Genomic DNA, 60,948 nt, shown 5'->3' on the forward strand with positions numbered 1-60,948 from the left:
AATAATCTCATTGGGGGGTGAGGTGTAGACCCGTAAGGTTTCCTCATCTCCTCTGTGAAAAGCTGAGCCTACTCTTCCCACACCACTTTCTTTGCAAGAAATGTTTCCATGGTCTTTCATGGCCATTTCACCCTGCGTCACAATTTTTTCCCCACAGTTTTCCATTTGAGTTCTCTTGCATCATTTCCACATCATTTCCACTCCTCCTTTCCAGTCAGGCATGCCTAGTATCTTTGGGTAAAGTGCTCCCAACACTACAAAAAAACTGCTTGTCCTAGTACCTCCCATCCCTCTCCTCAAATGATTCAACCGAAACCAATTAGCTGATGCTTTCACCCAGTTCTGACATTAAATCTACTGCTGCTGGTGTGTGTGTGTGTGTGTGTGTGTGTGTGTGTGTGTGTGTGTGTGTGTGTGTGTGTGTGTGTGTGTGTGTGTAAGTATTTACCAGTTCTGCATCTGTGAAACTGTTTTCCACAATCCATTGCACATGATTCAGATCATTGATCTCTATAATCCTTAAAAAAAAAATCAGCTGAAGCTGACCTACACTGAAGTTAAATGTATTTTATTGTTTCACAAAATAGATCAAGCAAGGTAAATGATAGCTAATATAGTTGTAGTATTGTTCCTGTTATCCTGTATTATTGTCATTCACTAGTGACAGAGAGAAAAGGGAATGATTTTAAAATGAATTCTGTTGGCAAATTCATCTGTTTGAAAAGTTATCTTAACGTGTCAGTGAATTTCTCAGTGGCATCACCTTTAGCATCCTTTGCTTCCATGTCTTGGGCTAAACTTATTTTTGAGGTTTTTTTTAGGTTTTCATGGCTAAATGCTCCCTGAAAGTGCATTCTCTGTGATGATCGTGTTGAGCTTGTCCATGCACTGTGTATCCTCCGTACAGCTGGCAGGCTGCCTGGCCATGTCAGAAATGGCACAGCATATCCGGATGGCTCTCCCGTCTAGGTTTTCATGCATCCAGCCTGAACAATGAAAGGAAACGGAAGATCAAGGTCCATGTCAAGTTTATTTATATAGCACAACATAAGATGTCACAAAGCAGCTTTACAAATGTATGGGTCCATATCCCTAATGAGATCCCTAACCGAGGGCAATGGAGGCAAGGAAAAGATCCACAGATGAGGATTAGAAAGAACCCTTGGGGGATCAAGACTAAAGAGCTAATCCATCCTTCATAGGCATATCCCCAGGCACATAATCTGGTGGTTACTCGGACTAAAAATATCATAATAAATTATGGACTGGTACTAGCTGGACAACTCAGAGTTCTGGCCCTTTTAGTTAGCCTCTGGCCTCTGGCTAACTAAAGGCTTGAATAAAAAAAGTAAGTTCTTAAACCTAGATTTAAAAATTGGGAGTGTGTCCAAGTCTCGGATTGAAGCTTTAAGGTTGATCCCTGACTGAAGGGCTTTATAGGAGAAGGCTCTAGCCTCGGCTGTAGTCTTACTAATTTTAAGAACTATGAGAAACCCTGCATTTTATGAGTGCTGTAGTAAAGGTGGGTTATGGCCACCTTTGTGAATGTGGCCAAACCATTTTGTGCTTTATATGTCAACAAAAGAATTTTAAAATCGAGCCGATATTTAACTGAGAGCCAGTGATGAGTTACAATAACAGTACTAATGTGTTCAGGACTCTGGCTGCTAGATTCTGTACAAGCTGTAGTTTATTTAGTGAATGTTTAGATCATCTAATTAGAAGACTGTTACAGTAATCCAATTTTGATGAGATAAAAGTGTGGACCAATTTCTAATAAGGAAAGTGTCTCAGTTAACAATATTACGTAAATGGAAAAAGGCAATCTTAGTAACACTACATATGTGTTTTAAATGAAAGGTCAGTCAATAATAACACCTAAGTTTTTAACAACAGATTGGATGTTACCAAAAAACCATTAAGATTTAGCAGAATGTTAGATAAATTGCTTCTTGCAGCTTTAGGCTCAAGCAATAGCATGTCAGTCTTATCGCAATTTAGAAAGTGAAAGTTAATCACCATCCAGTTTATTTCCTTTACACAGTCCTCATTTTTGTTAATAGCATGGGCATCATCAGGATTAGAATATATACACAATTGAGTATAGTACATGTAGCAATGGAAGCTAATACCATGCTTGCAAATACTTTGGCCTAACTTTAGCATATATAATAAGAATAATATAGGACCCAGTACTGACCCTTGTGGTACACCACATTTTACTTTTTTGAGCTCAGAGCATTTATTATGTACAAGACAAATTGATAACATTCTGTCAGATAAGATTTGAACCTTAAGATATTGTGGTTGATGGTGTCAAAGGCAGCACTAAAAGTATAAGAAAAGAGATGGGTACTTTGTCAGAGGATAATAGGAGATTATTAACAACCTTTGTTAGTGCAGTTTCGGTGCTGTGATGGGGTCTGAATCCAGACTGAAATAGTTCATGGATGTGATTTGTCTGCAAAAAGGTGTATAATTGTGACTAGTAATTTGGAAATAAAAGACAGGTTGGAAATTGACCTATAATTGGAGAGCTCTTAAGGATAAGACTAGGTTTTTTAAATTAGTGGTTTAATGACTGCAAGTTGTAATGATTTGGGAATATAACCTAGATGCACAGAAGAGGTAATTATAGTGAGCAAAGGTTCTATACCATTAGGCAGTAATTCTGTGCTTAAAGAAGGTGGTACTGGATCAAATATACACGAGGAGGGTTTGGAAGAATTTATCAGAGAAATTAACTTCTCAAAACAGATTGAGGAAAAGGATTCTAAATGTTTATCTGAGCTAACCAGCAGCTGTCAAAATGTGCTTTCAGATGAACAAATGCAATTTGTTTAAGAAAACACAATTTATTTTTTCTCTGACTTTTTCAATCTTGTCATTAAAAAACTTCATAAATCTATTACTGCTGCATTCCTGCTGGATTATGGAGTCAATTTCAGGATGATTCCTAGTTAGGTCTGATACAGTATTAAAGAGGAATCTTGGAATGTTTTATGTTTTTCTATTAGAGCGGATAAGTATAATGAATTTGCAGCAGTGAGGGTACACTTTAATTCAATAAAGCTATATTTCCATGTGCCTCGCCATTCCACGATTCATGTGGCTCGTTTGAGACTACCCATATGAGTGTTGTACCAGGGAACATGGAGAGAAGGTGAAGCTTCACTCACAGAGAACATGGCACACATGTCTCCACCAAGCTCTGCTTTCATGTAGTCCATTTGAATGGAAGGGAAGCAGTGTAACATTAACACATTAAATGTCAACACAGTTAGCATTCAGATACAAACAGTTAACACTGTCAACAAAGTTAACTTACAAACAGTTGGAGGAGTATTTGTGTTAGCTTAGTTCTTGGTAGTTGACTCAGACTTTTGGACTCTGCTGGTACCTAGAAACTCTGGGCCCTACAGGGACCCTGCTGGTACTTGGAATTTTTGTAAAATGTTTCACAAGTAAATAAGGACAAAACATTTGCTAATTTCATTCGGTGCAATCAAGACTGTCAGTCTCGCAGAGTGACTTCTGGAGCATGATGCTGCATTCGTTCTGGGTGGCTTTGCTGGCCCTGTGCATCAAAGGTTTTTTGGCTGTCACTAAAGTGAGATCTTGTGAGGTATTTCACTCTCAGGGATGAAACTTCAGAGGTGACATTAAGCTCTCTATGTAGTTCAGTGGTGCTGGTCTGTAATTTAGTGATGATTGTTAACTGGATGGCAGGGGAATTAGGGTTTTTCAGATGTTTGGGAATGTTACAGGATGCAGGTTTTTTGTCTATTTGGCTGACCTGTCAGAAATTAAAGAGTAATTGATGAGTAAGTTATGTATCATGGAGATATTTTGGAATCTTGCAAAAGGATAATTTCTGTCTTCTACTGTGTGGTTTTATTAAGAGATAGTGAAGTACTACAGTAGTATCCCTCAAAAAGAGACCTTTTTGGTGTTTTTGGCTGCACTGTTAAGAAGTTGGTAATTGTAAATACTTCCTTGACATTTTGTATGTGACATATTTTGACAATTATTTTATGTCAATAAATGTTTCACAAAACCAAGGAAGTCTGCACTTCCTGCTCTGCGCCCTGTGGCACTCGGGCTAGCCGTTACAATTCCAAAACCAATATTTTCAAATGTCTGTTAAATACTAAGCATAGGAGTCAAATGTGACTCCTAACTTATTAATTCAATAACACATAATTATTATAATTAATTGTGCATGTTATAACCCCTTCCAAGAAAACTGATATTACTGTGACACACTAAAGGCCTTTTGCTCAGACAATTTATTCTGCAAGCTCCTCTCTGTTCAGACACCAGCGCTGCTGACATCACATGATAAAATAGGCTGACTTAAAATTTATGCCACCATGAATCCGCACTGGGTGTCACTTCTCACACAGAGCACTCCCCAGTGCCTCACCTAGCAGCCTGCAGCCTCTGCCCTCTGTGACGTTGATGGGACTCTTCTATTTTGCTCCAGCTTTCTGGAGGTCCAGGTCTTGCCATGACCATTTCTTATGAATGGTTCTTTTTACTTCCTGTCACCTCTTTGCTAGCAACAGCTTTTTTGCTTATTAGCAGAATGCTGGCAGAGATCACACTTGCTGAGGCACTCGGTGGAGAAGTGTAATTAGCAATAGCATTCTACGAAGCAGCTCAGAGTTTGAATATGTCATATTAGTCAGAACTTAGGTGACATTCAAGCAGGGTGCCCAAGTGAAGAACCTGTTCTTGTCCTCATAGCATTTTTTAACAGCCCCTACAATCCTCCATGTCAATGCACTTTGTCATGTCTAGCGGGTGAGTGTTTGTGACCTGCCCTTGTCATGCAGTGAAAGCAAAAGCTGTATTCTAAAGTGAAATGGATACATCTGAATGTCATTATAACACTACCGTAGGTGTTATGTTCCTGGGTTGGATCTGCAGAGATCCTTGGCCTGGGTTATTCCATAGCGTATTCTGGGAGAACTGAAGAATTTGGCACTGGGATAGATAAACACTCAGGTGAGTGGTCTGGTCCCAGGCTACTTCACAGGGCTCCATCAACAACTGCAAACAACTGGAAAATATTTTTCAACAGATGTCCTTTGTAAAAGTTAATGAGCAGTACTGACAGAAATTCACAGAGGGATGCTGAGTCAGATTGAGACAGTGTTGGTCATAAGATACAAACAGTTAACTGTTAACATGGTTAACATTAAAATATACAGTTGGGGGAATGCCTGTGTTAGCTTATGAATGGAGATGACAGCATTAAAGAAAATGTAATAATGTAATGGTAATATAACTTGCAAATAAAATTTCAGAGTATTTATCAAACAGTTAAAACATGATTTTCTCAGATTTAGCTAAATAATGTCCATATTGGCTGAATAAAGTATTGTATTAGTTTTTACATTAGTTTAAATGATAAAGTTGATGAAAGTTCTTAGTAGTTGACTCAGACTTTTGGACTCAGCTGGTACCAGGAAACTCTGGGCCTTACAGGGACCCTGCTGGTACTGGGAAATTTTGTAAAATGTTTCAAAGTAAATAAGGCAGAGACAAAACATTTGCTAATTTCATTTAGTGCATTCAAGTCTGTCAGTCCCGCAGAGCGACATCTGGAGCATGACGCTGCATTCATTCTGGGTGGCTTTGCTGGCCCTGTGCATCAGAAACTTTTTGGCTGTCACTAAAGTGAGATCTTGTGAGGTATTTCACTCTCAGGGATGAGACCTCAGAGGTGACATTAAGTTCCCTGTATAGTCATTAACACTCAGTATTATGAGGTGGAGAGGAACAAGGTGGTGGGATACAGGGCCAAGGGGCCAAGGGGCCAAACAGGGTAAAGGGAGTGTTTGCATCGTATTTTCATTGTTTTCATCATTTTATTTTTTTTACAATATTTCCATAGTGGGCAGTGGTAGCTCAGTGGTTAAGGTACTTGACTTGTAATCGGAAGGTTGCTGGTTCAAGCTGCCACTGTTGGGCCCCTTAACCCTCAAGTTGTACTCAGTCATAATTGTAAGTTGCTTCGTATAAAAGCATCAGGTAAATGTAGAAGCTTGAATATTCTCTGCTGACAGTGCCATGAAGTGTTTTGACAGACCTGTGGTGATTCATCCTCATCACAATTCAGAGAACAGAACCCTCCTGCAGTGTAACATTAGCAGGGAGATATGCAGGTCCCTGAGTCAGTCTCCATGACACATACATACACACACACACTAACCATAGGATAGAGATTCGTTTGGAATGCTTGTGTACATTTGAATCAGTCCTAAGCTATATACATGAGAAGTGTCCTTTTTTAATTCAGATATTGTATATATGTGTATATTGCATACACAGACAATGAATTACCCGTTCAAACCAGAGGGATATGATGGATATACAGATGATATACAGATGCTATGAATAATCATCTATGTTCCATGAATTATAGCAGTGGCGGCAAGGAGGAAAAAAAAGGAAAAACCCCCCATCTGTTCTCCAGTAGTCCTAGACATTCTACTAACTTCTCCTCACTTTCATATGCACTCTAGAAGATGAATGACCAATGACCGGCCCAGACAGGACCTGCCCATAAAGGACAGAACCAAGAAGCACAGCCATGTCTCTGGGGCCACGATTCATCATACTAAAGCATTTTCTGGCCAATGGGAGCATTTTGCTTACTGAAAATTCCTGGCTGCTTTGTGGAGGCAGCTGTGAATTTTGCTCGTCTCCAACAGGAGTATCATGGGTTCATGAGTCGCCCACGAAAACATAATTAATGTTTTAGCATTAATTTCCTATGATTTGTATAGCAGACACCCCTTTCCCCCAAATATTGCCTGCGGGCCTCATCTAATGTGGGTTTATACTTTCCCTTTTTTCTTTTCAATAACATGAGTTGAAAAACCTTTATTATGGGACAGTCCTCATCGCCGTGTACAGGAGGGAGGTTCACCTTCATGTGAACCCGTTCAAAGATGACCAATGAAGTCACACACAGAGATGTTTTCAACAAAAGTGAAACAAAAGCATGCCATTTCCCATACACTGCTGTAGTTCAACAAGACGAAAGATGCAGCATCGTAACATTTCCTTCGTTTACCGCATTTTGGTATCAGCCATTGTATCTCGTGAGGTTTTAATCATCAGCAGCTAGGCCAAAGTCCTTCCTTGATGGTGATTTGCTGACAATCACAGGAAGATGACGCCAAAGCCAGGTCTTTTCTCACATTCTCTAGGAGATAAGCCAATGTATACAACCAATTAGGTGGAAATTGAGGTCATTAAGGTTTTTTTTTTTTGTAAAGCAGTGATGAAATAATATGTTCTAATAGCTCTGGAGAACAAAAGCTCTTTGAGTACAATGTATTTATGGCGCAGCAGGAAAGAATAAAGAAATGTCAGGAGCTTTCTCGCTGCACTTTTCCCTTAAAACCTCCTTTTAAAAGTCATTTACTCTGTGGAAAGATGAGCTTCCTGAGACTCTTGACAATCCTTGAATGAACCTCACTAACTGTCAAACTGAGTTATACAAGGAGCCCCAGCTGGAACTGATCCTGCTCCAGCACCTAGGAGCTCGCAGACCAGAGGACACGGCAGGAGAAAACCAGTGCTTGAAACGAGCAGAATATATATGCCAAACACTGTCAAGCAGTGTGCATAGATAGGTCTGTCTGTCTGTCTATCTATCTATGTAGCTAGCTATCTATCTACAAGATTGCTATTATTACATCTCATGGAGATGTTGATAGGGTTAGTTTTAAGTCATTGAATATACAGTAATGGAACTCAAATTCAAACACCAGGTTTTAACACTGCATATAGTAGCTGCATTGTCCTGGTGTTGGTCCCTGGCAGGGTCCAGACAGAGGAGCAACTCTGGTTGCATGCATGCAGCTATAGCCGCCATCCACACTCACAGTTTGGGCTGTGGAACCTGATGCACCTGTCTCCACACAGGTTCATACAGTGGCAATTGACACACAGCCCAGTGGATGACGCACGTCTGATTCAACTCTGGAACTGCTCTTCTGGAGAACCCAAGGGCGGTAAGGCACCGCATGGGATATTGTGCACGGGCACAAAAATTCCCTCCACATAAACGATTCTCAGGAGCTGGGCCTTCAGTGACATGGGAGAGATGTCTCAGGCTCTGAAGACACTCCACTTTAGCCTGATTTGTGCCGATTTACACTAACCTACATGCACATGCTGTCAGCTTTCCAGATAGAGCTAGTGGAGCAGGTTGTGTTGTCACGCTTACATGACTTGTCTTTCCATCAAGCATTGAATCTCGGGGTGATACGCCACGGAACACATCAGTTCTTACATTTTAGTGGGTTATCATCAATCTGATTATTACCTAGCTGAGAATATGGTATGTTGTGGTTAGGTTTGCTAAAGTGCTATTCTAGAGTAGTAAGCATTTACTGAAAGCTATGTTTGAAATTACAGTCATAAGCCTAGCTCAAACTTTGTGTTTCATCATTCTGTAAGTGTTCAACTAATCCACACCTCCAGAAGAACACACTTCAGAAAGCTGCAATGGGGTATCCCTCCAGGGGCCTGGCATGAGCACTCTGAGACTCTTCCCTCTCCAGTGATAATCCCCAGGCACTGGGCCTTAATGGGGGAGTAGGCCCCGTTCTCATATATCAGCACCTGTTTGGGTTGTGAACACCCCACACCCCTTGCAGTTTCCCAGAACACAGTGGTCAAGCATCTCACTACAGGGCATCCCGCACGTGTGTCTCTGTTGTGTGTGTATTCCTCTGGGACATGACTGACCACCTGAACAGTGGGGGCGTTTACAGCATCTGGCATGCACACCCCACCCCACCGGCTGAACAACTATGGGCCAAATTTATAAAACCTACTGCCAGATTTAATGTGGCGTTAACAGCAAATAGCCCCACGGTAACATTTCCTCTTTCATGTGCATTACCAGCGTATTTTGCCATTTGTATGACCTATGGTGCTACTGCATTTTCTCCTCATTTGCGTTAGTGATTCATAAAAGAACATCTCCCCACAAAAAAAAATCCCACCTGAACCTGTATGATAGTAAGAAACTGAAAAAGAGTGGATGATCTTTTCTCTAACCACGTTTGATCCGACTTGCAAGTCATCAGCAAAATTAGATGACTGACAAATTTTAAAGGCACATTTTTGCTCTGATTGGGGTGGGCATGATGGCAAACCTTGAAACTGCAGTAGCAGGAGAACATGAAAATGAAACTGACTTGCTTAAGCAAGATCTCAGACCCCATATTTTTACAATAATAAATGCAAATATGGGTGTTACAGAGGAAGAAGCTAACATAGATGTAAAGCAAGGAAATATACAATTTTACTGCTCTGCCATGAAGTAGAGGAAGCACTGAAGTCATCAACTCAGTAGAACAATCTTGGTAAATAAATAATAAATGCTTGATTATGTAACTTGTAGTTTTCAGCACAGCACTTGTCTGTGACTGAGGGTCTTTAATATTTATGCCCTCATTTACATGTTGATTTTGATTGGCTTTCACCTTGGACACAGGTGAATGTACTGCAGTGGTAAATAAACCCCTCAGCTGAATAGAAAGATCCCAAAGCAGAGCAAAAGCCAAATGGCACTGTGCAACATTTTGTTCCTCTCAGACACCGGTGTGCTAATTATTGAACAGGAATTAAATTCCCATGTTGCACATTTTGCATGACATAGTGCGGTTACCATCGAGTTTTATGAATCCGGACCTTTGTCTGCCTATTTCAGCTTGTGTGTGCATATTGTCCAACTACCTAAAAGTTACCACCAGAGTCAATTCCCATAGTCCAGTCTGCTTTCATCCTCCAGGATGTCATGAAATGTTTCATGCTTGGCTGTGTGGTTTAGAGCCTGGCTCACTCTGTACCTAACATACTCACAATCTGTGTGAAATCGCAGGAGTCGCATCCCATGAGATGGTCAAGATTTTCGAAACATCTCTGTTGAGTACAAAATGTTACATGTTTGCCTGTAGTGCAAAATGAAACAAGACTTGTGTGGGGGACACAAATTGTGATCCCATTACAAACTAGTCATGCTTAAAAACTGTACATGAGAGCTTATAACATGCTCAACTTTTAAGCAATTAGGTAATGGCGCAAGCAGTTATGCATCTGAGAGGAATAAAATGTTGCATTTTGTTTGTGCTGTTTTCTGACCTTTTGACTCAGCTGAAGAGTTGATGCTTAGATAACAGCACTGTGATTTAAAGCCATTCTGAAGATAGCATTAATGAAATCCCACCTCTTTCCATCAGCTCTACAATTGAAGTACAAAATCAGTTAGCTTGGATATCTCCAGAAAGCTAGGTTTTGTGTAACAATTAAAGCTCTCTCCTGGAGACAAATTGAAGAACTCCTAGTTTCACAGACCTATGTCTTGGCTGTATACAGTAACTTTTTTTAACCATTAAAATTAAGTATGTTTACAATTCTTGAAGAGTAAAACTTGTTACACTCTCTTATCACCACATCAGAAGCCCCTAGTCCCATATTCCCTTGGGCTTGATGTATGTTTATTTAAGTTGTCTGGTTTGCTGATAAGCAGGACTCCTGTCAAGTAAACACTCAACCCCCCCCCACCCCCCCAGGAACATTCAGAGGCCCCCCTTAAGACAATCTGCCATTCTCTGTACACTTCTAGTAAATGTTGTTTCAAGACACTCCTATCTCCTCATTTCCTTAGCTATGATAGATGGAGCTGATAAGGTAGAGAAAGCACATAGGTTCGGTGCCTTTGTATCCTGTGCATCACAAGCCACTCTCAGAGGGGGTCACGACCCTGCCGCATGCATACTGACACATTGCCCTGCATTTCTGAAGCTGAAAGCCTTTAATGCATGTTTGAATGGTTATTATTGTAACCGTAATGTAATTGCCTGTAAGTGAGTGTCTTCTTCTGCATACCCACTATACCTCCCTTCTCCTGTATAACCCTCAAAACTTCCCCCCACCCCCCTCCACTGTCCTCATTCCCCCACTGGTCTCCCCTCCACAACCCCTGACCTGCCAGACACCCTTTCCTGCCCCTTCTGCTTACTTAAGATATTTTCTTTCATAATTGTTCTGAAATTGAAAATGACACTGGCGTCTTGTTCTGTTTGAACATTCTCAGATTTAAGAGGATAAATATGTCAGACACTTCACAGACAAGGCTGATGAGTGTGTGTGTGTGTGTGTGTGTGTGTGTGTGTGTGTGTGTGTGTGTGTGTGTGTGTGTGTGTGTGTGTGTGTGTGTGTGTGTATGTGTGTATGTCAATGTCTGCTGTGATATAAGGGTTGGTTTCATGGCACCACTGACTTCATGGGCCATGAACTTCTGATGAAGACAACAGTAATGACGTTTCTCATGAGGTCACGTGCTTTGCTTGGCAAGATGTCACCAGGTTAATGTTTATCACACAAGGGTGGGAAATGTTTTAGCTCATCACTGACTCTGGGATGAAATATGCCAACAAAGGTCTGGACCTATGAGATATTCTATGCATTCTTTATAATGTAGCTCACTGCGTTCCCTTTATTCAGTGCATGTGTCACACAACACTGAAGATTTTGTTGTTTTTATATTATTGTTTTAAAAGGTTGAGTATCTACACATGGAAGTTTGGTTGTTTGCCTTATGTTACTGATTTGTTTGACGAGAGAAGTGTTTACTAGAATCATAATCCTCCATTTGGTCCCTTCCAGGGTTTGGGTGCCTAATTGTACTCTAGTGTTCCTGGGGATCCAACTGCCGAGTTCACTTCCAACCATAATGTAACACACTTGGCCCAACTTCAGCAGGATATGTCAACAATAAAGCCCAGTGCCTGAAATCGGTGTTGGAAATAAACTCAACAGGGTGGTAAAACTGCAGGAGCAGGGACTGGGAGACTGCTGGTTACAGTGAGCTGTCCTGGAGAGCACAGAAATTCGTGATTGCAGCAGTTTCAATAAAGCATCTGAGTTTTTAGCAAAACACGTGAGTGTCTCTGAGACTCACATGGCCTTGCTCTAGGGCCGGGCTGTCATTTAGACCATTATGAGTAAGAGCAATGGGGACAGAAGGACACACAGTTCCAGTTTTGCCAATAAAAAAAAAACCTGAATTACATTAAATGTAATTTTGTGTAAAAATATAATGTTTGTAGTAAAATGATACTTTGACTCTAAGGCTGAAACCTCAGAAGACATGCTTTCTTTGATTTCTCATGGCACTGGTTTCTGAATTGAATATTATGTCATGTATCTATAGGAAAATCATTTCAGACGCCCCTAGTGAGCTGTGGGTAATACAGAGCAGGGAGGCGTGATTAATGCGGCATCAGCAGCAGCAGGGGAGGGGGTGGGGTGGGTTGGGGGTGGGTTGGGGGTAGTGGGTGCTGAACGTGGGTAGAGCAAAGGCTCTGTGGAAAGAAGAAGCCAAGCTAATGAACACCATCTACTCCAACACCATCTACAACAAGCCAATCAACACCATCTACAACAAGCTAATCAACACCATCTACCCCAAGCCAATCAACACCATATACTCAAAGCTAATCAACACTATCTACAACAAGCTTATCAACACCATCTACAGCAAGCTATTCGACACCATCTACAGCAAGCCAATTAACATCTTCAGCAAGCACACAAACACATGAAGAAAGAAAGAATTCTTAGTGAACCCATATAAGGACAAGAGTTAAAATATTGTACCCTGACGATCTACAAGACATGCGTTCTCTGGCTAAATCATTGCCTTTTATGATGCCCAAAGGAATTAAGTTAAGAAGCCTTCTCATCTCAGTAGTGGTCTTTAATTTTGTCTTATTTTTTTTAGGAATAACTGTTCAAAACTGCTGTGATAGAGTAATCGAGTAATATATGATTTCACACATATCTAAGCTGAGTAGCTGGTACGGCCTCCTGCATTGCGTAATATAGATGAGAAGCTTTTATGTGCAGTGTGAGACACCTTCTCTTGTCTTCAGTGTGGTGTCCGTGTCCAGTGGCTTTGATATTCAAGGCTTGCAGTGCCATTAACGGGGCAGCGCTTTTAGAATCGATTCTGTTTGATTGGACCCTTTTTTGCTCATTGTCTGTTGTTGGTGTTGGACAGAATATTAATAACACTTCAGTGCAGCAGTGGAGTAGCTACAGTATGTTCAACCGGAGTCTATGGTTTAGTGCAGGTTTGATACAGTTCAAGATGCACAGGTCCAGAGAACCATAATACATTCACTCATTAACACTGAAGAAATACACTACACCCGATCACAAGAGGTTACAGTTAATTTATAATTTAGTGTTTGAACTTAGAAGTGCTGGGGACAAATGCATAGGGCATGTATAAAGTAATCGGTTCACACAGATTCAATGTTCACAATCAGTTTAGGATATTACTCATTGTTCACTCACTAGCAGTTTAATAACTACACCTGTTGTATCTTGTATAAAGTATGATTACAGACAGTAGTCCATCTGTTGACGTACACAATTCAATTCCCAATGAGGGTTAACCCCATTACACTGGTACCTCTCTGCTCCAGGGGTGACAAGCAGTGTGGTAGAATGGCCATTCACTGAACCAGTGAAATATATAAGATATCATTATCTCATTTGCTGAATGATGCTGCTTAGTTTTCTATACCCTGTAATTATAGCTTATGAAAACATGTTTTCATAATTGAGTGACTGCTTATTTTCATGCTTGTTAGAATGTATGCTGGCATTCTGACAAAAACTCATCCTTAATGCTCATCATGTCAAGTGATGTTTCATATCTCTATATTTCATATTGTATTCTTAACACTATATTTATCCAGGGTGTTTTGAGAGATTGGTGCATCTCCCTGTTATGCTATAAATACACAGAATTAAAGACCGATCATCTCTGGTATATTACCCATAGCCATTTCATGCTGAATGCAAAGTATGTTTTAATATTGTCACAGAACGCTCTTCTTCCCATTGATCACGTGGTTCAGCCTTCAGTGGGAGTTCACTGTTCATTGTGACTTCTGTTTTATTTGTGACCACGCCCCCTTGTTATTTCACACCTGCACCTTATTCTGGGTTTCATTTGTGTTTGTATTTAAACCCCCATATGTATGTAGTACTTTGTCAGTCATTATTCGTGTTCAAGTCAGATGGTTCTCTTAAGCACGCTGCTTGTTGTATATGTGTGCCGTTTATCGTGTGTAATAAATGTCTGTCCGTGTCAAGAGAGGTCTGTGCGTCCTGCTCCTTGCCCTGCAGCACTCGGGCCGTCACAAATATTTCACTTAAAAGACTTATTTTCAGAGAATAAGCTTCTCAAAAAATGTTATCCTTCTCCTTCTTGTCATTAATGTGTGGTCATAATTTCCACATCGGTCAGGGATCACGGGGGGCCCTGAGAAAGACAGTGACGTAGGCAGCGGTTGCAATGCCAGTGGAAGTCTGGAAGAGAACACATGGTGTTCAAGGCCAGGCTTGTATTGGGAGGGGTAAGGGCTTATCACTGCTGAGTGTTTCTGTCTGTCAAGCCCTCCTGCTGCATGCTACACATTCAACTCAGCACTTAAAATGGGAGATGTTTTAGGTGGATTTCAAAACTAAATACATTCGAAAATCCCAGTGATGACCACTTGTTTTTTTAGTTAATCAAGTCCAGTATGAAACAGGTTTATTGATACTTAATTGATATTTCACTTCATTTGCTTTCAGAGAATCCAAACAAACCACTGCTCCTGCGAAGGACTGTGGGTAATGGAGTCATCCAACACCAAAAGAATTCACCTCATCCAACATGATTCCCACCCTTCCCAGCATTCTCTGACCCACTGATACCCTTCCCATATAGAACGTGTGTGATTATGGGAGTCATAATTGTAAAATCATCCTCCTTTTTATGAGATGCAAGTACTGCAGACAGGTGATGAGCTGTCAGATTTTCAGCCTGCCCAAGGTGGGGAGAAACCCCTTCAGGTCAATGTGTGAGTGAGTGACTGTCTGTAATTTATTTCATCTCAGAAAACTGATACCAAGCATCCATCTTCTGTGACAGCATATGCTGAGGTCAGAAGTTCCAGAAAACATGATCCCTGCATACAAGTCAGTAAGTGGAAGAATTACCTTTACTGTTTGTGCTGAGGTGTTATTATGTTCTTCCAAGATGTGCTTTGGTGTTTGTGGTTTGTGCTGTAGTGTTTATGCGTTTCCGGTTTGTGCTGCGGCGTTAGTGTGTGTGTTTGTGGTTTGTGCTGTGGTGTTTCTGTGTGTTTGTGGATTATGCAGTGGTGTGTGTGTTTGTGTGTGTTTCAAACTTGTGCTATGGTATTTGTGTGTGTTTCCAGTTTGTGCTGTGGTGCTATGTGTTTCCAACGTGCTGTGGTGTTTGTGGTTTGTGCTGTAGTGTTTATGTGTTTGTTTCCACTTTGTGCTGTGGCGTTAGTGCATGTGTTTGTGGTTTGTGCTGTGGTGTTTGTGTATTTTTGCTGTTTGTGCTGTAGTATTTGTGTGTGTTTGCAGTTTGTGTTGTGGTGTTTGTGTATTTGTGGTTTTTGCTGTAGTGTTTGTGGGTTGTGCTGTGGTGTTTGTCTGTATTTGTGGTTTGTGCAATGATTTGACATGCCAAGGGAAATCACCTGGATGTCGATGACCCTTAAAGCCTTTCAGTCTCATGCACAAGCTGTAGCATATGTGTAGCACTAAGGACATGTAACAGTCACATTTGCTGACAATCTTCCAGTCCTACTCTAGGAGATGTTGTGCTGAGTATAATTCAAACCTAAATCTGACAGGTCAGTGTTTCTTAGCCCAGTCCAGGACACAGAACTCCTTTCTCAGCCTAGCCAATCAGGTAGACCTCATTTCTCAGTGCAGCCAATCAGCCAATCCAGCAGTCCTCAATTGTGTGCTATATCAGGTCCCACCCCATGTTAGCCATGTCATTAAGAACAGTGGCCACAGGTATACAAGTACAGGAGGACTAGGAGCTGGGTTAGATCAAACACATGCTTGTGGACCATGAAGACTAAAAATATTGTGATAGGCATTTTTTCCTGGAACATTACGAATTGTAATTTTAGAAATGAACTCTGAAGTGTTACATATGTCTAGGATCTGAGTCAGACATGTTTATTGCTTTTCTGTTTTGGTTTTTCACTGTAAGATATGACTGTAAGATATCACAGTGTTCTTTCCTGTTCCAACATTCCTGATTCATCTGGAATGAAGATCTTAATTACTCCATCTGATGGGCTGAAAGAGGCCAGGTCAATCCTGCTCTTTGCAGCAGAGCTGAATGCGTGGTGTATGCCAAGTCATCAGACAGATCATTAGGAGAACAGGTTCAGACAGGCTGGAAGCTCTCCTTGCATTTTTCATTCTGTTCCCCCATTTTCAAAGTCCTGTTGTCTCTGCCCCTAAAGCCTGGCATTTTCTTATTAAAAACAGACTCATGCTGGATTCAGGGTGTTTGATGGGTGACATTTCTATGGAACCTGAGTGATGCACATCTCACCAACATCAATGAATAGATTAAATTATCGTACTTCTGTCAGTATTTGGTGTTAATAACTGGTGTTTTTCACAAATAGTTTTTTTTTCTGTATTGAATGCACACATGAACCACAGTTTCGGAGCTAAACATTCAAACAAGAAACATATTGCTAATTATCTGTAATAGCATGGTAGCATGGACACAGGACTGCAACACTGCTCGAATGTTGTGAATTAACTGTTACACATATACAACTCCAGAGAAATGACTTGCGTTCATACAACAAAAATAACCCATTTAGTATTTGAGTTTTATAACAGCTGCAATATGTACAGTACATAATGTATTTTTAACACAAAGACATTGCGTCTCAAAAGCCTTTTTCTTAACCTCAACAAACACAAATAATAAATCCCATATTTGGATACAGTAAGATACTGTCCTGCAGTGAACCTTTCATTTTTCAGTAACATAAACTCACACTTGCACACATACTTTCACAAACAAAACCATAGAAGAAACAACCAAATGTCTACCATATAAACATGTATGTTTAGCATGAGAAGACCAGAGACTGAAGTGGTATACATTAGGGCATGTTGCTTAACCTCTGGGGAATGTGAGAAATTTAGGCAACTTTGTTCAGTGCTTGAATTATATGATCATTTCTAGTTCGTGAAGGGTGTTTACAGTTAAAGAATTTTCTGTTCTCTGAGTATGAAAGCTACCTGGACATAAACTGATGGCAGTATGAGTTAATGCACCTGTCCATTAAATTTACTCAGTTTATTAGTGTTGTCTTTGACTAAATAAAAGTGCCTTAATGATTCTTATAAGCACATACTAAAAAATACAAATTGCTCTAATTATCCAGTTAGCATTGGCTATAATTGAGTGGTTAACAACAACAGCAAAAAAACAACAAAAAAAAAACCATGTAATTCAATGTGATGTTTTATATGCTTATATCTTTATAATGTGATTTTATTTATATGTAAATCAGATATAAGTGCACATTTGTTATGGTAGCTTCAATTTAACAGGTTTGGAAGTGCTAGGACAAAGCACAGAAAACATTTATATATTTGACTGATATCTAGATTTGACTTGAATTCTTGTCTTTTCAAAGGTACCACAGATAAGATACAATGCAACATAACTTACAGAACATAACAATATAATTTACAGTACTACATTGATTACAACATGTAAAATGATACTGGCTCTTTCCCAAAACAGGGATATATATATATATATATATATATATATATATATATATATATATATATATATATATATATATATAAGCTTTTGTTAAAAATGTAACTATATTTTGTGTCACTTGGTACAGCCCATCTCAGCACAGTTTAATGTTGGCAGTAGAAGTCACAATTGTGGATTTCAACCTGGTAAAAATCAAGTGCAGTTTACTTGTGTGGAGGATCATAATTTGTTTATGCCCAAAATGTCTTACCAAGGTGGCAGAAGACTGAACATTCGTGTGCATTTATTGGCGTGTCCCCTGCGTAAGGTAACAAGGTAGTTTTCAGTGTGAGAACAGGGAATCACTTCCGTCACGCTCTGTTGTGCTTTGGCATCAAGTTCTCGGTAAATGTCAATTCACGTTGACTCTCGTCATGATAACTAGTTGTGCGCTGAACGTCGGTGGGCTCATGCGAAATTCTCGGACTTTGGCGCAGCGTTGTCAGCATCGAGAGAGCTCTTGCCATTCAAGTGTTCACTGTGGCCGTCGATGCTATAGCAACCTTGCACCTCCGTAATGGAGGAAGCCGTGTAGGACGCTGACCTGAGGGCGTCCGAATGGTTGAGGGTGCTTCCGAACTGAATGCGATACTGGTTCCAGTGCCTCCTCAGCACACCTTGCACCTGCATAAAGAAAAGGTTCGCTCTGGTTACCCCACCATATAAACATGAATGATTTTCTTGCAAAGTGCCCACAAAATTACCCCAGAATTGACTTCTTGTCTGCATTTAAAAGAATTGCTTTTGTGCATTGGTCCACGCTACACGGGCGGATGGGATTAAATCCTTCTAGCCGTTCTTTGAAGCCTAGCTCTTCCGGCCCATTGTGCCCAGCCAGCATTCTGGCGGGGAGACATCCGTTTCAGCTCTGCTGATTGCTCTATTAACTCCTAGCCCAGTAATGCTTCCCAGGATGTCTGTATATGAGCTTTCATGTGCTCACAAAGCAACCACTTATAAATACAAAGAGCTAATTTGGACTCAGTTCCTCAGCAACACCACTCAAACATTTGTAAAATCTGTGTATATGGACCCCAGCCAGTTCCTTAATTATCCAGAGTTTAAGTCAGGGGTTAAGGTAGGACATTGCTCTGGGTGTGCGGCTGCGTGTCAGACCATAAGGTGGCAAGGGGAAATGATGCAGTGGCGTATGATCTGGGTCCTTTCAGACAAACAGGAAATCTGCACTCTGTTGCGGTGGAAAACTCCTTACCTCCCCATTGAAGAAGCAGAATATAGTTGCCACGAGCAGTCCCTGTAAACACAAATGGAACTGTGTCAGGTCCAAGAGCAAACAATGTTGGGTTTTTCCAGCATCAGCATCTCCTCTCTATCTTGTCTCATCTAGTCAGTGGTGCCCTCATCTGATTTCTCCAATGTTTTCATGCACTCTGGCAGTGAGGCGCTTAACATGCACATCAAATCACTGCAGGAAAAAAGTCGCCCGATGCAATTTTCACCCAGTGGATGGACCCGTCTGGTGCATTCCACTACAAGGGCAGTACGGTGCGACATGCATTGCAATATACCTTTTGCCAATCAGGCCCAGCTCTTGAAATGAGGTCTCAACAGTCCAACTTTATACGCATGGTGACCTGAACCTTGTAATTGGTCAGCATGCTGTATTATGACTTCTACATCAAGCAATCTGGACAGATACTTTGTTTAAGAACTGCTTAAGAACTGTCTCTCATTAAGGTGTATATATTTGGAAGTGTTTTATTTTTCACCCTTTTTATTAGCTGTTCAGACTACTGTAAATGTCATTATCACCCTTTTTGCATCCCTTACTTCTAAAGTAAAAAACTTATAGGTTTTTTTAATTATTATTATTATTATTATTATTATTATTATTATTATTATTATTATTATCATTGCCAAGACTGCTTCTTGTGTTAATCACAACACTGCACCTCTGCCTCTTAGTAAAGCTTTTAAGCTCTTAACAACTTTAGTCACTTCACAAGTATGGTTTACACTCACCTGATAGTGCATCAGGATGTTCATGACATAGTCGTAGATCTCTGAGGAGATGCGTCCTGCAGGTTTATATGGGAGGAGGATGTACTGGATGCCCAACAGAGGCACCAGGATGAGAGTGGCCCTCACCGCTTTCATGTAGAGACTGGACTCTGCCCGATGGGTCACCTTCAGCTTGGTAATGAGCACGCGCACGATGTTGAGCAGAAAAAAGAGATTGACCTGATGGGACAGATCACAAGAGGCAGTGAAGGACGGCATCTGTTTGCTGGACTGGATAACACTGGGATTCAGATTGCTGGACTGAATAACAGTAATGCTTCAGATTGGTGGTCTGGATAACATTTACATTCAGACTGCTAGACTAAATAAAGTTGCTAGACTGTATAATACTGGGCTTCACACTGTTGGCCTGAATAACACTGGGATTCTTTGAAGGCTCTCATTTAGCTTCAGTATGTTGAGGCAGCCAGTGATGGTTTACGTTCTATTATCCCTACAAATATATATTATCATATAATTTCAAATTGAATTCTTCGCATGATTTTGTGTCAGCATCTGATTCATTCTACACATTGGCTTGAACTAATTAGTAAATCCAGGAGGCTAAAACAAAACTATCAGGAAGCATTTTATTATCTGACCCTGAACTACCACCCCATGTGTAATTATACAATTCTAAAAATTAAATAAATTATAGCCAAGCAAAAATAACATAGCAAAAATAGAAATGTAAAGGCTCCTGACAGAAATGGAAATGACAAGTAAAAACAACCTTCAGACATGATCTTTTGTTTGCTTTTGTACTAGAAAAAGGAGGTTATTATTGAGAATAGCCAGAAACCTTAATGCCTTCAGATGACTTACCAACAAAGCTGCACAGATTGGGCCATGGATAATGTACAGCAACGATGTTTTAGAACTGATCCAACAACTATGGTATGAATTCAAATTCAAAAAAGGAAATAATTACTATTAGTATCTCAGCATTTTACTGATTCCTTTAATATGACGTTATTAAAAAGACATAAAGATTTAGGTAAGCTTACGAGACATGAGTTCAAGGTAGCACTGGTTTATAAATTGTGGAGGTTTGGAAGTAACAAAAGCTTTGCAAAATGCAAAAATTTAGAGATATTGTAGATATTGTAGTGGGTAAGTGATTGTAAAAGCTTATATTTGTCTGTAAAGCGACTTTGAGTTTGAGAAAGGTGCTATATAAATGAAACTAACAACAATAATAATAATAATAATAATAATAATAATAATAATAATACTCACTTGTCATTGTAATAATAACTTCTGGCTATGGCGTGTATTGTAGCTGGTATGAGTGGGAAACCTACATAAAACAAATTGCAGTATTGTAAAGCACAACACAAATGCACAATTTGTGTAATTTCCATAATGCTGGACTATGTTAAAGATTACACTACGTTTTAAAGAACATACCCCATCCAAGGAGGTAGTACCACATTAAATGCTGCTTTTCTGCAAACACAGCTACCACGATGAGTGTATGCAAGTAAATTCCTTCACACAGCATCCAGAAATAGTTGCATCCAAAGAGATAAAGATGGATGAACTGGGAGACTTTGCAGCTGGTCTGAGCAGGAAACATTTCCAAAAGAGAGCTGTCAGCACATTTCTAATGACGCAAACCGCCCATCAAGTTCAGTGGTGTTTTCACTGGAGCCATTGGGCCCGTGTGTCCTTACGGGATTGCGCTGCACTAACTCCTGGTTGTTTGCCACTGCCGTAAAAGAGACGATAGTGATGATGGAGTTCAAGATGAAGGACAAGAAGAGGTTCTTGTGCAGGGTTATCCTCTGGCAGCTCAAGCTCCTGCAAGGATAGAGAACAGAGCCCAGATGCGGCAAATGTTAGCGGGACATCTCCAATGGAAAATTACAGAGTTTTATGCTGCTTTTAAGAGTTGAGCACTTACTTAAAATGGAAGAATATGCCAAGTGAAATAAACAAGGAGATCAACGATAGCCCATGTCCTATTAAGGCCAAGTAGAGCAGGTTTATTGCAGTCTGCAAAGAGAGGGGTGAGGGTGGGGGGAGTAGATGGATGCTGATTAATGCTATCAACAATACTATTAATACTATCTTTTGCGGCTTCCCGTAAATACATCTTTACTTAAACATACTTGCTGTGAATTCCCTAGCCTAAACACACCCAGTCAGATAGTTGTTGCTGGGAGTTCAATTTTTGTATCAGATTTGTCTCAAAGAAACCTTCTGTAACTGAGGTATGGAAGAAAGGTGCAAATTCCTTGCAGATTTACCACTTTGCACTGCTACATGTTTGTTTACATATAATACTACATTTATTTACATATGTACTACATATTTACATACATATATATATATATATATATATATATATATATATATATATATATATATATATATATATATATATATATATATTTACATATATATGCAAACATATAGTATATGCACTATATGCCTTATCCTTATTTGATTCTTTCATTCCTGTAGAAATGTATGAAACATATCTATGTGAAGGTTGTAGCATACAAGGCATGCTGAAACAGCTCTCAAAAAGCTAACAGTTTTGGTTGACAGTGTCCCCCCGAACCTCATTAACTTACTGTATCTTCCTATCTTCCAGGCCTATAACAGCACAACAGACTGCACCCTAGCCTTACTCTTGGTAACCTCTCTTAATCTGAAACACGCTTTACTTGACCATTGTTCATGAGAGATGATGTGCTGCATTGTGGTAAACAATCAGCAAGACCTTAAATCTTCTGTGATACCCATGTGACAAACAAATGTTTGGTTGTTATTGTTTCTTACACTGTGGATGAATGTGTTTTGTGCAGGACATACCATTCTAACCTCGTCAGTGTGCTCATTGCATCTGGTGTAATTTGTCCAGGTTCTATTGCTCTCAGGATGCAAAAACCACTGGCCATTCTGCGTACAGATCTTAGTGGCAATTTCTGTTAAAAGAAACACCAGCGAGAATTAGTTTAATTCTCTAAAAGTCAAAGACATCATTTTTATTGACTGGTATTCTGAAACTGGTTCATATAATCAACAATAGGCATCTTCTCACCTTCTCATTTAAAAAAGTGCTTTTTGCATTCTGGGAGTATATATTCTTAGGTTCCTTTTAGGGCTTGGTTAAAAATCGCATTAGGGTTAATAATCCCTCTCTGCTTTTTTATGCTTTTTACTTAAAATGCAATCTCTTTTATGTGTAAGTGAAAGAGATTGTCTTTTATCAAAAGCTTTAAAGTTGTTTAGCCTCTGGCTCTGGCACTGCTTGAAGGAGACAAACAGAATTTGAAACTCAAGATCCTTTCTGATAAAAAAAAAGGGGTCTGTGAGATGATAAAAGAGAAACAGATAAGAGGATGATAAGAGCCCTTGAATGCAGGGCAGAGGCGGGGGGGCGCCGAGCCCCAGGGCCGCTACGGAACGTCACCTGAAGGGTCAAAGTCGTGGAAGTAGTCCGGGCAGTGTTGGTGAGAGGTGACGCCGGCATCTGTGTCATCCCAGCACAGCCATCCGTCCCACGTGCGGTTGCAAACCGGACCGGCTGGCGAGCAGACGTGAAAGCACAGGTGTTACTGCGGCACAGAGACGGATCAGTTCACAAAACCCCCCTCCTATAGATTTTCCATCTGAGCTTGTGAGTCCTGCAGGGCTCAGAATGAACCTGGCTGCATATGATTGACCCTTTCAACCATCTGTCCGTTCTAGGCAGCACTGTAACCTCACCCCTTGCTGGTTTATTAAATTTCCTTACTTTACATTTAGCTACACCTACCCGTGCTCCACGGGGTAAATATAACAAAGGGATTTAAAAACTTATGACTGGAAGGAAAAATCTAATTTGTTTAACTTTTAGACTTGTAGTATTTATTCTATTTGAGACCCTGTTATCTAAAAGTTGGAGGAAATAAATACCCTCTTAAGTACCCATTATTATTGCACAGTCAGACTATATCCTCTCTCATACACTGTATTATTACAGTCATAGGCAATTTTTGTAAGTATCTGATAATGATAACTAGTACAGTGCCAAACATGCGTTATTCTCATGAAGTTATTCCAACTCTTTTAACCACTTGTACACTTTATAAACAGAAGTGCACTGTGTATGCTTGGTGGTTTTTACAGGTTAGTCCAGGTAAACTGTACTATAGCTCTATCACCCAGTACAGAGCATCACTTTCCCTTGTCATAATCAGGCTTTTAATTTCACTGTGTACTCACTCTGTTAATTACACAAAACGACATGAATTAATGTCAAGATTTGCATATATATGAGAAGCTTGTTGAAAACCTGGACATTGCTTCATGCCTGCTGATTTCACCTCTGTCTCATGACACTTGACCCCTGAAAGGGAGTGTGCCAGCACACTACTTGTCCCACGAAGCTGAGACATGCAGACATTAACAGCACACATACTTCTCTGATTCTCTCCTTCTGCAATTGTAATTCCCAAAATTCCCTGCAGTCGTTTTTTCCCCCACCTGCTCTGAATAATGATACAACAGGTTGATTCAGCAGCTGTTGTTGTCAGTTTATTTTGCTGTCCTACCATTTCTGACAGGATTGTTGTCCTTCATAATCTTCTGATAGCACTCAAACTGTGCAGTCACTATCTTGTTCCTGGTGATGCTGATGTCATGGTACACGTTCTGAGGGATTTGCTGGCTGTCATTTACTTCAGGGCTGGCCAACACAGTGACCTACATACAAACGATACAAAGAAAGCAAAGGCTTTTTTGGGGTCTAGATATGTTACATTGTGCCTTGGTTGTCTGAAAAGCTCCCACTCGTAGAGAGGTGAAGTCTTATGAATGAAATGGGGCAAAGCACTGACAAGCATTGTGCATATGGGTCGACTGACTAATGGCTCCTAAATATGCCAAAATTGACACGTTTGAATTTGCACCCCACAGCTGGCAGGAGAGCTGGTTGCAAAGTAGTCCAGATGTTGTCAGCTCCTGACCCAGAATGATCTGCTAGATACATGAGTGTGAAGACATAAACCAATATTATTAAATCTTCTCCTAAACTGATGTTCCTTGACATGTTTCTCACATAAGGTATATTCTACATAGCACCAAAGAGTTTCAGCAGTGTGCAAGCCCCAGAAAGCCTTCCTATGGTTATTTCACTAGAACACCCTTCCCAGTCCTGGACAGTCACAGCACTGTGCTTCATGAAGGCCACACAGGACTGGATGATCAGGTGGTGGATTTGGACAAAGCAGAAAGAAAAAAAATGCAGAAAAGAATGAAGGACAATACAGTGAACTGTGCTATGGGCCATGTGAAAAAGGAGGTGGTAAACCCTGCAACCATTGTTACTTTGGGGGAAATTTAAAGAAGGAACATTTTACCTCTCCCACGTTCCCCAGAAGAAACAGAAAAGCCACCAAGTGCCGATCAGTCCTGTTTTTCAGCATCTCCAGACTGCTATTGATCTGCAAAGAAGAGCCACCAAGCTGTCAGCCACCCTTTTGGCAGAAGCCACTGCATGAGTCCTGTGGTTAGGCAGGAGCAGTAAACAAGCCCCCTTGTGCTGTCTTTCTCACGCCGCTGCACCCCTGACTGGGGCAGCAGCTGGATCTGGGTCATCGCAGTGCATTAAGTAACGGGGTTAGGAGGGTGACGCGTGCACTTCAACTCACATTTGTACAGCCAGCTGCACTCAGAGAGTCCAGAGTGGCACAATGTACTGAAACAATTTATTATGTGTATAGGCACCACAATGGCAAGACTGTAGTGGAGCAAAACTGGAAATTGAACACTTGGTGTAGTTTCATCATGTAATTTCCTCATGCTAACAAAGCCTTGGAGAATTGTGCTGGAAGGAAACTCTCTGGACTCGCTGTACTTTAGTTGATGATTTTTAGGATACAACATTACCTACTTGGAGTTTCTTCTGAGTATGAGATATCCCTCAAATCAAATCTGCCCTCCAGTCTAGAATAACAGAGCATCTTATGACTTTTCACTCAGTGTTTGTGTCAGGAAGGTTCTGAACATCTCTCACTTAAACAGATAAATCATAGTGAGGTCCTTTGTCCACTCTGTGGGGGAACTTGAGCAAGGGACCTCACAATAGGGGGTATAGTACAGGCCTGTTGAAAATTAAATCTGACTACACTCCCCTCTCGCTTTGGGAGAGCAGGAACTGATGTTGTAAAATATTATGACATTGTGCTAATTGGAAACAGGCAAGACATATCAGCTGGATATATGCCCCGCCAAGCCTCAGACATGTTCCAGGTGTAATTGATAGAGCTGGCTGTAGCTGCATGCCCATGTAAGGACATGAAGTGCTGGAATGCAAGTGCTGGAATTGCCACTGATTTTAGAACAACTGTGCTTGATATATCATGCATAAATGCGGGCAATTATACTCCTGCCAGGCTCTTGATAACTGATTGGTGAGCTAATTAAACCAATTACCCAATGGCGTTTCAGAAAGCAACACCCACTCAGGAAGAGTCCAAGGAAAAACGCAAGCTGCGAGAAGTTTGCAATGTATTACTATGTAATAACATGCCACCCTATTTAATGCTGACATCTCTTTAAGCCCTAACACTATTCTGTTTATTTCTTCTTTTATTTGGGGCACAGAATGTCACTGTCAGAGGGACATCAGGTTTGATACTGGTATCTACAATTTCTGTGCTTTGGTTTGACTTGTAAAGAGGGGCATAAATATGTCATGCCCCACCCTCTGGCAGAGCTTGGAAGTGAATGCGAGCTTCCATTGGCTGCTACTGTGGGAGCACACAGTTTGACATGTGCTGACGTAAGAGGCAGAGTGTGTAGAACACTTGAAATGTCGTTCTTCCACCCTAATATTTCAAACGTCTAGGCTGGCAAGAGCTCATTATGAGAGAAGGATCAAGACTGATTATTATTTTATCAAGACTGATTAAAAACACAGCGATGCTGTAACATGGGGCAATCACGACGTGGACGCATACACTGAGAGAGATTTTTTAAGGGCAAATCCAGAATCAGAGTCATAGTCATGGTCCAGGGTCAATTTACCAACATGAAGGGATCCAGGAAATATGATGATACAAACAGAAAGTAAAACATGATAACAGGAAAATAAACAGGCTAAATAGAAATGTACAACATGTAACACAGCTAGAACAATAACGCAGGCAACGTAAACTCAACAGGGCTCAGTATATTCAACAATGGACAGAGAACACAGAGCATTAACAATAGTACAAACACAATAGAGGCTTGGAATCACAAAGACCAGCTAACTAACAGGGAAAAACACAAGGTTGAAATACACAGCGTAATGAGGACTAACAATGCACAGGTGATCCAAATGAGGTGAAAACCAAAACAAAGACTTGTACAAGAATGGAGAAAATGAATCAATGACATGAGACAAGGAAACCATGGAGACAGAGACACTAGGAGGGGCCAACCGTGACAGAAGCATCATCACTGAGGGGCTTTCTCCTTTAAGCTATGAGATGTTAGCTACCATATTACTGCTGTTGTCTGTCTATGGAAAGTTTGGTTTGTCTAGCTTACCCCATATGCAAGAACTACAGCCAGGCTTATAACTAGTCGCCCATGCCTCGGGGACACCTACCCACAGAGGCTTGCCTTACTGTTGTAATTTATGTTACGTGTTTTGACTAACTGTGGGAAATATTTATGTCTCAAACAAAGGAAAAATCCATAGCTTTGCTTGGCTTGATAGAACCATAGGCCTAAGTAGCTGTGACTTACTGCCTTTTCACCAGGACTGTGGATAAAAATCAATTCACCTAAGATGCTCAGTTAAACAAAAGCAGAATAGCTTCTGGGAACCTAAGGCTTGTCTGGGAAATGATCAATTGCACTTTGTTGTTGCTTAACTGTCAATCTTTAGGCAAATGATTGAAAACCCTCTTTGCCTGGTTTTAGTATGCTGTGCATCAGGAGGGCAATAATTCTAGGAATTAAAAACAAATTGTAGAGGATCGTGTTCTTGCCGCCTCTTCGAGTAACACCCACGCAGATCCTACCTCTCATCTCTAAACGGTCCTGCCCCCATCTGTCAGGACCCACACTGCTCCCAGGCTGCTGTTTACCACGGAAATGGACAGGGTATCCTTTTACACACTCTCATGCTGTATGACAAATGACCTGTACCAGGACTGTTACAGTTCTAACATTCTGAAAATAAATAAAGCAATGAAAACAAAGAGGTTTTCTTACTGTACGGTGGCCAGTTTCACAAAGGTAATGCAGGGACTGTGAATTCACCATCCGAAATCAATGCCGCAACTCAATACGTGTTTGAAAAGCCCTAATTGCGGTGGCTTTAACTGTTAAAGGGAAAGGGTTCAAATCAATGCTAGCTTCACCGCTTTACAGGAATCTTTGTGCCACAACTCATTTGCGGATCTGGTGGCAGGCCCACCTACTACACCAGTCACACATCTGTGATGTAGAGAACTGCTGGTGCAGGGTGGAGTCACTACATTAAACCAGACCATGTTTATTCAACATTGCAACGCAAGCATTTTGTGTGTGACCGAGGGGATTGAGTGTGCAATTTTGTGGCTGGTTAGCATTCTTCAAATGCAGCTCCGTAAACACTTTCCAGTGACTATAGTATATATTTACCGTATCCGCTCCTGTTTGTTGCCTGGCTTTTGGTGATGCATCTTTCTGTTTTAGGTTCAAGCAACCTCACAGTATGATCCACAGTAATTACACTTATCATCTACCTGGGTCGCACCTTCAGGCTCTGGCACAAATGTAAATATTATTCAGATATTGTGTTTATACTGGTGTTATTAGTTTGTTTTATTTCACTCTCTTTTTTTAATAATGCCGCTGTGCAGACAAGATAAAGGCTGTGTGCTCTGAAGAATAAATACAGACAGCTATAGTGTTATAATTTAGTTGGCTTTGCTGGTACTCCTGTAGCTCACCAAGTAGGATAGTACCTGCAATGCAAGGTCATGTGTTTGTTTCTCAGGGAGGGCTTGTACTGTCACCATGATAAAATATGTCAAATGAAATCTAAGTACAACATAAAATAAGAAAGAAAATCAATAGCTTTTCCAAGCTTGCGTTTGATGTAATATGATAAAATACTTGAAAGGCAGCATGCAGCATAATCGCTAAGAGCTGAGGGTTGAGCCTACTTGCATTCTCCTCATACCCTATATTAGGGTAAGATCTTTATACCCTACAGTTTAGATTAAAGTAAATTCCTCCTCATACCCTACAGGTTAGTGTTACAATAAGTTTCTCATACCCTTGGGGTAAGAATAAGTTCCTCATACCCTAGGGGTTATGGTTAGGGTAACCTCATCATACCCTAGGGGTAAAAATAAGATCCTCATATCCTAGGGGTTATGGTTAGGTTAACCTCATCATACCCTAGGGGTTATGGTTAGGGTAACCTCCTCATACCCTAGGGGTTATAGTTAGGGTAACCTCCTCATACCCTAGGGGTTATGGTAAGGGTAACCTCATCATACCGTAGGGGTTATAGTTAGGGTAACCTCCTCATACCCTAGGGGTTATAGTTAGGGTAACCTCCTCATACCGTAGGGGTTATAGTTAGGGTAACCTCCTCATACCGTAGGGGTTATAGTTAGGGTAACCTCCTCATACCGTAGGGGTAGCCTTTTTCTGACCTCCTTTTCTTGTTTCATTTTCACAAATCACGTGTTTTACTTGGTGGCTTGGTGGTTAGCATGTTTGCCTCTCAGCATTAGGGTCTTGAGTTTGAGTCCAAATCTGTGTGGTGTTTCTGTGTTCTTTCTGTGTGGGTTTCCTCTGGGATATCTGGTTTCCTCCCACAGTCTACAGAGAGTAGGTTGATTGGACACTCTAAATTGTCCTGTCTGTGTCAGAATGCTTTTTTTTAGTGTCTTCAAAAAAAGGCTCATGCACCATAACAGTAAATTATTCTTCTAATGTGATTTTTACTTAAACTAAATTACAAATATAAATTGTATAAGAACAGCTGCTTTCTAGATCACAGCTAAAATAATAATTTTATGTTAGATTGTAATCGGGTATATACAAAAGAAATCAAATATAATTCAGTAAATATTCATTTGTTTATTTTACATTTCACCTGGCAAGGCAATAAGAAATAGCCTTCTACCCACTGATTAATCATTTAATGTGGTAGTGTTGGATCTAAATATTTTAACAGCTAAATAACAGAAAGGCAGATCAGCTGAGTCAAGCAAGTGTCTTAATCAGGTTTTGGACAAACCTGCTGTCATTCTTGCTCCTGTTTATTCACTTATTTTCCCTTTTGTATTCATTTTATTGACTGTTTATATATTTACAATGGCTCCTTCACAGAGAAATGTCCTTGTATATGCAGGCTTTTGTTGTTTGCTTTGTTGCATTTATATAGCACCTTTCTCAAACTCAAAGATGCTTTACAAATATTTTGTATACAGCATACTCTTACTCAGAAACTACAGCCCCCTGCTGGAAAGGGGAGATGATGGTTAAGACCAGAACAGAGCACCAACCATCACTGGACACACACACACAAACACACACACACACACACACACACACACGTGTGAAATCACCTGCTGAGAAACCAGTCACCTGCCTCGCAGAACAACAAGTGCCCTACAACTCTGGCATTCCCGGTCCGCAAACTGACAAGGGAGCATCCGTAAATGATCAAGCTCTTGGTGATCTGAACCAGCTGTACTAGGCACACTGCACTGTGCAGTGCTTTGGACCTCCAGGGTGTTGGTACAGGTGCACCGGTTTAGTTCAGGGCTACGTGCTTTAAAAGTTTCTGGATGGATTCCACAGTGGGAATGCTTTTCCCATGCCAGAAAAAGTGCCTTGCTGCCTTTAGTGGAGGTCCAGGGCCTGCCAGATAATTACCAGCTGAATGTAATCGGATACGATGGAGCGGGGAAGAGCCTATGGGACCGGAGCAAAGGCACTGCAGCAGCGGGCGTGGAGAACTTCGCAGCACATGCACTGCTGTGGAGCATCAGAGCCCGTTCATCTGGATGTCTGCCTGTGAAACGTGTATAAATTAACCATGGCAAATCTCCCTTTTATGCATGGGGCTATGCTAACATTTGTCTGTTCCCTGCCAAGGCTCCGAACCTAGCAGCTACAGGAAATGTCTTTGCAGGGCTGGGTCTTTCCACAGTGTTAGGACTGAAATGAATGCTCTGTCTGATGTGAGGTCACACTCCACTGCTTCTAATTTTCACAGTCCATCCAGCGCGCATCTATGCCTCAAACCTGAAACCTACAATTCCTCGTGATTCTTGATTTTGAGTCTCTCCTTTTTTCATTTTTCTTTTGTGCATGCCTCTGTGGTTTTGTCAGCTGATATCCATTACGTCGACACAAGAAGATGTTCGCTCACACTGTGCCCTGGGCACAACCAGATGTTGAGATTTGCAAGAAAAATGAAAACAGAGCCACACAGATTTCAGAGAAAATGGCTGATGATGCAAAGTGGGGTAGAGAGAGAGAGAGAGAGTGGAGGGGGGAGAGTGAGTCAGAGAGAGAGTTACCATAAAAGAGAGATAGCGAGGAAGAGAGAAACAGAGAGAGAGAGAGAGAGAAACCCACACAGAGAGCGAGCAAGAGAGAGAGAGAAAGGAAGAGAGTGAGAGAAGGTTGTTAGCACCATGTGGCTGGGTGGGTGGATGATGCTACAGAGAAGCTTGGTGAGTGATGCCAAGCCAAGCCTTTGTTTTCCCCCAGACTCCCACACCCTTCCATGCCCCTGCCAGCATCATATGGCATAGTGAACAAATTCAAAAAACACGCGCACACACACAGGCGCACACACACAAGTACTTGCATACACACACACACACACACACACACACACACACACACACACACACACACACATACACCTACACACACCTACACACACACCTACACACACACATGCACACGCACACACACACACAAACACACAGGTCATGCACATGCGCACACACACAGACACACACACACAAACACACACACACACACATACACATACGCACACACCAACATGCACACACACACATACACATGCTCCGCCCCAACTTTCCAGCACAGGCTGGAGTGAAGCGGGATTAAGTATGACACTGCCCAAGGTGGACGCAGGCCCTTGAAAAGATTCCCATAGCGACTTAGGACAGGATATAATGTGCTTCTCATTTAGGGGCTGTGATGGGTTGGGTTCTAGAGAGTTCTCTTAAGAAAAATGCAAAAGTCTCTTAGGTTAAGACCCAGTATCCTAATACACAGAACAAATTCACGGAGAGAAGCTGGACAAGATTGAAGCACCACAGAGCCTAAAATTAAAAAGTAATTTTGGTTCATGGTGTTTAGTGCAATAACAGCCTTTAAAAAGCTGCACTCTCTGCACACACACACACAAACACACATACACACACATACAAACGCACACACTCACATGCATGTACACACACAAACACACACACACACACACACATTCTATGTCATCGCACTATGAAGGGGTTATGAAGGTAGACTCTCTTGCATTACATGGTATGGGATCTTACATGGGATGCAGCGTCTTCCAGCTGCAGCATTGGAAATGCTACCGAAGCATGACCTCTGCCCCAGCGCACATGCTTCTACTGGTGAAGCATTTTTGATATCCCACTGGTTGAACTAAAGAAAGCACGGAGAAGAGATGCGTTCCCAGAAGAGAAGCGGGAAAACCCGGAACAACGCAGTGACCTGCTCCTCCAGAACTAAGCTAATGAAACACTTAAACAGGTATTAAGCTATTACAACACTGATGTGCAATATAATGTGTTGATTTCTCTTTAATGTACCCTTATATATTTATATATAAGGTGTGTGTGTTTATGATCAATGTTTTGTTCTGTGTGAGTGTCCTGTTCAATATTATTAAATGTCTCACAAAGTTGAGGGAGTCTGCGCATCCTGCTATACGCCCTTTGGCACTCGGGCCGCACGTTACGCATATCCCCTTGTTTACGTAATAAAGAACAGTGGACTTTGAAGCAATGCTCTACTGTAGTGAGGCAGGAGTGACGTCAGAAGCAGATTCTGCTTGTGCACTCGGATCCCTACTGTGGACGACTCGTACTTAGCTTAAGGTCATGCTAGTCCTGAGTTTCAAATGTCACTGCTGTCGGTGTGAACACACAGACCTGAAATTCTGGTGTATCGGCTGTGTAGCATAACGATGCGAAAGAGCATGTACATTTTAACAACTTTGATAACAGGATGTTAAATTTAGAAAGTGTCATTTATATTAGGGACATTTCATTACATTGTCTTGTGCTGCAACCAGTTGAGTGCAGGCAAACGTTCTTCCTGATTACTATGTCCAGGTCACAACAGATACCAGTGATTATAAAGGGGGAGCTTCTATGACCTTTGTCAGTAAAAACATATGCTTAACATTTACCATATGTAAAACTGTTCAGTATGTAAGACAGGGGAAGAAAAAAAAAACAGCAAACAAAACAACAAACGACAGGATGGCCTGGTAACCTGACACCTGCAGCCCACCATGCACCCACCCGTGGGACTTTTCAAAGGGGCATTCAGCTGAGTAACGGCGCGACGGAGTCGCCTCAGTGAGAGAGACACACACACGCACCCAAGTAAGAAGAGTCTTTCTAGTTTTTGGCAACCTGGAGTGTATGAACCATCTAACACTAAAACTACCTTTTAGTTTCTCTGTTGGAATGCAGTTTATTGGAATGCAGTTTATAGAAACACCAGCTTAAGGCAGGGAGTGCATGCAGTTTTTAGAATGTCAATGAAATGGCTCAAAATGAATGGAAACAGACCCCTCTTCCTTTCTCATGACTTTCTACAGTATAACATAAACAAACAGAGCCACAGACCTTCTCGAACTTGTCTGCGACTTCTCCCAAACGTACACACATGCATTCTTCACCACTAAATGTTGGATGATAAGTCCAGTCCCCCACTATTCCTCCCCTTGGATGGTCCTAGAACAACAGGGCATTCCCTTTCCCACCAGCAGGACAGAGCACCCCTTTTCCAAGCCAAGCTGGCCCTCCAGCTCCACCTCCAGCTGCATACTGCCCGCTCCACCAGCTGCTTCACAGCCTCAGATCCCATGAGCACAGAGTTTTCACCCCCCCTGCTCTGCACAACAGCAGACCATGCTCCCAGCATGCCTCACAGCTATGAAAATAGCCCCCCTCCCGACCTGCCAGATCACATTCCCGGCCGCTTTTAGACCTCCAAAATAAGCATGTGGCGCACGAAAGAGCGTGCGCCTGAAGCCAGCTGCTGCTAGCGCCGGCGACTCACCTGCAGATGGGCTGGCTCACAGGCTTGCCGTGGTAACCGCTGCTGCGGGCGTGTGGGCGGACGGCCCACTCTAACGCCAGCGGAACAGTATAATAGGCCGTATAGAGGAGCGTTAGGCAAATCGGTCCTCTCTCTTCAGCTTCCCCATGTGGGATAAAGTCGAAAAAGCAGGTATGCTGCACAGAACTCTCACCGCAGTAGGTCACTCATAGTAAGAGATACAAAACACAGCCTGCATCTTTGCCTTTGTCCTGCATTAGAGGCTTTCAACTCATTTCAGTTCATTTTAAAAGCAGCACTCGGAAGGCATGCAAGACTTTGAAAGCTATGACTGAATGGACCCAGAGTGATGTGTATGAGTGTGTGTGTGTGTGTGTGTGTGTGTGTGTGTGTGTGTGTGTACACTCAGTAAACGCCTTTTTCTCTGAGCTGTGGAAGATGCCAGTGAATATGACGGTGCCTGTTAGTTTAATGATGTCGTGACAGTTTGGACACAATCTTCCTGAAAGCTGCATTCATTTTTTTTGCCATCCAGCAATCCCCCACAAAGCACTTCACCTGGGAGCACTCCCCTGCAGAAATACTTTAACTGCATTCCCCACAAAGCACTTCACCTGGGAGCGCTCCCCTGCAGAAATACTTTAACTCCATTCCCCACAAAGCACTTCACCTGGGAGCACACCCCTGCAGAAATACTTTAACTCCATTCCCCACAAAGCACTTCACCTGGGAGCACGCCCCTGCAGAAATACTTTAACTCCATTCCCCACAAAGCACTTCACTACAAATAACCAGAGCAACACGCTTTTACTGGCCTCCCAGGAATACCGTCTTACTCAGTGCAACCAATAAAATGAATGTCAAGTTTTATTTAAAGAACCCGTTTGGCTACATGAAGTTTACCATCTTCCAAGGCCTGCACATAGTTAAGTTAATGTATTTGGTTAATGTCCACTTTTATAACATCATAATTTACCATTTGGGATGGCATCAGCCCAAAGTGACAGTTTCAAGAAGGTAAAGTTAAGATAATATTCATGAATATGGAAGGTTTAAATTTAAGACTTCCAGTGAATCCCCTTTCTACTAAATGTTCTCTGATTCATAGTATACTTCAATAAGACATGTGTAGAAGCATCATTGTTTTCTATTGGTTACTAATCCTGTAGCCACACCAGGCATGTAGCTGTCATATTTTAACTGGGATTTGAATTAAGTTCCGATTTGTGGTCTTGAAGTGAATTTACATTGTTCTGGTTTCATTCTTCACTCAGACTTGACCATCTCGCCCGTGTTATAGTCCTGGTCTCCTTTACACAGATTACTGACTCATTAGTTACTTCAGAGATATTTAAAAAAAAACTGCTTTTAAATGATCTTATAAGCATTATGCTTTGAAATGTGCATACCTTTATGGTCTCCTGTTGAATATGGAATTAACACATTAGTTATATTAGAGATACCCATTAAAATCTGTCTGATTTAGGTGTTATGCCTTTAAATGTAAATAATATTTATTTTTTCTTATTGTTGAGAACACATTAAGCACCATGTAAAACTTTTGGCATTGTATCACAAATGAGGATTAAAAGATGCCAGCTCTTTCCACACAGACGATGTTTTCTGGTTAACCACATCACAATAAAAAGAAACATTATCTCAAATCTGCAATTTGTCTCATGTTTAACTTGTCCCTGTGTACAGGAGTCCTTACAGTAGCTGGACAGAACATGTCCTAATTAATTCCTGACCATATCTGTACAAAACCTCTGTGGATATTTTATGCGTTTACCTAGCAGTGCCATTATTATATTGATTTGATTGCTTTTTTCATCAGTGTGAGTCTGGGTGTGCACATGGGAACACAAGGGAATAATGAACTACATATTGTCCTATGTTCTTCTTCGGAAGTGTGGTCTATCCACACATGTTTGAAAGAGTTCTGAATGTGACTTTAACGTCTTTGTTGATGATGTAATGTGAGAGTGCAACAGAGATGCCAGGAGTCACTGCTGCTCTCCGCACAGGGCCGTGCAGTACAGAGCGCAGCACACTGAAACTCGCTGGAGGAGCAATAAAGTCTGCAGGGAGGAAATGATGCACTGCAGTCAAACCAACTCCAGCCTGAACAAGGATGATGGGAAGGGAGAAGTCCCCCGGTGCACCCCACTAAGGACCGAGCCAGGGGGCATCTGCGTGTACCGACACATGCTTAGCGAAAGTGTAGTGATGTGTGCCAGCTCAGACCGTGCCACTGCGGACCGCACAGGGGCCGCCCTGCACGCTTTCTTTAACCGCAGGCCATCGGGCTGACCCATAAGGCTATACTTAAGAGTGCAATAAACTTTTTTTTGTCACTGTTAAACAACTGTGTGCATTTGAGCAGCATGTTGGCTCCCAGAGTGGCTATATTACTGCACACAGATCCTGTCCGGCCAAGACTTGGGACTAGAGGCAGACTGAAAGAGTAAAAGAGAGAAGAGGGAGAAGTGAGGTAGATAAGTAAGACTGCATATTCTCAGAGGATTTTGTTGTGAAACGCTCATTTCTCTCTCTCTCTCTCTCTCTCTCTCTCTCTCTCTCTCTCTCTCTCTCTCTCTCTCTCAGCACTCTCTGAGAAGCAGAATGAATGCCATAGTAATGGCACGGTCACTGGTTACAATGCCGCTGAGGAGTCAGGCTTTGTGCTGCTGCCATTAAAATCATCACTCCTCCCTGGCACACACACGTCCCGTGGGGCTTTTCTCTGTGCCATACACAAAGACCTTCCCTGCAACCACCAAGAGCAAATAAATAGATATAACCACAACTGTTTTAAGATCTCATAACAAATCCCTCTCTCATTAGAGCCCAGTGCCAGCAGGAATGTGCCCAAGGAGCAAAGGTTTTTTGAGGTTTTTGTTTGTTTGTTTGTTTCGTTTTACATCTTTAGGATATGAAGCCAAACTGTCCCTGGATTCCCACCAAACTGCAGGGGAAACTCACTACTGCTGATGCTTGACTCTGCTAGGCATGCACCCATGGTGGGCAGTAAATGAAAACTCATGTGAAAGGCCATCCACAGGAGGAGAGGTTCTCGCACAAGGGTTTGGCGAGCACACCAGCACATGTCAAGTGCTGTTCAACGGAATGAGGGTCCATTTTCTGAGAACCGATCAGACCACCTCGATGACCGATCATAATGGACATTCTGTCACTTATGCAATCGCCCAGCTAAAATCACACCGGTGTTTCGCGGCGTATTAAGCAGGGGTTACACAGCCCGGCCTCGGGGGTCCGGACTATTGTCTGTTGCTCTTTCACACTTCGGCATCAGCAATACGCCTCAACAATAGGCTTCAACAATGGATTTTGATTGCAGTGATTCACTGGAATGGGGTCTATTTCCCTGACCCTCATTACACTGTAGGTTCATCTGTTTATGTTTATGATGGGTACATTTTCTCTGAAGTGCAAGCCTATAGTCTTGTGTGTAGTTCCAGTTGCATATTGCATAGCTGACTAGCTCAGGCTAGCATGTTTTTAGTAGGGGTGTAAACCCTTTTTCTTTAAGACCATATGATACAATAAAAAAGTTACAGTTTATTACATTTCCCAGTAAATTTTCATGGAACTATACAATGCATGGTCTTGCAGTATAATCCACTGTATAATGCCGTTTTCCCATGATACAGAGCCACTGCTGACAAAGATGGGCACAGAAAATGCAGCTTGCCTCAACCACATGAACAAGGCATCCAAATGGACTTGACGATCTTATTTACTTACATTGTTTGTTTATTTATTCCTTCAATTATTATTATTTGTCTATCTTTCTTTATTTTAAGTATAAAGTAGACTTTAAATTTAAAGTAGAAGAATGGGGAAAGCCAAAATGATGAAACATGATATTTGAATATGCTGTTAATGGATTGTCAGTACGCATGAATCATATTGGCCAATTCATCACGAAGCGACACGAGAAGCTATTTTCTTACATATATTCTTACGTTCACATTACACTGGTCTACAGGGCTCTTCTGGTTAAGATCACTCCAACCCCTCTACCCCATCACTAGATTAATAAGAACACAAAAGTACTACTACAATTCCTCAAATTATTATATCCGAAACATTCTAATGTAACTGATTCTGTACAGAGCACCTTCTACTCCCATACACACTGTATGGGCTACACGAGCCCGCGCGCGCGCACACACACTATTCTTCTCAACACGTCTTTATTTCTGTTAATGCAGTAATGTCATGTTTGCATAAATTTGCATAAATGGGAAAACATAACATGATACAAAGACGATACAGTTGCATGATTTTTGTGCCTAAAATTCATAAAGCCTGAAAAAACCGTTGGGTCAAAATTATTTGCCGGCTAAATAACAGCTGGCAGTGAAATAGTTGTTTTTTTGTTTTTTTTTTCCAGAAACCATCGACACATTAATGACCAAAGATACTGACTTAGCATGTTAAAATAGTTATTCAATAGGCTGCCAATACAACTACTGTTTCTTACCTTAGGTAAAATCCAAAATTAAATTAAACTGAGTGCAGATTCTCAAACATAAGTGTGCGCACTTTCCCGATGTCCAGCAAATGCGCCGCGCTTCAAAGCGCTTCTCCCCGAGCGAGGCTGGCGCGCTGCTATCTGTTGCCGAAGCGAAGCGTATCCAGCACGTACAGATGTGAACCTACAGCGCTGTCAGGTTGTACGAGACCCGCCGTAGTAGCTTCCTAGTGCGTCACACCTTCTCTCCGCCCCCGCACTGCCGAGCTCCACATGAACCCAGCGCTGGTGTTCCCTGGACCAAACGCCCACGGCCATGAGTCCAAAACGGCCAAGAAATGTCTTCACAAAAAAAGAAAAATTAGTAGCTCCTCAAACTACCTTTATAGCCTATCATATTCTGCTTCAGGAACAGAGTCTTTTTTGAAAAAGCCACATTTCAACGAGCTCCGCTATACCTCAGTGCACATAAACAGAAAATATTAAATTATAAACATGCTAAATTATATTTATGAAAAGCAAATTATATATAATAATGACAGGTACTGTCGAAAATCTCATGAAAAAAAATCTCTATTCCATAGCTGTTGTGACAGTGCCACCTTCTGGAAAGAAATTACACTAGTTCGGTCTGAATACTAATATGCCTACTAATCATAATTATACTAATAATTAACGAGAGGGGTAATTACAACCACACATTTAGCTAAACACCACAAAGTAATGAATATTTAATGACAAGGCACTACCAAAAAGGTGGTGTAAGTTTATATAAGTATATATTTATTAGAAAAAAAAAAAGAAAAAATTCTCTCTCTCTCATATATATATATATATATATACCGTTACTGAATAATATAGTATTTCATATTATAATAGAAATACATATTGTCATATTAAAATGTAATTAAAATGTAAAATGTATTTAAATTAAAATGTACTATTCACTTTAATGTAACTAAAATGTTTTTTTGTTTTGGTAGGAAGTGGACTAAAATGATTGAGTCAAAACAGAAGTTAATCAGGCTCTGGAGCTCTGGAAGACCCATTCATTTTTGTAACCACTATTTTCTCTTTATTATTCTTGCTATTACCATTGATCATACATTCACAGATGTCTCTTAAATCCTTGCAGGACACAACCTTTAACAGTAATGCATATATACAGTAATGGGTATGGAGTATTAATAGGTATGAAGCAATGTTTTTCAGTGCCAGTCCTGGGGGCTTCACATATAATGCCCCTTGGGGGTATTTACATGGTTTCCCTGCTCCGATGTACTGAATTTGGTTAATGAGGGGTTTGATAAATAAATCAGATGAGATACAGCATGGAAGACGAAAAGAGAAGCATGTGTCAGGGCTGAGAAGGGACCTCACGTTTATAAAAAAAAAAAAAAAAAAAAAAAAATAAAAAAAAAAAAAAGACAGAATAACTAAAACAAACATTAGTCAAACAAAAATCAGAATATATAAAACAAATAATAATAATAGATTAGTATAACTGATAAAACACTATTATAATACTTTCAAAAAAGCAATATTGTACGATGATATTTATAACTGACTAAAAAACTTCAGCATGACAATAAGATGGTTATAAGGAGTCCTTCAGGCTGCCATGTCTTAGATAGAGCGGAGGATGTGGGATTTCCTTGTCTTTATTCGTATGTGATTTTTCTTGCCGTGATCTGTGGGGGACAAAAGAGAAATGTGATAATCTAATCAACATTCATAATACTTTTCATTTTTATGCTTCACCATGTGAGAGATTGAGCTTTGATGGGATTCTGGTGACAATACTGAACAAGACAAGCTTTTGTTGTTATTATTATTATTATTATTATTATTATTATTATTATTATTATTATAGTTGATGCTACTTTATTTTACCACTCCTATTTAAAAATGAGATATGACAGACAGAGAGAAATAAGATGAAGTACTTTAAATACAGCCCAAAAGCTGCCAACTAGCTTGGTATGTTACCAAACCAACAGTACATATACAGTACGTTACAAATCCCACAGTACATAGACAGCATGTTCACAAGTCTGTTTAGCTTCTGAGGTCTAATCAGTGATCACAGCAGTGCTAATGAATTCATCAGACTAATGAACATGATCCTTGTAGTTACACTAATGACTAATGAACAGTCACCATGTCATTACACTAATCACTAATGAACAGTCACCATGTCATTACACTAATCACTAATGCACAGTCACCATGTCATTACACTAATCACTAATGCACAGTCACCATGTTGTTACACTAATGACTAATGAACATCATGTCGATACACTACTAACTAATAAAGTCATCTTGTCAATACACTAATAACTAATAAAGTTATCTTGTCATTACACTGATGACTAATGAACAGTCACCTTGGTGTTACACTAATGACTAATAAACAGTCACCATGTCATTACACTAATCACTAATGAACAGTCACCATGTTGTTACACTAATGATTAATGAACAGTCACTATGTCGTTATATTAATGACTAATGAACAGTCACCATGTCATTACACTAATCAGTAATGAACAGTCAGTCACCATGTTGTTACACTAATGATTAATGAACAGTCACCATGTCGATACACTAATAACTAATAAACAGTCATCTTGTCCTTACACTGATGACTAATGAACAGTCACCTTGGTGTTACACTAATAACTAATGAACAGTCACCTTGGTGTTACACTAATGACTAATGAACAGTCACCTTGGTGTTACACTAATGACTAATGAACAGTCACCTTGGTGTTACACTAATGACTAATGAACAGACACCTTGTTGTTGCACTGATGACTAATTACCTTTCATGTTACCTTTCATGCACATTCTTATGCAGTCCTTCTTCAGCACAAAATTGTTCTTGTTGCCTCCACAGCCGCTGTAATAAAACACCTGACAGCGTTTAATACTGTGGTTATAAGCAAATCTCCTCTCCTCTCCGTCACAGTGACCCTCATCAATCGCACTCAGACACAAGACTGGCCCAGTGAACACTGAAAACGCAGAAAGACAGGAGTAATGTTACAACTAGAAATGCACATAACACCAGTGACAAAATGTTCTGACTCGAGGACCAGGCTGGATTAATCTTGCATAAAAAGAATGATGCTTAAAGAAAGTCTTATTACAGCAGAGCTTCCACTGAACTGGCATCCAATATCTGTTCCTTTGTTAGCCAGTTAGGAATAGTGACTTTTCCTAAATGCGGCTAACAAAGGAACAGCAATGTTTTCTGTTCTACTACAGTTCTGCTAGTTCTACCACAATTAACTACAGTTAACTTCTGTTCTGCTTCTGTTTCACTACAGTTAACCACAGTTAGTGTGAAGTGTGGAAGTGTGATCCATTAACTAGTTAGGAAGTGTGATCCATTAACTAGTTAGGATGTGTAGTTCCTTAATCAGTTATGAAATGTGGTTCATTAACTAGTTAACAAGTTCAATTTGTGGTTTTTAATTGTCTTTTGCATTAAATTATACATTCTTTTCATGTCTCTTTATCGTCATTGTATTTTTTTTTACTTTTTCTTTCTCTTTTCATTTTTTGGCAATGACTTTCTTGAGGTTATGCATCTCAGGATGTAATTAGCTTTAATTTCTCCATGTACTCTCTATTCTTTACTTTTCTGTAAAGCACTTTGCTATACAAATAAATGTCATCATTATTGTTGTTATTAATCACAGTTAGGAAGTGAAATTCATTAGCCACAGTTAAGAAATGTAGTTCATTAATCAGTTAGCGATTGTGGTTCTTTAACTGCATTTAAGAAGTGTAGTTCATAAATAACAGTTAGGAAATGTGGTTCATTAACCACAACAACTGCAAAAACTAAAGAAGTGTAAGCATTGCTAATGTCCTTCCTGGAGAACAATATGGTGAAAACATTTTAACATATTGACTGCAGCAATACAAATAGACCCAGCTTTTTATGACATTCATTTATTACATAGCTGGCACAGGTACAATTGCAAGAGAACAAAAATAGCAAGTTTTATTTATATAGCAGCTCTGAATTGCACGTGTTCCTTCAGTTGCTTTCAGAAAAGCGCATAAGAATTGTACAGACGTGCTATTGCTATTTCTGCCCAAGGTGAACCTGTTTAGGAAACCAAAACAGTTCCTTCTAAAACATTTTTTTTTGTGCCTGTGTGCCTATGTGTGTGTCTGTGTTAATTACACAGGCTTTCTCTTAGCACCAGCCAGTGATGTCCTCCCTTATGCAAGGAGCGGTACTTCTCTGTCAGATGGGCAGAAGGAGGGAAGACTAATGTCTGCTCTACTACCCCCTGGCATATGAAGAACGCACACACAGTCACCTGCCCACCTTCATCTTGTTAACACGTGTGTGGGTGCAGGTACGTGTGTGTTTGCTACAGGGCAGGGAATTAAAATAAAAGCTTGTTGTTTACTTGCGTGTGACTCTGGTTCTTGCTTTACCTGGAACACTATGTGGGACACAAATTCTAAGTCCTTATCTGAAAACAACAGGAGTGTCATCACTCTCTGTTCTTGTTGCTACATGGGAAATGAAGCATCATCTTTTGCTTTGAGTGAAACAGTCCCAAAATGCAGTTTCAGTCTGTCTGTTAATGAAAGACTTTTACATGCATCACTAGTTAGCTAAGCTGGACCATATGACCATGCACAAAAATACATAGACAACTGTGAGAAACACCATGTTCACTCCGACAGAAATATCACTGTATTATGCAGATGACCTCTAGAGGTGTTAACCCTGTTCATCTGAGGTGTGATTATGTATGTTTATGCAAATGCATGCATGTTTAACTAGTATTATTTGCTATTGCCTGTAATTATTCAACTAGACTGATTACTGTAACATGCTCATATACATTAATGACCTTAACTGTTTTCGAATCGTTAGTTCAGAAACGCCGAATGTGATGCTAATTTTACCCTCTTTAATGAGAGCTTCTCTGGTTGCGTTGACAGTCTCCTTGGGCTTTGCGGCATGCACATGAGTGTTATTACCTGCTAAGAGCAGAAAAGGAGAAAAACACAAATTTGTCAGTCCAAAGGCGTATGGATTCCACCCTAAACTCTCTCCTCCCCTCAGCCTGTGTTAGCTTTTCCTTGGCTGTTGCTGCTTTATCACATAATTACTCGTAGTGCTGTGTGTGTGTGTGTGTGTGTGTGTGTGTGTGTGTGTGTGTGTGTGTGAGAGAGAGAGAGAGAGAGGCAGATATGCCTTGAGAGCCAACTGTCCTCATCAAGAGCTGAACTGTGGTATTCACTCTTTTTTACCATTGAGGGTGATAAATAAGGATATAACTGATTAAAACAAAGTGTGTGTCCGGATTAAGAGTCAGCTGTTGTGCGATACTGTGGTGTGAAGGTTGTATGCGGAGTAACACAGAGGAAAAGGATCGACTCTGTCACACTGACACACTGATCTTAATCACTGCTCTACCCTTGTTATAAACAGAACTGGCGGAAGGTACGAACACATGGCACATACGTTGGCATCTGTCTCTGCAGGCCTGAATGGTCTTGAAGTTGTTGGCATTTCCAAAGCAGCCACCGTAGAAGAAGCGGCGACATTCTTGAGTCCTGTTGTCGAAGAAGAAACGAGGTACGAGCCCTCGGCACGGACCTGGCTCATCCTCCAGGTGACATGGACTCTTATTGGCTGTGGAAGGAGAGGGGAGGGGTCAGCTTGGGTAAAGGGATGGGGATAAAAACCACACCATAGGCTGTTGATCTTTTTTTAAAGTGTTTGGAGCATTTAGATGGGCGTGTTTATGACAATGCTCAAACTCTCAGGGCCCGGAATTGATGCTTTAAGCAAAGTCTTTGGAAACACAAAACACTGAAACTTGACTGATCAAAAGGGTGCTGAGAGCCAAAAAGGTAAAATACAGCAATTAAACGTGACTGATCAGGTGATCCTGAACCCTCAGCACATGTCCTCCAAGAGACCCAGATGTCAGTGTTAATGTAATTAACAGGCAGTGTGGCTCCAGTAAGTAAGCCTCCAGAGGCATTCCACAACCACAGCTCTTTACTGCTGAAACCAGGAGGTGCAACCCCGTGGCTGTGAGCCATGGCCGGATTGCTCTGATTGATGTTCTTTAACTCCATCTGTAGGGCATGCTCTTTTGATTTAAAAGCTGGCTGGGATTCAAAGGTCGACAGATTAAAAAAAACAAAAAAAACAACCTCTTCATATGTTGTCAATTTTTAGTGTTGCTATGCAGGAATTATTTATGGAAGCCACTAATTTAAAAAATTCACTTAAGAAGATGTCCATCACAATGTCCGCTAGCCTGAGCCATGTCTGAAGTGATGAGTATTACACTGTTGAGAACTTCATTCTCTCTGTGCCTCACTGTGGTTAGAAATGTGATGTGACCAGCTCTATCCTAAATGACACTAGAATGTTACCATCCCTGAAACATATTAAGAAATGAATAATTAATGGATATGTTAATTAAAATGTATTATATATTATGAAAAATGGATAATGGGATACATTTTAATGGATTAGTATTATGGAAAACTTGTAAATGTGTAATAGAGTTGAAAATATACATGTGACAGGAGCTCATTTTGTTCTTAGGCAGTGAGCCTTTCAAAGTTACAGCCCTGACCTGCCAATTCACACTCATAGAATAGTGTCATTAAGCCTTTAAGTGGATTCCGAGGTTTGTTGTCACATCACTGAGATTCGTGTGTGTGTGTGTGTGTGTGTGTGTGTGTGTGTGTATGTGAGAGAGTGTGTGTGTGTGTGTGTGTGTGTGTGTGTTTAAAGAATAAAGATCCTTCATTTAGAACCTCTAGCACATCTAAGGCAGTTGTCCCCATGGAGATCAGTTCCAGAATGCTAATGAATGTTCTTAATGTCTTAAACTCTCTGATCAGAGATGACTGGAATATCACAAAAAAATAGATAAAATAGGATATAAATGAATTCAACGTGTATCACAATTTACAGTTCTGCACTGAGAACTCTGTCCACTAGATGGAGACAAACATCCACTTATCACATTTTCTTGCGGCGCTAACGTCAACAATAACTGGGATAACATCTCTGCTACATCTAAAAGCAAATTAATCTCTCCAGTGGTGTGGAGCAAATTATCATTCCTAATCACAACTCTCAGAGTAATTGCTCCATTAAACACAACATTTCATGAGTACTGAAATGCAAATGACAACATTGATTTAAGATGTGGGGTCAGTAAGTTAAAATCATTTTCTCAGTGTTTCCAGAAAAGCCTTTCTGAGGCTAATGTGGATTAGTGGTCTCAACCCAAGCTCACTACATAGACAAGAGTCGAGACTGGTGCTAAGAAAGAGCAAAAGATGAGAAGGAAGAGAAGAGGAAGGAAGGAGAAGAAGTGTGGAAGAGGGAAAGAGATGAATCAAGGCATAGTATCTGCCAGCCTCTCCCACGCCCAGCAGTTCCTGGCTAGACACATGTTGAATCCTTCACCACACAGGGGCTGCACCCTTGAGCAGAGATGAGAGGGGTCCTTTTTCATCATAACGCACCCACTGTCAGTTTTATAGCGATTAATGAGGCAGGGGTTTCTCTGCGTTAAAGTCGAGGAGGTCTGTCTGAATCAACAAATCTCTCCAGATGCCATAATGAGATATGACTCACCAAACCATGGGGCTCTAATTAATCTGGTTAAAGCCAAGGTATTGTGCCCATGGGATTTGTGTCATTTTGTTAAGCACAGGCACACTGTCAACATGACATCTTTCACTACCCTGAAGGAATCATCTTTCACTTTGACTGCCGGGAAAAATGGTGCATTTGTGCTTCATCAGTGGGTGTCTGTGACGCTCTGGCTCTACATTATTCTGTGATTGTGAACCTACATCAGTAACAGACAGAAAACAAGAGAATAGGTGAAAATAGGATTTACTGAAATAGGTCAATCGATTATAACCAAATACGTTCCCCTAAGGTACACTCAGTGAAGGCAGGAGAAACAACTGTGCCTGGAGTCTAACCCAGGTCTTCAAGCTGACAAACGTCTGCTCTGACAACCAGACCCAAGAGCCAGAACATGCACTTCCCTTCCTGAGTGATGGTCTCTGTCACATGAAATAAAGATGCATTACTATGTCTGAATCTTAAGTATAGTTATGCATCTATGTAAATCTGCGCTAATATTATACCTCATCATCTGAGCAGTGTTTTGAGCCATGGCTGTTGGTGCTTTCTTTACCAAAACTAATGCGTGTTAAATCTGAGTTGTTCATAAATTAAGTTATTCTTCTTATAAGGTGCATTGTGGGGAGCAGGCAAATGCTAAAATGTGAAGTGGAGATTATTCAGACAGAAAGGGTCAGAAACACTGTCCTAATTAATATCATCTAGAGTTCATTATATTCCCTTGAATGACAGTTTACATTATAACCAGGTCTTTGGGGTGCACTTACTCTGGCAAGTCTTGTTTCAGTCATTACACTTTATGGGCTAATTATCAGGAATGCCCTGCTGGGAAGCTCTGCAAGTCCATAAAAGCACCGTCCTCGTATGTGTACTGCTCCACACATATATATGCCCTTTGCATTTTACTGACCTCGAAACACTCTTATCTCAGTCGACATTTTAAAACTGGCTCAGACCACCTGAAGTATTACATACCTGTGAAGTGAAAAGTAACTTTCTTAAGGAGCATTTGTAGTTCAGCCGAGTTCTCCGTTTCCGTCTCCGTTCTCTGTCACGAGGTTACCCACACCAACCCTTGACCCCTCCCCCTGTACACCCTTTGCTGTTGCCCTCGATTACGCCTGATGTTCTTGGGTGAGGCAACTCCGCTTACCTCTCACCACGCACATTTCTTCACACGCCTCCAAGGTCTCAAAATTGTTTGTGTTGCCTTGACAGCCCCCGTACTCAAAGTTCTCACAGTAACCCGTGTCAGTGTTGAAGTAGAATCTCTCCTTCACTGCCTTGCAGGGCCCCTCGTCTTTCTTCAGGGCACACGAGTGGTGGAAGATATGGAGTCGAGGGCGCCCTCCGTTTGCTGAGAACAGGAAGAAAGTTTATACATTTATAAAATTTATAAAGACATTCGTGGGGAAATTTTGCCGCTTATTAGCTGCTAACCTGAAGCTTCAGAGGAAAGTAATAAAAGCAGGTTTCTGCAGTTTAAAGGGACTCCACTTTCAATAAGCTAAAGACCGCGACGCTTAACGATATTTAATAGTGGTGGAAGGAGGCAGATAAGCTGCCCATGGCAACACTGCCCTCGGCGTTCCAGATCTACTTGGAATACCACCAAACCACCCACCATCCACAGGAGAAAAAGAGCAGTGCTAGCTAAACCTCTCTGACTTCACTTCTAGTGTAACCCTGCAGAAGCATTGGGTTTTTCAGTTATAGACATTTGCGTAAGGCCAAAGAACAGCCAAAGAACAACTGAAGAACAAGGCTGCTGTCTCCACATCGAGTGAACTGAAATCCCAGTGACAGCTTTTGCATTTTGCAGTATGGTACCAGCCCTCCATCCATTCTGGTGTTGGCCTGTAGAGAGAGCATCACAGGCTTATAGGTCTAAGATTTAAAATGACAGCCTGCTGTTAGCATGTTGTCCACATGACCTTCAGAACCCGTCTCCAACTCCAGACTCATCTCCAACTCCAGACTCATCTCCAACTCCAGACTCCAGATTCATCTTGAATTCCAGACTCCTGTGCTGCACCACCAGTCCTTTCAGACCCTTCACGAAGCCTTCCTTTCCATAAACAACGTCTGCCGGCTTGGCATATAAAGAGGACAATAGCACAATAGCCCTCTCAATGGAGACCTGCACAGGAGCAAAACCAAGAGCTGACAAACAATTGGGTTTGCTTTTGTCGGAGATTAAATGTTTTCCCAGCAGAGTTGCCCCAATAGCTTTATAAACATTCCTCTAGGCCAGAGATAGATGATGGAGGAGCCTGAGGGAGATTTCGAGGACAGGCCAGTCTCTTCTTCCTCTCTCCGCCACATGCCCAGCTCCAGTGTGGAAACATTTATATAAACATGACCTTCCAGAACAAACCTCTCAGAGCACGGGTGACACAATAAGACTGTTCACCTTTTGGTTTCTTACGATCAGGGCCAGTACCACTCCGGCTGAACAATGCGAAAGCAGATGGGGAAGGTGAAAGGTCATTTGTTATGCCAAGAAGCCTTTTTTGTTTCTTGTTCTTGTTAAAAAAAGTGTTTCATACAGACTTAATAAAAAATGACATTCCTACTGAATGATTTTGCTGTAAGCGCTTTAGGTGCTATGGCAGGAGTGAACTTTTCCAGTTTACAGAGACTTACAAAAGATAACATTGCTTTAAGAGTCCCAATATTGTCTCACAGAACTTGATTAATTATAAATTGTGTCAGGTACATGGCTGCTGGAGAACAATTTGCATTTTGCTGATTTACATTTCTTTGATCATTGGTATGAAAAAGAAATATGTTTTTACTTGAAATACAGTTGCAGAGTGCAGATCTTTATTTCTCTAGAATAATTTTCCAAAGATTACGAAAATCCTGTGAATAAAGAAAAAACTCAATTACATACATTTTATGTTGAACAATTTATCATTCATTTTCTGGAACAAAGTGCAGCACTTTCTTTGTCAAAGTCTTGTTTCTTAGGCTAAATATTTACATGTGTTACTACTGCCTTAAACAAGATAGTTTCAGAGAAGTACCTAAGGTTATTGAAAAAATGAACTTGGTTAACATGTCCAAAGTCTGTATTTTGCATTGTAGGCTTATTGTTTATTGTGTCTCCTCTTGCATACAAATAAATTTCCTTTGTTTTTGTGCAGCATAAGTTTGTATGGGCCAACAGTCACTTCTGCACAACAACCAAAATATGTCCTGGCCCAGAATGCAAGGGAGTGACATATTTTGGGGTTCTTGCACTTCCACTGGAAGCTGTTTTGTGGCCAAGGCCACAAGTTCTGCTCTGCCTGGTCTCTCATACTCACACGCTCACCTCAATTCGGATAATGGTCCAAAATACGCAACTCTGAACTTGGGCTAAATTCACTGTCAACGCAGAGTTTGGGCAGGTTAGCCCATGCTGAAACCCAGTCCCTGCATCGATAAGGTGTCTCTCGTGAGTAGGAGCTGGAATTCAGCATAGTGGTGACTGATGATATCGAACACAGTGAAGCACACTGTCCTTCATAAAATGAAACAGTAACAGGCGGAAGTCATAATAAATGCCTATCTGTGTCTCAGACCAGGTTTTAACACAGTAAACACTGACTCCCGTCTTAGTGGCACTGCCTGTTGTAAGGATGAGTGAAGTAACACACACACACACACACACACACACACACACACACACACACACACACACACACACACACACACAGCATCAGGTTTTATTCAGAGACACACCAATGCAAGAGAGCTCATGCCCCACGCGAGCAGCTCGTTGTCTGGAGGTCTGAAGGGAAAATCATCAGACCGAGCACGAAGAGACAATGACTTGCACTAGCTGCCTGTGCTATGAGTCTCTTTTACCATCGTCTGACTCAGCCGAGTGAGAAGGCCCAGTCCAGAGTCCAGGGTATGACACTTCATCGGCACTGACTGTATCACTCAGTCTTTGTTTTGCTTGGCAGCTGAATGGAGGCAAGGAGAAAAAACAGTTTGCTAAAGATTTAAACTCCTACTCACCAAACGTAGCACGCGGTAGTAAACCAATTAGTACCACAATAACAAGGCCTGCCAAATCACTGCACGCCCAGTATAACACATTATCTGAGGGACTGTTGGTTCCTGGTAGTAGACTCTATCCTGTTATCCTGTGAGAGCATTAGCACTGTTTCTTGAGTACCTGTCTTAGACCTTAAACTTGAGCGGTTAACTGAAACAAGGTCAGATTGGCACTATGTATAAGCTAAAGGTTAGAAAAAGGGTTTTTTAAGGTTTTTGCCATTGTGTTTTTTGTTTTTGTTTTTTTTGCAGGTAAGTAATAAATCTGTTTCACAAAGTCAGAAAGCAAAGGTTGTTTACTTGGTCTAAGGTCAAACTGAGTGCTGTTGTCTGCATAGCTGGCTAATAAATACCCTCTACTGCACAATGCACAAATAGGCACTGTGGTGGATGTGCAGTTTCGCAGCGTAACCATGACAATGTTTTGAGTTTGCCCTGAAGACCATTAAGTGTGCATAGATGGACATGTTTTGAACATTCCAAGTAATGGAACAAAATCCATAATGTCTGTTATAATATCCAAGCAATAAATCGCTCTCATACCCTTACATGAATTGACCTGCCCATTGTTTTGAAATCGAAAACACCTCCGAGCCTGTATGTAAATTACATCATAGATTTGTCCCCAGTTTCCCTTAACATGATGGATTCATATATAGAGAACAGATAGTATTTTAAAGATTTTGACCTTTTTTATTTATGTCAATGATCCTTAACATGATCTAGGCGCTGTAATCTTGAGAGCTAGTTTATCTGAAGCAATTTTGTCCCTCGCATTGATTCTGCCTACACAACTTCTACACTCTGTACATGTCCTGATTATCAGCTACACCTTGAAAATCCCAGATGGGTCAAAACTTGTTTTTCTCCTGCAGTTCAGTGATAACAACAATAACAAGCAAATCCTTCCGGTGTCAGACCCATGAAAAAAAAAGTTTAAAAAAATATTGCAGGGTCTCAGTACCGACTAGACTGCCCCTCCATGCAATTACCCGAGGTCTGCAGTGTTGGGTTCAATGAAGCAGATAATCCCATACACTTCAATTAATCATGCTCACAGTCTTCAGAGCCATGGGTGACTGCATGAGAGGGCCCAGGCACTGTAAATGAGAGGCCCATCACTGGGGATGCTAGGCCATATGGCACCTCCTGATGTAGGCATATGCTAAGCATAAGTTCTGGAGGCCCAATTGGGGGGTTGTGTTGTACAGGAAAGAATAGCCTGTAACACCACACACCACTACAGAAGCTCATGCCACCTGAAGGGAGGGTCCATTCACTTTGATTTACATTGCTTTCCAGTAGCGAGCACAGGAAGTAAGCTAAGGCACTTTTGCGCACGGTCCCCACGTGTTACTGGTTCAAATAATTAATGACCTAAAGTAGTTAATGACCTATTGCTCACTTCTGATCACTTGTGTCTCTTTGCTTTTATTGTTTCATCTCAGGGCTGCATTTAATACTACATATCACAATATTTTACTAGATAGACTTGAAAATGTTATTAGGATTAATGGAATAGCCATTTCCTTGTGTAGCTTTTGCTCAACAGACCATTATCAGTTTGTAAACCTAAATGGTGACTTTTAAGCAAACACCAAGGTTTCTATGTATCCCAATGGTCTGTTCTAGGGCCTGTTCTATTTTGTTCTTTATATGCTACATATTTTTAAACTAGTTTCCAGTGCTGCGCATATGACATACAATATATATGTGTGTGTGTGTGTGTGTGTGTGTGTGTGTGTGTGTGTGTGTGTGTGTCTCAGTCCAACCAGAAGACACATAACAGTTTAATATAACTGAGGAATCCACTGTAATCCACTATGTTAAACATTGGGCAGATGTGCCTGAGCTGTTCCTACGTTAGACAGGCTTCGGACATCCTTACACTCATGGAACCCAGATTAGGACATCTAGAGACCCAGGCTAAGCTTTTCTGTTGTTGCTTATATTGTTGTTTCTGTTGTGCTGTCCGGTGTCAACCAGACGAGGACGGGGGAGCCCTGTTAGAGAAGAACCAAGATTCAAGGTTTCTTCCTCATTCTCTTAGGGAGGTTTCCTTTGCCACTGTCACCTTTGGCTTGCTCACTGGGGGTTTGAACCTGGATGTCTCTTAAGTTGCTTTGTGATGACTGCTGTAAAAAGCACGGTATAAACAATATGATTTTGAATTTCAGATATCTGCATGCTGTTCTGGGGGTGTAGAGACTTTCTTTAAAGGTACTCTAATAGCCTCAGCAACAGTATCTGATTAATAGACCCTCCAGTTGAGCTGCATCATAAATAAGAAGCCTAGTCTTCAAACTTTCCGTTCAGTTATGTGCATTTTGGACGCAAATTCAGTTTTTCCCATTATGTGACACTGTTATGAGACATCACTTTGCATGAGTTAAACAGGAGACATAAAACTGTGGATGTTGCTATAATACAGTAACACAGAGAGAAATGTTTCTGCCTGTGTGGGGATTTTTGATGACCTGGAAAGCTTGTTTTCCTCCATAATCAGGAATTGCCTAAACAGAACCATGGCGAAAAAATAAAACACTGAAATAGGAATCGCTGGATTGGCCAATTATACATGTATGAAAAATGTATGAAAAAGTGGTGTAATTGGTGCTTCCATAAAGGGACAATACAGATAAAAGAATATTGAACAAATAAATGCAGAACACAGTACAATACACAATACACAGAAAGATATATATAGTACATATTATAGGTTGCAGTATATATAGGTATATCCTCCATCCCTTTATAATACCACCTACATTTGCTAATTGGCTTTTCTTGTTAGGTAATGGAGATTAAATAGTGAAATCTTGAGATATGCCCTCTGCTTTACTAAGTGCTCCTGTTGTACATTTTCAAAGCCATTTAATTATATTTTCTACAGCACCGAACACAGCATTGACTAACAGACACGGCCCTTGACTGTGCCTACGTGGAAAGAAATCTGGATTAAAATCTGTCTTTTCCACTACACCCCTGAGGATAAGGTGATGAATAGTTGGGGATGTAATAGCAGACACACTGATGAAAACTGTGCACATCTAAGCTTCATTTATTCAATTACCTATTTTCCAATTACTTACATGTGAAGTGCTGAGATTGCAGATAATGTCAATATAGCACACTCTTTTTGGCACACACACACACACACACACACGGTAACGCACAAAGTGCCTGTAGTCCTTAATGGCTAGTTTTCTCTTTTTTTGTTTCTTCTCAGGTTTTATTTGCTTAAGCACACCTCAGGAACCCACAGACCATCAAGACCAAAGTCTGTCAAAGTCTGTCTGAGGCTCCCAGAAAACTGAACTGAGAAACACTGGTCTACTAACCAAAAAATATGTTACTTGACTGGTCATGTAAGATAATTAAAAAGAAAACAACATAACTTTGCTCATGCCTTTTCTCTCAGCCAATACAGACAGAAAGTAGTGTCAGAATATGAGCTATTCTGCGAGGTCTGGGGGATACGGAGATGACGAGGCTCAGTATTCACTCATGCACTCATTCACTCATGTGGAGGATGGCACTTCTGAATCAATGGTAGGAAAAGTGAAGGTATCTGAGCTGATGAGGCCATGCTGTACTGCTCAACAATGGTCTTCATTAAATTGAACGATCAATATGTGTTTTTTTCCTGCAATAATTCACACAATAACATGAAAGGGAGGTCATCTTGTTGACTGAAGTCTCTGCCAGAGCAAAGGAGCCAGATATAATGCCTTTCCGCTATAACCGCATCAGCTATGGAAGCTCTACAGTATTTCTTTGAACAGAGTAAGTTGTATTACAAAACTAATTCAGTTTGTCAGTCAAACCACAGATGTATTAAGTTGAGCAAGCAGGACAAAAGGTTTCCTAATATGTAAGCAATTTTGTGTGTGTGCATGTGTGACAATGCACCCACACACAGAAATAAGCATTAGACAAGCAGTAACCATGCAGAGTCAAAGACACAAAAGACAGTGTGGTCCCTTGGAGTGTGTGTATGTGTGTGTGCGTGTCTGCATTTGTGTGTGTCTATCTGTGTGTGTGTGACTGTTTAATTACGGCTCTTAAGTGCCTGTGAAAGCGATTAGCAGCAGAACAGTCTCCACTTCCTGCAATGGGCAATGCACAAATAAAAAAGCCTTAAATCCCACTCATGCCTTCTTGTAGAGATATTTTGTTCAAACAAACTGGCTAAACATCACTGGGATTGTATAAAAATACTTATAATTCTTAAGAAATCAGTCTGGTCCTTTATTAAGCACAGTGACAACCTTTTCTCTTTTACGGTGTTTTCCATGCTAGGGCCACTCAGAAAAGACACGGTTCATACACAGTAGTAATATAGCAGACCTCCGAGATACACACATGACAAAGGATGTCTGATTAGTTCAGTATTAAGACATGATTGTAATGATGAGCTAGCCAAGGCCAAGAACAACCAAAGACACAGTGTCAATGCTGGCCTTGGGTTGAACTGAGTGCATGCCTGCAGTGAAAAAGCAACAAGACTGCTAGTGCAAGTCGACTCTTTAAAAGAACAGCCTGCATGATGGGTCTTGCAATGTTTCAACTGTCTGCTGCACACAGCGTACTGAGAACAACGACCTTTTCTGGATTTCTTGGGCCTGCTTAGACAAGTACTTCAACCTTAAATGATACCATCTCTAATAAAAAACAGAAGGTAACTGGGTCAGTTATACTTTATCCTAATGAACTAATGACGTCTTATTAACTAGTCTGTGGTATCTTTATGCTAATGAAATCTTATTAACTGGTATCCAGTACTTTTATGCTAATGACATGATGCTAATTCTCTCCACCAGATTTTACTGAATGTTCAACTCGCTACCATTTTTCAGTATGATGATTTCAGCATGTGCACAGCGTGTGTGTGTGTGTGTGTGTGTGTGTGTGTGTGTGTGTGTGTGTGTGTGTGTTGTCAGCACCTTTGGCATTACATAGGTCATCCATAAGTCAGAGAGGGGGGTGACGGGGAATCATTTGTGCTGAGTAATACTCGACTGAGCAGTAAAAGAGACCACTGTGTCCAGAAGTGTCCAAATTTAGGAAAAACAGCACACTATCAGCATAAACATGCCTTCCTTTAATTGAAGGAAGTGATACATGTCTAATGGCGAAACATTTAACACCAGCCATAACAGACCGGCAGAATCAGCTCCCAGAGGGCACCCATGACAGCTGGAACTTCAGATTCTATTCTCAGCTGTGCCACAGCTCTGTGTTGGGCTGGAGGGTTTACACTACACAAATACTAGCCCTCTCACAGGGAAAGGAGATATCTTGGGTGTTTTTCAGAACTCTGCCACGAATGTCAAAAACCTTTCAAAAATATGCATAATATTACAATTATTCTCTGCTTTTACTTCTCCATGCTTTAGCGCTAAGGTGTTGCTCTGGCATGAGAATGGGGCTTCTTTCTAATTGCTCTTTCCGACAAATTACTGAAACTTTATGACCCTCTTCATATTGATGAGCTCTGACAGCAATGACCCCCTTTTGCTCTTCAGTCTGGCCCTTAATTCTTTAAAATAATTTTTTTTTAAAAACTAAAGAAGCATCTGATTATTGAGTGCAGTATATCACCAAACCATTATAAGCTATTTTATCTTTTACACCTTCATGTTATGATATTAAAAACCACAACAAATCTCAGGGAACAGAATACCTGCAAAGAGCAGGTTTACTTGAACAGATCCTGTTTGCTGTAGGGGAGTCTGACAGTTGAGGGTCGTTACTCTCTAAATCGGACATCTCTGTCTCTGAATATTAGATGTGCCTGAAACAGATAGCACCATATCCCATACCCTTAGACTAACTCCTGACTCTTTCTCACACTGGCAGGTAGAATGAAAAATAGCATATTAAAAAGTTTGCTCCCCCATGCAGGCAACTTCACAAGAATAGTGAGTGTGAAGTAGATCTTTTAGTTCGAACTTGAAAAAATAGAAGGGGCATTTTGGTAATTCTTTGCAAGCTAGCACCCAGATTTCCATCTGAGGGGTCTCGCATTGTCCATTAGTTATAGTTAAGAAATAATCACTGCATCAGTAGGCTCCAGGGAGATTTTTTACTCTCTCTCTCCTTTGTGATCCTCAATTTTCCCAGTTTGTCCATGGGAATTAATGATGGGAGTTAGAAACCGTCATTGGCCGTCATTGTAACAGCACTGAATCCATTCCAGTTATGACAATTCTTTGGAACTATACCACAGCACATAAAAAATAACTTTGATTTATTATATGCATATGCTTATTCAGAACCAGAATCAGAATCACATTACTTGTGATTAGACTAATGAATAGAAGGAATTTGTCATGGTGAATACACACATGTATAATGTGTAACATAGTAAACAGGCTAGACAAGTCCATTTATATTATTTGCAAACATTCAGGAGAAAATTAAAATGTTACACTAAAGGGGAATACAGTAAAAACAAACAAAATGTATGATATAATAATAAAGGGAGCTAGAGATATGAATATGTTAATATGTACTTATGTGCAGGATCTGAGGAAGTCTAAGACAGTCTATTACATGCTTTAGTGCATGTTTACATCTATAAGCTAGAAACCTTATCAAGGAACAGAAAGAGATTTGTCCTGTTGGACCACTAGGCTTGCACAATTGAGGAGACTCCATCATTTACACCCCACACCCAACAAGAGACAAGCAAGTCGAACTGCTGTGAAGGTTTCCATTTCGCTCATGAAACAGACTTGGCAACGTTGAAAAGACTGCTTTCACTGGATACTGGCATGCCTAGACATTACACGTAATAATAACAAGTAATTGCTTTCCTAACCTGTGCTGTATTCCTTCCTGGTAAGAACTATGTCAAAGGTTTTATTTTCACTTCACTTTTTTCCTCTTTCTCTCCCACTTATCGCTCTTCCTCATTCTCTCTCAAGTGAAGGAATGGTCCGTTGAAGCCACATGCAGACCCTTTGATTCATTTGTTGGAATATAGAGTAGAAGCCAACAAACAATCTCCCGCCTGCCATCCTGATGTTCCCTTTTGTTTACTTATTTATTTGTTTGCTTGTTTGCTTTTCACACTTTAAGGAAGCCCGTTAAAGAAGCAGCCAGTTAGAGATTCTTGGCTTGTGCATGAAGGGCTTCAGCAAACACAGAAATGAATTACTAATTAAACTAATTGGTTTAACAAACTAAATACTTTTCCCTACAAACCTTATGGAGCTCTTCATACTGATCAACTCTGACAGCAGTGACTCCCTTTCATCTTTAGTCTGTCCTTTCATTCTTAAGAAAGCCTAGAGATGCATCTAATTATTTAGGTAATATGAGCACAGAATATCACCCAACTATTATAAACCATTTTATCTTTTACACCTTCATGTTATAATGATAACAACAACAACAACAACAACAACAACAAACGTCAGTGAACAGAATAACTACAGTGAGCAAGTTCACTTAACAGATCCTGTTTGCTGTAGGGGAGTCTGACAGTTGTTACTCGCTAAAACGGACATCTCTGTCTCTGAATAATAGCTATGCCTGAAAACTGATAGCACCATGTCTCTCATACGCTCAGACTAACTCCTGACTCTCTCACACTGGCAGGTAGAATGAAAAAATAGCACATTAAAAAGTGCTTAGACAGACAAAAGACCTGTAGCAGATGGCCCAAGTGTTCAGGCAGGACAATACGCATGCAGGAGCCTGGTTACGTTTGGTGTTGACAGTCCATGTAAAGATTTGTACATTAGCAGGACGTTAAATCTGAGAAGCGGATCAGGTAGCCATTTTTTAGATTGGGAGTACTCTAGCAGCTGAGCTTTGCCTATACTGAACAAAGTAGATGGTTTTGTTTTGGATACCAATGAGAAAGGAGTTAATAATTTACTTACATTTTAATTTTTTTGTGTGTAACATTCACATTTTTCACATTTGCTTGGACCTTGTTCTTTGTTTTTCGTTTCTTTACTCTTTGGCTTCCGAACATTTGGCAGCTCTTATTAATGTAACAGCCCCCAGTCATAAAAGTGTCCGTCTAAAGAGCGCGTTCACTTTCAATCTGTTGCCTCCTTGGGGAAAAATATCCAGCACACACCCACTAATGCTGAGATAAATTAGATCCGAAGTCAGTATGGACCTCGTCCCAGACATAGAAGTTGTGAGTGAAATGTGTAAGTTTCCGGGTGGGGCAAGCTCTTAGCAGGGGGCTGCGAAATCAACCTGAACAAAGGAACCTGTACACACTTTCTGCACATTGGCTGCAGAGATATCCAAATACTACCATGTTTCTGTTAAGCACGGCCATTTATTTTGTAATAAAAATTAAAGAACTATCGTAGACAAATTTACTGTACCTTGTGAAATTACCGAATGCCTTATATGGAAATTAAATATTGATAACTGAAACGCTTTGGGCTTGATCACACAAGTCATCCCGAATAGCAACTTTATTTCATGAAGGTAGAGTTTGCAATACTCACAACAAAATGCACGTTATAGGATAATTACCCAGTTTTCAGGGAAGCAGCGCATGTTTACATTGCGAGATTAATATTTCAGCAAAGTGGAAATCTCATGTTTATTCCGATTTAAAGTACATTTGTTTCACACTAAAGAAAAAGAACCCGCTGAAAAACATTGCAGGAAAACCTAATTAAAACAACGAGAATATCTTACCTGTGGCACATTTTGTGTAGCAAATTCCAAGGTATGTAAGAAAAAGTATAACAGTGCCATGGCAGCTGAGAATTGAAGCCATTCCTTCGGAGAAAGCCAAGACTTGGTTATAACAGAAGGAGCGGGTCAAGCCTGCCTATATTAACTTTAGAGTGAGCTCAAAGTATTTACGCGCTGGACTATCCCACGCACTTCCGGCTGATAAGGGTGTATTAACTGTTCTGTGTAACTATGAAGTAACAGCTGGTTGTAAGAAGGTTACGTAGAACCTTTGTCAGGAACTCCTGTTTGCTTATGTTTGGTCAAAGTTTGATCACTGAACGATTAACAAGCAGCACTTTCAGATATGCGCGTGGTCTGCACACGGTAGCCCGTGGTGAAAAATCATCTGTTCAATTTTCAGCGCCTGTCGTCGACAGAGCGTATTTATGAGCTTCTGTCCGTTTATTTTACATTACCTATGATGCTGAAATAATGTAGTTCTTTCTTTTAACTTTTATGAACTTTTTATTTCCTTGATCTTTAGATAAGGAAAGTACAGAGTTTTGTTTTAGAGATTTTTTTTCTTGTGCATTTTACGCGCTATTAATCTCTTCATGTCTGTCATTTATCCTTTAGCTAACATCAGCAGACCTAACTTTCCCTAATGTCCTCAATATATCTGTACATCTACATGCCCACTATCCCTCTGTCTTGAAATGGCAATAACAGCAGCTTCTGAGGTGTAATATAGATGACTGATGTTGAAAGGTGTGTAGAGTGCAAACAAATTTGGATCCAAATATGAGGATAAAGTTCAGCAAAGTTGCTGGACCTCCCCAAGGCACAGCAGTGTTGGCTTGGCTCTCGGGGGAACAATTTACTGTGAACTTTGTACTTTCAGGTTATAGCAGAGACAATTTTGACTCTGGGAACTCTGGACAAAGTCATCCTGTCAGTATCCCTGCCCACCTTCCCTTTGAGTAAATCAAAGTTATTGAAAGAACAACCCCAAAATATCTTTACATTTCAGCAACTATCAATCATTGACCCGAACTGAGTCTTGTCTTTGCTTAAGATATCACATCCGATCCATTAGTCTCACCTGTGCCTGCTGCATTATGGACTACAACTCCCATCCTCTCCATTATGGATGACAACTTCCATCATCTTCCAACCAGCTTCATTAAATCTAAGGATGTTCATTTTCATCGCCCCTGTTCTCAGTCTCTTCAACTCTCCCTGTGTATGTAAGCTCCGGTTTGCTGTTTGCATATTGCAAAGTCTTGTTGTGTTTTTGCCTGCATTTCTAATCCTTAATTGTCATATATCCTACTTTTTTGTCTCTCATTTCCAACTGTGGTTATTGCTATCTGGATTATTCTGTTTTGCATACCTCTGTTTGGATTTGTTTGCTATTTTTCCTGCCTATTATCAAATCTCTGCCTGGACAACCTCCTTTTGGATATTGGAAGTTGTTTATTTATTTGCCTGCTTGATTAAACTGGGACATTACTTGAACAACCTAGGTTCAGCTCTGCTGCTGCATCAAAGCATGCCATAAGGTTTATTACTCGTGTCATTTCAACTACCTTAGGGTCCTGGACTACATAAAACTTATTTATGAAAATATGGTTGTAAATAATAATAATAATAATAATAATAATAATGAATAATAATAATAATAATTTAACTTAACTGCATTGAATTGCATACATTCAATTGCATATTTAATTTTTTTTCCACCACCACTCTTTATACCATGGTTAACTACATATACAGTAACATATGCTTTCTCTGGTTTTATTTCAGATGCTGATTAGGGCTCTGTCTGGGGAGCAGCTGTGCATAGTAAGTGAACATTTAAAAAAAAAAAAGATCCAAGACCATTTGACTCACTGCTTTGGCTGGCAAGAGTACAGGCCTACAATACATCACCTTACCACACTCATGCCCTGTGTCCTTCCCTGAAATGAGTCACTCTCATTCATATGTCTCCAGTTTAGGTGTGACGGAGACTGACT

At 40.7% G+C, this 60,948-nt stretch overlaps 2 protein-coding genes across 6 annotated transcripts; both read right to left on the bottom strand.

The window, feature by feature from the left end:
- Nucleotides 1-16,736: 16,736 nt before the first annotated feature.
- calcrla (calcitonin receptor-like a) lies at nt 16,737-39,437 on the bottom strand. Of its 3 annotated transcripts, none has more exons than XM_027022688.3 (13): nt 38,550-39,437; nt 25,102-25,185; nt 24,295-24,445; nt 23,172-23,285; nt 22,571-22,683; nt 21,654-21,745; nt 21,424-21,550; nt 21,158-21,311; nt 20,987-21,047; nt 20,573-20,639; nt 19,709-19,927; nt 18,939-18,980; nt 16,737-18,349 (listed from the first exon to the last, which is right to left on the bottom strand). In XM_027022688.3, exons 2-13 carry the CDS (start codon nt 25,165-25,167, stop codon nt 18,134-18,136), a joined length of 1,422 nt encoding a protein of 473 aa, XP_026878489.1. In that variant the 5' UTR covers nt 25,168-25,185; nt 38,550-39,437; the 3' UTR covers nt 16,737-18,133. The 3 variants fall into 3 exon arrangements, with proteins under 3 accessions (XP_026878489.1, XP_026878480.1, XP_026878472.1); XM_027022679.3 differs by lacking the exon at nt 38,550-39,437 and adding an exon at nt 33,604-33,816 and having other exon boundaries at nt 22,580-22,683; XM_027022671.3 differs by lacking the exon at nt 38,550-39,437 and adding an exon at nt 33,604-33,816.
- Nucleotides 39,438-39,588: 151 nt separating this feature from the next.
- On the bottom strand, nt 39,589-59,264 carry tfpia (tissue factor pathway inhibitor a). Of its 3 annotated transcripts, none has more exons than XM_027021976.3 (6): nt 58,946-59,264; nt 47,370-47,573; nt 44,048-44,218; nt 43,486-43,563; nt 41,382-41,561; nt 39,589-40,231 (listed from the first exon to the last, which is right to left on the bottom strand). In XM_027021976.3, the coding sequence occupies exons 1-6, from the start codon at nt 59,025-59,027 to the stop codon at nt 40,167-40,169; spliced, it is 780 nt and encodes a 259-aa protein (XP_026877777.3). In that variant the 5' UTR covers nt 59,028-59,264; the 3' UTR covers nt 39,589-40,166. The 3 variants fall into 3 exon arrangements, with proteins under 3 accessions (XP_026877777.3, XP_026877770.3, XP_026877761.3); XM_027021969.3 differs by having other exon boundaries at nt 41,370-41,561; nt 43,486-43,560; nt 58,946-59,255; XM_027021960.3 differs by having other exon boundaries at nt 41,370-41,561; nt 58,946-59,253.
- Between the last annotated feature and the right edge of the window lie 1,684 nt (nt 59,265-60,948).

This window comes from Electrophorus electricus, chromosome 4, assembly GCF_041902795.1.
Source record: "Electrophorus electricus isolate QZ-2024a chromosome 4, ASM4190279v1, whole genome shotgun sequence".
In the NCBI taxonomy this organism is placed as follows: Eukaryota; Metazoa; Chordata; class Actinopteri; order Gymnotiformes; family Gymnotidae; genus Electrophorus; species Electrophorus electricus.

Bases quoted from the DNA above. Each gene is read 5' to 3' on its own strand.
- tfpia (XM_027021960.3), bottom strand. From the start codon at position 59,027: ATGGCTTCAATTCTCAGCTGCCATGGCACTGTTATACTTTTTCTTACA. The intron at 47,574-58,945 runs GTAAGATATTCT...TCCTGTTCTCAG, and splicing joins CTACACAAAATGTGCCACAG to CAAACGGAGGGCGCCCTCGA. The intron at 43,564-44,047 runs GTATGTGCCATG...TTCTGCTCTTAG, and splicing joins CTGCAGAGACAGATGCCAAC to CAGGTAATAACACTCATGTG.
- calcrla (XM_027022671.3), bottom strand. From the start codon at position 33,645: ATGTGTGTACGTTTGGGAGAAGTCGCAGACAAGTTCGAGAAG. The intron at 22,684-23,171 runs GTGACGTTCCGT...TTCTTTTAACAG, and splicing joins CCACGACTTTGACCCTTCAG to AAATTGCCACTAAGATCTGT. The intron at 18,981-19,708 runs GTGAGTGTAAAC...TTGTGTTTACAG, and splicing joins ACATCCTGATGCACTATCAG to GGACTGCTCGTGGCAACTAT.